Raw genomic sequence first — 72,089 nt, 5'->3', positions numbered from 1 at the left:
TTACCAAGGATACTGTGGGGGATCTCATCATGCACAAAGACAGTAAGATACCTCATAGTATAACTGACAGGAGCAGTATTACCAAGGATACTGTGGGGGATCTCATCATGCACAAAGACAGTAAGATACCTCATAGTATAACTGACAGGAGCAGTATTACCAAGGATACTGTGGGGGATCTCATCATGCACAAAGACAGTAAGATACATCATAGTATAACTGACAGGAGCAGTATTTCCAAGGATACTGTGGGGGATCTCATCATGCACAAAGACAGTAAGATACCTCATAGTTTAACTGATCAGAGCAGTATTAGCAAGGATACTGTGAGGGATCTCATCATGCACAAAGACAGTAAGATACCTCATAGTATAACTGACAGGAACAGTATTACCAAGGATACTGTGGGGATCTCATCATGCACAAAGACAGTAAGATACCTCATAGTATAACTGACAGGAGCAGTATTACCAAGGGTACTGTGGAGGATCTCATAATGGACAAAGACAGTAAGATATCTCATAGTGTAACTGACAGGAACAGTATTACCAAGGGAACTTTGGGGGATCTCATCATGCACAAAGACAGTATAACTGACAGGACCAGTATTACCAAGGATACTGTGGGGGATCTCATCCGGCAAAAAGACAGTAACATACCTCATATTATAACTGACAGTAGCAGTATTACCAAGGATACTGTGGGGGATCTCATCATGTACAAAGACAGTAAGACACCTCATAGTATAACTGACAGGAGTAGTATTACCAAGGATACTGTGGGGGATCTCATTATGCACAAAGACAGTAAGATACCTCATAGTATAACTGACAGGAGCAGTATTACCAAGGATACTGTGGGGATCTCATCATGCCCAGTAACAGTAAGATACCTCATAGTATAACTGACAGGAGCAGCATTACCAAGGATACTGTGGGGACCTCATCATGCACAAAGACAGTAAGATTCCTCATAGTATAACTGACAGGAGCAGTATTACCAAGGATGCTGTGGGGGATCTCATCATGGACAAAGACAGCAAGATACCTCATAGTATAACTGACAGGAGTGGTATTTCCAAGGATACTGTGGGGGATCTCATCATGGACAAAGACAGTAAGATACCTCATAGTATAACTGACAGGAGCAGTATTACCAAGGATACTGTGGGGATCTCATCATGCACAAAGATAGTAAGACACCTCATAGTATAACTAACAGGAAAAGTATTACCAATGATACTCTGGGGATTTCATCATGTACAAAGACAGTAAGATACCTCATAGTATAACTGACAGTAGCAGTATTACCAAGGGTACTGTGGAGGATCTCACCATGCACAAAGACAATAAGATACTTCATAGTGTAACTGACAGGAGCAGTGTCACCAAGGGAACTGTGGGGGATCTCATCATGCACAAAGACAGTAAGATACCTCATAGTATAACTGACAGGACCAATATTACCAAGGATACTGTGGGGGATCTCATCCAGCAAAAAGACAGTAAGATACCTCATATTATAACTGACAGTAGCAGTATTATCAAGGATACTGTGGGGGATCTCATCATGCACAAAGACAGTAAGATACCTCATAGTATAACTGACAGGAGTAGTATTACCAAGGATACTGTGGGGGATCTCATTATGCACAAAGACAGTAAGATACCTCATAGTATACTTGACAGGAGCAGTATTACCAAGGATACTGTGGGGGATCTCATCATGCCCAGTAACAGTAAGATACCTCATAGTATAACTGACAGGAGCAGCATTACCAAAGATAATGTCGGGACCTCATCATGCACAAAGACAGTAAGATTCCTCATAGTATAACTGACAGGAGCAGTATTACCAAGGATGCTGTGGGGGATCTCATCATGGACAAAGACAGCAAGATACCTCATAGTATAACTGACAGGAGTGGTATTTCCAAGGATACTGCGGGGGATCTCATCATGGACAAAGACAGCAAGATACCTCGTAGTATAACTGACAGGAGCAGTATTACCAAGGATATTGTGGGGGATCTCATCATGCACAAAGACAGTAAGATACGTCACAGTATAACTGACAGGAGCAGTATTGCCAACCGTACTGTGGGGGATCTCATCATGCCCAGTAACAGTAAGATACCTCATAGTATAACTGACAGGAGCAGCATTACCAAAGATAATGTCGGGACCTCATCATGCACAAAGACAGTAAGATTCCTCATAGTATAACTGACAGGAGCAGTATTACCAAGGATACTGTGGGGGATCTCATCATGGACAAAGACAGCAAGATACCTCATAGTATAACTGACAGGAGTGGTATTTCCAAGGATACTGCGGGGGATCTCATCATGGACAAAGACAGCAAGATACCTCATAGTATAACTGACAGGAGTGGTATTTCCAAGGATACTGCGGGGGATCTCATCATGGACAAAGACAGCAAGATACCTCATAGTATAACTGACAGGAGCAGTATTACCAAGGATACTGTGGGGGATCTCATCATGCACAAAGACAGTAAGATACGTCACAGTATAACTGACAGGAGCAGTATTGCCAAGGGTACTGTGGGGGATCTCATCATGAGCAAAGACAGTAAGATATGTCATAGTTTAACTGATCGGAGCAGTATTACCAAGGATACTGTGAGGGATCTCATCATGCACAAAGATAGTAAGACACCTCATAGTATAACTGACAGGAACAGTATTACCAAGGATACTGTGGGGGATCTCATTATGTACAAAGACAGTAAGATACCTCATAGCATACTGACAGGAGCGGTATTACCAAGGGTACTGTGGGGGATCTCATCATGCACAAAGACATTATTTTGTTTAATATTTCTAGTCCTCTTATAAATAAACTGTGGAGATTCGCCTAAAATTTTACTCAACTCAATGTTTCCTCTAATAATTCAACAATTATTCTTCATAATGTTCTTAATTTCTTGACTATCAATAGACATAACTATAGGAAAAGCTAATATTCTATTTAGGTCAGAAGAACTGGAAACTTTAATGTCCATCTTAAATCCGTTTTATAATGGGGGAAATTTAAATTATCTCTGAGACAATACTGCAGTCTGAATTATTTCCTTTCCGTTTAAAGAATAAATAAATAGCTTTAGTACAAAATTAATTCTCTAGCTTTATTTAAATTATTTGACTTTAATCATGTTTGTGTTTTCTTTAACCTAGACTTGTTCTGATTTAGTATTTTTTCTGAATGTTGGATAATACCTATTTTTCTGTTAAATAATCTATGATTGTGTTATCTTGCCAAAAGACACTACCTTTAAATTTCAAAATATATCTTTGCTGTTTTGCGATATAGCTTTGAAAATAATATTTAATACCATTATAGAGGATGATGCTGCCCATTGAAATACCCAGAACTTTAATAGAAATTCACAAAGTGGAAGAAATTAAAATGCAAATATGGGAGCATGTGTATCAGATCTGTGATTGCTGCACCGCAGAATATTCATCAGGTATATCAAGTTCCAGAATTTACTGTTTCTTGTTTGAATTACAGTTTATTTTTTTATGTGTTGTGACTAGATTAGGTACCTTATTTCTAATGAGGAGTTCATTTTAAAAGTTACCAAAGGTTGAGTGACTGAATCTCAAATGACAAAATCCAAAAGCCTGACCTAACAGAACAGGAAACATTCATAAGCATAAATACATAAGGATTACATTGCAAATAATAAATATGAGGTAAATTAAGCACTTGCACTATTACTAAGCAATTCTCGGGATTCAAAAAAGTTTTGCTAATAGTAAATTGTACTAATATGACAGTTATTATGTGAGCAACATCAGATAAAAGATCAGTACATACAAAGCTGAAGCTGTTTGGTCTGATGGAAAAACAATAAAAGCATTATACAGGGCAGGCTAGAAAACTGTCTTCCATACTGAATTACAGCTTATGCTGCCTGATTATAATACTTCATATACAGGAGTGGTAAGGCATACCACACCCCACATCTACTTAAATAGCTTCACTTTGTGACTGCACAATCAGAGATTTTAGATTGTAAACATTGAAAATATTTGAATATATAATTTTTATGTGTAACAGGATGCATACATTCATAATTGGTTATAATAGTGTTACAAAAGGAACAATTGCAACATGGAAAGGTTCCAAAATGATTGCTTATTGTTTATTATACTAGATACCTAGATGACATCTTTGTATTGATTAAAGGGGACGCAAAATTAGGCATTGACCTACTATATATTTTTAATAAATCAACAGACTTTCTTCAGTTTACCTCTAATTTTAGCTCAGAGTGTATAGCATATTTAGATATCTGTTTAAGTAAAAATAGATTATTGAAATGTTATACAGCTAAAATATTTAGGAAGAAGACATATTCTAATACATTCTTACATTTTACTAGTGGCCACCCGTTTCATCAGAAGAAGGCAGTAGTAAAGGGCCAGTTGGTCAGGGCCTCCCGCATTATCTCAAGTGATGCGGATTTCCGAAATGAATGTCAATATTTGAGAAATTTGTTTCTGCATAGAGGATTTCCAGAGGTGTTATTGGATATGTTAATAGACGAGGTCAGCTTCAAGAGGGAGAGGTCTTTTTTCAAGCCAATATTAGCAATTAGAGGGTCTGATGTACAGGCTATACCAGAGGCCAATAGTTCAGCATCAGTTATGCAGGATTCAGTAGATCAGCAAAGGAGGCAACCATTTACCTGTAGTTTCATAACCACATATAATGTTCATAGTAGCTTATGTGTGAAAATACTGAAGAAAAATTGGGAAGTATTTAGAGGTAGTCAGACATTATTTGATACGTTCGGTGAGTCACCCAATATTGTTTTTAAATGAGGGAAGAACCTGAAGGACTTGCTTGAAAGTCACCATCAAAAACCCTCAAAAATAGTTGGCATGTTAAAATGCGAGAATTGCAATTACTGTAAGTGTATAGACACAGTAAATGCATTTTCAATATCAGGTCATAAATATAGACTAAGTGATAGATTCAATTGTAATTCCAAGGTGATAATATACTTAGCTAGATGTTCCAACTGCCCAGCATTCTATATAGGAAAAACTGAGTGTAGGCTTCGAGATAGGCTGTACAAGCATTTGTACGCCATTTCTCGCAATAAGCCTGATAATGCACTAGCTAAGCATATTAATATGAATAGTGGTCACAAATTTAGATTTCTAGCCATTGACAAGGTCGACCATAATATCAGAGGGGGACCTTTTGGTTTTAAATTAGAAGAACTGGAGTTGAAATGACAAATTAGACTGGATGCTGGTAATGTCCCTGGCTTAAATGAATTCACTTCTATAAGTAGTATTTTGAAATTAAAGAATTTGAAGAGATAATATGTAATGTAAGTTTTTATTACTTATTTATCACTTTATATATATTATGTATAATAAACTATAAGATAATAGTATTCATTGGGTAATAATCAAAATGTTTTTATTATTATTTCTTTTGGGTTGTAGGTATTGTTTCTAATCTTTATATTTTATTTTTGTGTAATACAGTATGGCCATTATTTAATATAGCATAATCGTGGTAGATTATTTCATAGTAGTATAGTGGAAGTAAGGATAGTTTTCTGCAAATTGCTTTATGGTGTATTGTTAAATCTATTTATAATTTGTAACATCTCCTTTTAAGCCACTGCGTTGTTTAGGGTTTTAAGCAGTATGCTTAATTGATTAATGATTTAAATTTGCCCGCGTTTTTTGGCTTTAATGAGTATATATGTGTGAATTTGCTTTTATGTCATTACTTCTGAAGAAGTCTGCCTTTCAGAGCAGATGAAAAGCGCTTCATGTTTTATTAAAGTTTGAATGGTCCTTCCTGAGCCTGGGACTTGTTTTTGTACCTAAATAGCTTCACTTTGTGACTGCACAATCAGAGATTTTAGATTGTGAAGACACTGTATATGTAGTGATTTCTAAAGCTGTCTTACCCCAGAGTAATTAGAATAATTAAACAGAGGTGTGGAGGAGTACAGGGGCTACCCCTTTTAATACTAAGTAGTGTTTATGTGTTTTTATGTCTATTTTGTAATGCAAAGGGGAGTACCTAGTATCTGCAGATGCAGACTGTATGTACAATAGTAGTGACTGCATTTATCCTATACTTGTATATTAGTTAATCAGTAGCAACAACCAACATAGTATTAAAGAAAGAAAAGAAAAACATAGACTCTCAAAAGGCCACAGGCACTTTAATAAACAAAGCAGTCAATGAAATAACTATTTTAAAAAATGTCAGACAACACAGCCCTATCAGATTACAATATCAATTAAATATTTAAGACATTTCATAAAGGAATTTTTTTTTTTTGTAAATAAAAAACTGTCATTAATAACTTTTTAACAGCTTATTATAATGAAACTTTATTATTGTAAGATATCAAGCACATTTGCTTATACTTTAAAACAGGCTTAACACTATTTGCTGCATTTATCCTTGGTTCATGATTTGCTTCTAAGCAGACTATCCAACTATATTTGCTCATTTCAAGTTTGTTATTGAAATCACCACCCCTTATATTCTTATAAATCACATCTATTATCCTAAATTTAAAGGAATGCTCTAAACTATAATTTGCTACATGCTTTTCTAAAGCATTGTTCTGATTATTTCTTCTTATATTAGACCGATGCTCCATAATCTGTTCCTTTAACTTTCTAGCTGACTTGCCAGCATAGAAAGCAGGACACTTTATACAAGTAGCTAAACATACTATATCTACTGTATTGCAAGTAGCAGCACATTTGAATATATAATTTTTATGTGTAACAGGATGCATACATTCATAATTGGTTATAATAGTGTTACAAAAGGAACAATTGCAACATGGAAAGGTTCCAGAATTATTGCTTATTGGCTTGTTGCTAGAATGTTTCATATCTTTATAACATAACTTCTTTTTCAGGCTGCTACAGTTTTTAAATGTAAAGTGGGTTTGCTTCCAATATATTTCTTTAACTCAAGCATAGCCTCTAAAATTCTCCGATTATTAGATATTATTTTCTTAGCCTCATTCATTCTCCTGTTGTATGTAGTAACATAATGTATCTTATTACATCTGTCTTTTTGGAGTATCTTTTCTAAGCCTTTTCTTTCATTTATCACTTCATTTTTATTTTTAAGTAAAATATCAGCCTCATAGTCTCTATCTTTAAATTCATTTATCATCTCGTCTAGTTGTTCAGTACATTTATCATCATCAGTATTCAGCCTACTGATTCGTAAGAGTTGACTTTTTACAATACCCCTAAACGTATGTGCAGCATGCATGCTGTCCTTATTTAAATATCTGTTTGTATGAACCTCTTTCTTATAAATACTGGTGCGAATATCTTTCTCACAATTTTCTAAGTTTACATCCAAAAAGCATATTTTATCATTTGAATAATTCAATTTAAGTTTAAAAAAATCAGTAGTGGCATTGAGATATTCTACAAAGCTAACTAATTCATCTCTATTCCCTTTCAAGATCATAAAGATATCATCCACAAAATGCTTGAAAAAATTATTTTGGATGCAAATCTTAAAGAACAGTTATAAATGTGTTGATCTTCCCATTGACTCAAAGTAATATTAGCATAAGCATTGGTGATGGGTGCATCCATTGCCATGCCAGATATTTGGTGATAAGCCTGATTGCCAAAAATGAAAACATTACTAGTTAAGATAGTAGGCTTTATTCAATAAATCCTACACTAAGTGTACACTAAGTATACACAATATGTATAAAATAAAATTCTTACAACTTTTTTGTGCTTTCTAGTCACTCAGAAAAATTATGCTAAGTGTACATGTTGTCTACACTTTGTGGTAACCTTTATGAATCCCTGTCAATATTTAAATCTGCAAGAATATCAGTAGGAAAACTAAAAATAGGAGGAAGAAGGTATGCATGTTGTCTGTTCACTCAGAACAGTGTACATGTAGTGTACACTTAGTGTACACTTAGTATAGACTTTATTGAATCTGGCCTAGTGTCCAAAGGTTTACAAACAGTCTTAATCTCGCTTGCATTTAACCTACTGTTGACACATAGAAAGTCATGCACAGCATTAACATCATAATCATTTGGGATTACTGTAAATAAAAAATTGATGCCTAAAGTGACAAAAACTCATTAGATTGTTCAAGGGCATACCATTCATACAATTTAGTTAAAAATCTTCAGTATCATGTATGTTACTTTTTATTTTGCCAAGCTATTTATTTAATATTGACTGGAGATAAATGGATATGACATTTTTAAAAGAGTTATTTAATTGACTGATTTGATTTGCATATTTTCACACTGAAGAAGGGTTGTTACCTGAATGCTCTATGTAGTAAAGTGCTTGTGGCATTTCAAGAGTCTGTTTTTCTTTTCCTTGAATTTATATTTTGGACCATTTACCATAGTGTGGTATCCATTTTTTTATAGTATTAAAGAAACCAGTCAAAACTAAATGATAATAGAAGCACTTGAAAGTCTACTGTTTTTGTTTTTGAGACTTCAGGCAGACTTTCAGAATTTAGTCTGCAAGTATGCTCAGAGGATTAAGGCTATGAGCCGTAGTACCTGTGGTACAGGGTTTAATTCTCTCAGTCCTCATTTGCCTATTGTGTGACCTGGAGCCCATCTTTTTTATTATTTATTTCACATTTGTTAACCAGGTTAGTTCAAATGAGCCAAGGGCCCATTTTCAGTGGAGACCCAAGGATAAAAGCTCCAGAAAATATACAGACATGCAGTAACATAATGGTAAAAAATACAGTCACATAACATGAGGAGATAAGGTACACTCTTAACCAGACATTTTTCCTGGGACACCCCTGTAAAGGGACTGCTTGCCCATTGGTCATACCTGGTTAACAAATGGTTAATATTATTCTTATTTATTTATTTTTGTCATTTTTGTTTCTTTTGGCTTTGAACATTTAGGGTGAATCATGTGTTCTTTAACCCTATGTTACAGAACCTTTTTTATGCCATAGAACCCATTCTTAATTGTGCGCTTAATTTGAAAATAACTGTATCTTGGCCAAAATAAACTAGGGAGGGAGAAACTTTGGGAATGGATCTAAAAGAACCCAAATTTGTTAATACTTTGACAGGATATTGCTTCCACCATTTAGATTCTTGATGATTTCTTTGGGGTTGTGTTTCTTGATAAAGTCAGTTAAACATTAGTAATACATATTGGTGGTGCAGTTTTTTTATCCAATCAGTAGCATGGTAGTTAAGATCTTCCATTAGTATAATTTTCTCTTTGATTTTGAATTCCATTTTTTAGAATATCATTCAGCTCACTTTTTAACATCTATAGGATTGGATAGCATCCTATGGTATTATAGTCAGCACCATTGATTGAGATTAGGGAATGCACTATTTCCATTTCTTGATGAGTAACCTGTTCATTGGTATTGAGATTTCCATGATAAGCACAGATGTTAGGCCTACAACAGTGAAAGGTGGAAAATCCTGATATTTGCACTGTGTGCTTTATGCATTAACAGCATTTCTCACTGAAATTTGAAAATACTGAGTTCACCTCTGTGCATTGACATTTTCAGCCCATCAACTTTTTCACAAAAAAGTATGGAGTATCTAAAAAGACAAAAGGAAGACAAAGTGTGTCATCTTTGGTATCTGTATATCCTATAGTGAGAGATGCAGCTCATAAAATGCAAAGCTTTATGACGAGGCACTCATTTCCCTGCAGACTAAATACCGAATCTGTTATGTGAGGTGAAGGTACTGTTTTATGTAGAAACTGTTTTGTGTTACCTTTTTTTTATATACTGATGATGGCAATGGAAAGTCTCACCATATCTGGTTGCAAGTCCTACATAGTACCTTGCATGGCTGATTTACACCTACAAGGACAAGGATCATGTGATACCTGCCACTGTAGCACCATATCCTCTTACTCAAGTTGTTATTTCTCTAATTTTGGCCCTCCCTCTGCTAAGCTGGTTAAAGCAACCATTTCCCGTATAACTCCTGAAGACGTTTTACTATTAAGAAATCACCACAAACTAGATTTTTTTCTGTGTTACCTTGATGGCATATCAACCTTAAGAGCTTGCATATCTGATTGTTTTTTCTTAGATCCCAGTGTTAGTGAATTATGCACTCTTCCTGGTATCCTTTTGTGGTTACTCTGTATGCAGCTTTTTATTAGAGTGCACAGTAAAGTCTGCTATGTGCTTTTTCATTGTGTGTGTGTGTGTGTGTGTGTGTGTGTGTGTGTGTATGTGTGTGTGTGTGTGTGCGTGTGTGTGTGTTTGTGTGTGTGTGTGTGTGTGTGTGTGTGTGTGTGTGTGTGTGTGTGTGTGTGTGTGTGTGTGTGTGTGTGTGTGTGTGTGTGTGTGTGTGTGTGTGTGTGTGTGTGTGTGTGTGTGTGTGTGTGTGTGTGTGTGCTTGTATGAATGTGTACTTTAACAAGGTTGTTTGATTCAGTGTAAGAAACCAGTTGGAATGTTGTCTGGACCCAGTACTTAATTTTATTGAGTGCTGTTTTTTTTTCTGTGATGGTAGGTACATCACTGCCTCTTTGCTTAAGTGATTTCTGTCCATGGCTGTTTGCTCATGTAAAGGAGAATCTGTGTAGTGTTTCACCTCAAGTTATTCGATGATGTAAGTTCTTTCACAGATCTTAAATTAAAGTAGAGCAATAATTTATTGTCCATTAACATCTAACAGCTCACACGCTGTCTCAGATATCCATTAGTAAGATAATCCCATAAGGTTAGGTCATATAATGCCTGTATGCCCCCTGTTATTAGGCTCCTTGTCTTCAAACTACTGTAACGGTTGTGGCAAGTTAAATATTGGGTTTATAGGGTGTGTCTGCTGCAAAAATTTATTAAATGTGTCTTCCTAAAATCATACCTGCTTAGTTATAAAAAATAACTTGCAGTATGTAGTTCTTGTTTATAGGAAACAGCTATAAATGACTCAAGGTACTCCATAAATGGTCTAATAGTAGCTTAATAAGAGAATCCTCTACTTTCATTGAGGTTTAATGCCCTGGATCTCCATGCAGATAACACATTCTGGTCAAAACTTCACCTTAATGAAAACCACAAAAAGTGTTTTTGCTGGGTTCAAGCTCCCAAACCCCTGTTTATATGTGAGTTTGCCACCGTATCACATTACTTATAAATAGTAACTCCAAAGTTGGGCAACCACAGAAAAAAGAGGAAATCCTACACAAAGTGAATCATGGCCAGTGTGTCAGTCGAAACAATGGTTTCCTATCAGGAACAGTGACTGGATGATCAACATCAGAGAATTTCATGTGATGAAACCTCATCCATTTTACAGGCAAACCAACAGTAAGGAAGCAAGACCATAAGCTACAGACAATTTCTTTAAAATGTGCCCCCCCAGCAAAGATATTTTGCACTGTTCTTTATAGTGGACAAAGTACAGAATATGGCTGTTACACTTTATATGAAAGCTTAAGAAGTTAAGTATGGTTCCTTACTCTTGGTCAAATATAAACTGAATGATGTTTCAACTCATTTAGTGCACTTTCCCATTATTCACCTCTTTTGTCTCCATTCTTCTTAGGCTATTATTGTTGGTGCAGTCTCAAGTAATGCTCTCTTGCTCTTTCAAAGTTTTTGAGATTTTTTTTAAGTAAGGGGTGTAGAGACTCAGGTATAATTTTTTCATCTGTTTAATTGGTTTACTTTGTCATGTTGAAGCTTCAGTAGAACATAACACAACCATTTAAGAATATAGAGGCTATGAAAAACACTCATTGCATTAGAAACTTTAGTCATTATTGGTGCATATTTTAACTTAATTGTGCACAGTTTATCTGCCCACTATTGTATCAGTCAGTCGTTTCTCAGAAGCAAAACTTCTGAAAATGTTTGAATAAATTCAAATGTCTTTGTTTCTCTAGAGCTAACCAATCACAGGGAGACATCTCAGAAAACAATCTCTACTGATCGATGTCAGGGAATTAGCTGATCTGCTTCTATTGTCATAAAACATAAAGCAGTCTTGACTTCTTAAAGCAAATTTGCTTCTAGCCCTCATGGATATCTTTGTGTAAAAAAGATTATATCTTGAAATTATGGCACAGAAACCAGAACCTGATGAAATTTTTCTCAGTTCCTTAGTTCAGGGCTCATCTGAAGTATTGCACTAATCACTATCCCTCTCAAAAATTTAAAACAGCTGGACATGTTCTTTAAATAGATTCCAAAGTTCCAAACACATTGGAACTCGGAAGTTACATAGCCTCTGCTGATTTGTGGCAGGGAATTAACTTACAGGACAACTATTGTTAGGACATGGAAAATAATTTTTATCTCATCTTCATACAGCACCAATGCACCTACAGCATTATAAGTTCATCTTATTTTTTCATTTGTTTTACTCCATAATGACATGATGTGGTGGCCATGCTGATGTAATTTTGCCATTTGGCTCAACATTCTCCTCCTCACTGTGCACTCTGTACTCACAAAATATGGCATTATACTAATCATCTCTCTCTCTTTTATGTTACAATGTGTATTCAGTTGGAAAGGTAGTATTTAAAACTGCTTCTTAGTTTTAGAATATCTAGACAGGGGATCAGTAATTTTGTCCAGTGGCACTATCAGTTTTGTATTCTTTACCATGTTTAAACACTGTCCATTAAACCCTCCTTGGGACTCAGGAACACTCCATGCAATAATAAGCTATTCTTGCACAGTGTTCTGTGTCCATGTAGTGTTCTGTGTCCTAGCAGTTGGTGTGTCCGAGCAATGCACGGACACTAAACAAGCCCCCTGCGCTCAGAAAGTGCCATACAGCACTTTCTAAGCTGCACTGGCATAATATTAGAGCTTAGCTCTAATATTATTTCAGTATCTCAGTGTTCACGGACACTGAAATGTAAAATAGATCATTTCAGTGTCCGCGGACACTGAAATAAAAATGTCCAGAGGAAAGCAATACAGGGGATGTGTCACAGCTTCTGTGACACATCCCCTATATTGCTAAAGTGCCATATGGCACTTCTGCATTCTACAGAAGCAGGAAATGTGTGCAAATGTACACATACATTCCTCTCAACCGTACAGATTTTCACAGAATCTCCAGATTTTGCCTCATATTTTTGGTCCACTTTCCATAAAATTATGGTTTTCTGGCAAATTAATGGAAAATCATTAAAGACTGAAGTTGGAAAATAATGAGAGACATTTGAGTTTCAGACATTAAACCCTTCAGAAAATTCATGCCACTGCAAACCTATTATTCTATCAATTTTCTGTTGGCAAGAGCAATATTTATAAATTGTCCCTATTTTTGGGCCTTTGTCCCAGTTTTATTTATGGCTATGTCCAGATTTCTTGTTCTAAGAGGTTGAGAGGTATGCACACATAACAGGGGATAAATCCCCCAAATGTAAATAAGCACAAGCACAGCCCCGCAAAAACAAGAAAGTCCGCAGAGAACATGTCATGCATCAGCATGAAACACGCACAGAATCCTGAAAACCCAGTCATTGCCATTATGTCACAAATACAGTCCCAAGTAGTTGTCAGAACACCACAATACACACCCATATAACCTACATAAATAATAATAATATAGCTTTGTTTTTAATGCCCTAAGGAATGTTTAAGTGTAGCTAAGTGGGTGTGTACATTACAGCTTAAACATCCCATAGGAGCTAAAAGAAAATAGGTGAAATTTCCAAGCCACGATAGTGTAGTGGTTAGAGTTGCAGCTTTGCATGCAGGTGTTCAAGTCCCAAGGCAGGCAACTTATTTTCTCATGTGAAAGTTGTGTTAAAATTATTTTAGTAAACTTAAATTATGTAGCAACTATTTTTTTGTCAACCAGGATAGTGTAGCAGTTCCAAAAGTGAGATGTCATTGCAGAAAAGATGTGAAACCCCTCTATAAACACAAATGCCCAATACAGAATAGTCACACAAGAATATAATGTAATGAAAGCACATATGGGGATGTCATGGAAGATAAACATAAAATTATAATGTGTATGAAAATATTTATTTTATATTATACAATGACTGGGCATTAACATACAAATATGAGTACGCTAACTGGCCAGCCCAAACAGAGTGCCCGTTGTAAATCTGAGAGTATACTAATGGAAAAATGTCCAGTTGCCTGGACTTTTTCCATTTGTATATCTCCTGTTTTTTCTTTTTTTTTGTCTGCAGAGATAGCAATGGAGAAATGAAGATCTCCATTGCCTTTTTTAACATATCTCGCTATGTGTTATGAGTTGAAGAACTTGTATAACATAGCAAGATATCATAAAAAAATGCAATGGAGATTTTCCTTTCAACAGAGAAAGGAAGATCTCTATTGCTTTTTTAACATATCTCACTATGTTATACAAGTTCTTCAACTCGTATAACATACAGTGATATGTTAAAAAAGCAATGAATTAGTGTCTCATATTTGATTACTCTAGGTTTAAATGTGGTTGTTAGATAACTTAATGAGACACAACCAATTAGTATAATTAAATAAACATTTGAGATTTATAGTGAGGAATGATAGTAACTATATGTGTAGTTAAGACCATTTACTTGATATGTTTAACTAAACAGTTTGTTCAAGAGGTGTAGAGATTTATCAGTGTTTATTAGGGAATGTTTTGGTTAGGCTTTGTAGAGTTAGATGTAGCTTTTATAGGTTTTTTGCATGTTTTTGATGTTATATTTTGTAAGGCAAAGAATAGATATTTAGTAAGGTTATTTACCCGTAAAATTCTTAACATTGTAAGAAACCTATGTATGTCCTTGTCCAGGGGAATAGTGGATAGGCACTGGTATGGGATGGGATTTCAAGATTGCTTCCAGACAATATATATTGTGCTAGTATGTTTGAATTTAGTACAGTTATTCAATTTTAAAATATACTTAAACAAATTAAAGATCTTAGTATGTGGATAATAGACTCATGGAATACTAAAGGGCTCCAGAACTTGAAAAAAAGGAAATTATTTCTTCATTTATTTCTCCAGTCAAAGGCATATTTTATTTTACTACAAGAAACCCATTTGACCAATGACCAATGGGCTGTTATTAAGGATAAGAAATGGATTAGAGAGGTTGTAGCTTCAGAAGGGACAACTAATAGTGCAGGAGTTGCTATTATTATTAAAAATCAGTATCAAGAGAAAATTCTAGATTCTAAAATAGACAAAGAGGGAAGATGGTGTTATGTGATTCTTTCATCTACCCTTTATGATAAACCTGTCTTACTTCTTAATATATATGCCCCGTGTACCAATCAACAATTTTTTATAGCATCACTTTATTTTATCCTTAATCAATATAATAATTGTTATATAATAATAGGAGGTGATTGGAATATGTATCAAGATCCCAAATTGGATAAATCAAGTTCACACAGGTCTTTTAATAATCAAGCAGTTATAGCATTAAAGGAACTTAAAGTAGATTTTAAATTATATGACCCTTTTAAATACACAAACAATCAAATAAATACAAATAACTTCACATTTTATTCAAATTGTCACAAAATGTGGTTTAGGATCGATTTTTTCTTGATTTCAGATGTACTAATTAATTTAGATCCTTGTGTATCTATACAAGCTCGACACTTATCGGATCATTCTAGAATCACATTAACTTTTAACAAAGAAGATATAATCCATGAAATTCAAGAGACCTTTAGTCTTCTACTAGTTAACCTTTCCAAACAGCGACATCCACCTGATATAGAATGGGCAGCAACCAAAGCACAAATAAGAGGAATCTTTCTTCAAAAAGCTACTTATTATAAGAAAATACAAACTAGAGACATACAAGAACTGGAATCTAAAATTAAGCTATTAGATCAGGATTTAATTGGGAATTATAACAAACAAACTGAAACGGAATTATTAAAATGTCAAATGGATCTTTTTTTGCTACAGAATAGTAGATTGTCATTTCATGAACATAAAATACTGGTAAAATATACTAATCATATTCAGACCCCATCAAAAGCACTGGCTCGTATCATTAATCAATCGAAAATACCTTCTCAAATTCCTGAAATACAGTTTAATAATAAAAGACATACTAATACTGAAGATATTATGAATATCTTTGAATTAATATTCTCTCAAATGTATGGCGAGCATCAGGGATTACTTACAAATAAGATTAATAATGATTTTCTGCAGAAGATTATCTTTCCGAAAATTGGTGATGAATCTCATGTGGGTTTAATTAAACCAATTTCCTCTGAGGAGATAATAGATACAATTAATAATTTGAAACCTCATAAAGCTCCAGGACCGGATGGTCTGACTGCAGAGTTTTACAAAACGTTTTGTGATATGTTAGGTAAAATACTTCCACATATATTTAATTATATAATCAACAATAAAATTAATGATCCACACTTTAATGCTTCAAAAACAATTCTTATACCTAAAGAAAATGCAGATCTTCAAAACCCAGATAATTATAGGCCTATTTCACTTTTAAATATAGACATGAAAATTATGACATCTATTTTAGCTAATAGATTGAAGAAGGTAATAAATTTAATAATATCTAATGAACAAGCTGGTTTTATAAACGGCAGACAAACTACTGATAATAAGTTATCACTTCATACACTAATTTCTTATGCCAGTCATAGAAATCTTAATGTGTACACACTCATAATTGATGCACAAAAAGCTTTCGATAGAGTTAATTTAAAATTTTTGTTTGATATTTTACCATACTTCAATATACCCCAAGACTTTATTTTAACATTAAAAAAACTATATAATAATCCTTATACAACTTTATACATTAATAAAAACTTTTCTAAAAGAATACAAATTAAGAATGGAACCCGTCAAGGCTGTCCGTTATCTCCTATATTATTCAATTTATACTTAGAACCATTATTTTTACATATTAAGCAAAATACATATCATAATGCCCCAATAATATATGGTACTAAAATGTCCATGGCTGCTTTTGCTGATGACCTTAATATTTACTGTACGACGCCTGTTTCAGATACCAAGAAAATACTAAAAGCAGTGGAAGAATTTGCAGAAATATCTAATTACAAAATAAATTTAAAAGAAAAATAATTTATTTCCTTTAAAAATGCCTAAACCCTTTTCGCTTTTACCATTGGTAGGTCAGTTAAAATCCGAAGAAAAAATAAAATATTTGGGTATTGTTTTTTCCACAGATAATAGAGATTTTTATGTGAATAATGTTAAGCTGATTTGGGATCATATATTGTCTGATTTAAAAAGATGGAATAATCTGAAATTACCAACAATGGCAAAGGTTTCAATCATTAAAATGAATGTACTGCCCAGAATATTATATATTTTTCGAGCTACTCAAGTCTCAATTTCTAAGAAATTTTTTAAACAAATTCATACGAAATTAGCTAGATTTGTATGGGAGCCTAGAAAAACTAGAATATCTTATGACAAATTGATGACTCCGAAAAATAAGGGAGGTTTAGACTTACCTAATTTTGAATTATATTATTTAATAATAAACTCTAATAGAATTTTAAGAGTGGTTAACTTTGACATATCCAGTAGTAAATGGTCACCTAAGTGGTTGGTTCTGAATTATAAACATGCTGTTAGGTTGGGTATTAACTCTAAGGCATTACCCTTCTTAAATAAAGATACCTTTAAATTGTATGCCTTGATGGAGCATATTAGATTATATATAATATTGTTACAAAATCTGTTTAAATCATTAAATCTCTTGCAATATATGATGACTTTCCAACCCTTTCATAAGAATCCGAATTTGAAAATCGGTAATCAATTGATAGATCTTAAAAAATTTCCACTTATAGTTGATTTAACCGTACTTGATCTATATCCTTATCTTGGTATCTCAATACATGACACGTTAAAAGAGATGAGCCTTCCTAACTCTTATTTAATTATAATGAGACAATTAAAGGATCTTTTCATAAGTTATTTTAGTAATTTCAAAATTAAGGAAGAAGATTAACTAATTGTTCAAATCTATGGCAAACTCTTATGCAGGACTTTAAATATATAACATTCTCATATAATCTGGTAAAAGACGTGAAATATAAAAAACAAATACTCTTATCAAAATACTGGAAGGATAAAATATTACTGATTGATGATAATAAAATATTAAAAGCAATTAACCTAACCTTAAAATCAGTATCTCTTCAAAAGTTATTATTTACTCAGCTGATGATATTTAACAATGCTTATTACACTCGTCTCAGTCTGCATAAATTCAACTCCAAAAATTCACCTAAATGCCCATATTGTATTGATCAAACGGCTGACCTTTTACACATGTTCTGGAGCTGTAAATGTATATTTAAACTTTGGAACTCTTTAAAAATTCAATTACAAAAAATGGGTTATCAACATTCCACACTTTCCTGGGAATTTATGATTCTTCATATCCCTCCGAACAACTTGGACAGATCTCAAATGATCACACTTATAAATATTTTCTTGTTAATGAAGCTTTATATAGCTACAAATTGGCTGAATCCATCTCAGACTTCATGGGAAAACTTTAAAAGTGTAGCGATAAAACGTATTCTAGCACACAAATTATTAATCAAAGATCATAAGAAAAATATAAATAATCCGAAAATATGGGAGCAAATCTTTAATATTGTGTTGGCTTAATGTTCCAAATCCAGTTATCCCCTGGAAGTACATACTTAATTTGGAAGTCAGTATTAATAAGCCTGTATATTGATACTAGATCTTTTAATACTCTTTTTCAGAATTTTATTTCAATGTATAATGATCTCATTTAACTGTTGGAAGCATTCATGTATATAATGTATATATATTGTAGTATTGTATTAACAATTGGAAAAATAATAAAGATTTATTATTGAAAAAAAAAAAGCAATGAAGATCTCCCTATGTCTATTGTTACCTCTGCACAGCATACTACGTAAATGTGGGAACACATCCCTTATGCATGTACAGTACATCAGAAATACCCCAGGATACCAGAAAACTGTGGAAGGGCAGCACAGAGGCATGATACAATGACATTATATAAGAAAGGTAAGTATTGTTTTTCTTAAATAATGTCATTGTATAATAGCAATAACCCATGGCTGGGTGTATGGAATGCTGGCTTTATCCATGGTTGGCATTGTTTGGTCACTCGGGCTGCCCCCCCCACACCCCCCACTACTTAAATATACCAACTCTGAGACCGCACTACATTGAAGTAAATGGAAATCTCCCCTTACGGAGATTTCTGTTTACCCATCCGACGTTCTGCACTTTTGCTATTCTCATGTCAACAATGTCAGATTCAACATTGTCGGCTTTTGAGAATATAATAGGTAACCGTGCAGGACATGTGGGCAACACATGGCATACTTGCGAGACAGGGGGCTGGAAAGAGAAACATATCACACATAATGTTATTACAAACTGAAACAGTAGCTGCTGTTACACGTATTGTTGTAACATGACATCTCTGAAGGATATGATGTCTGGAACACCAATGGATGACAACACTTACTGACTACAATCCTCACATTATCCTACCAACCCCACAAAAACAGATTTTGTTCGAGGAACAGACCAAGCATAATAGGGAAACATCTGGCCAGTCTGTGGACAACATGCCAGTTGAGAGGTATGCCAGAGGCATATCACTGTCAGATGTCAAGTCACCCAGTAAATGTATGTCCAGACAAACCTTGTCAATGTAGCAACACCCCATGTGTATGACAGCAGTCATGACATATGAACTGTACTAAAATCTGGACCTTTGTCCCCCATGTTGTTGGGCTGTCTACGCATGTCCTGTCCTGCAAGGTATTACAACCTACTGTCTGTGAAGCTGTAGCTCCCACACCTCCTTAATGTCCCCCACACAGGCAAGGGAAATGGGCAAGGCCCACATGAAGGGCATCCCATATGTTGGAAGTAGCAGCTGTGTCCAGGACCACAACACAATACTATGTTGGCACCTACATAGCTTTATGGCCTCAGCAATAACCAACAGGACAACATGAACCCCCTCAAGGTCAGCTGAATGCCTGTGGTAGACAGCAGCAATACACAAACCACAGACTTCGTCCCTATATTGGCCATACGGGACAAATCAGGAGCACGTATCAACTTGGCATCAAGTCAGCCTTTGTCTGATCAAGCATATAAGTTCACAGGTGGAGTACTGTAAGGCTAACTATGAATACATATTGGACACATCCACCAAGGACAATTACAAGGCCATCTTCACATATGTCTGCAATCTCTGAGGTAACAAACCAACCCACCCTGTAATGGTGGCTAAACAGACCACATACACACACAACATAGCTCTAGGTAACCTGCTGCAGATAGGTTTAGGGCAAACATCACCCCCTGGCTCAGCAGCATTATAGCTGGATATTTACAGCACCCAAACCCCTCCGCTCATCACCAGTGAGCAGGTACATATTGCCTACATAAGTATCCATGGCACCTGATAACATCCCTGTTTGCATCCTACATGAACTCAGGCATGTGCTCCCATCTCCATTACACACTGTAGTCACACCAAGCCTTAGCACCATCCACACCCCATCCGCATGGAAGATGGCCAATGTCATCCCTTGACACAGACATTAATGAGGAGTACAGGAGTAGGAAATTAACTAGCCCTCATTGGGGAGAATATGACAATTCAGGACCAGCAGTGCAATGCAAGCAGATACAGTGGTGATAAAGTACAAGGGTATGGTGTGGTTGTGAGTGGTGGCTATTGCTATTCAATGTAGCTGTGCAGGTTCTGTACATACTGTTGCCAAATGTATGAGGTCCTGTGATGTGTCTCCCTTTTTATGTCTTCCAGGTGCAATGTTGCATCAACAAAGGTCAACTTTCTCAGCAGCCGAGACAAATATAGTCATAGAAGCCATACTACAGAACCATGCCATAATGTTTTGCTGGAGCCAGCAACATTTGCAGGAGAGGACTGGCCTGTGGGACGACCTTGTCCACAGGGTAAATGAGTCGTCCTATGTACATACGAGCATGTCAGCATTGTGAAAGTGACCTCATACGCCATGCCCAGCAAACGGCTGCTGCAGTGGCCATGGACCACACAGTCACAGGTGTAGGCCTGGCCTTGCAGCCCCACTGACACCCACTGTGGAGCTCCTCAGGTACCTTGGGGCACCCATCCCAGTACAACATCAGAGTACAGACCCCCCCACATACTGGAGGTGGGTGGCACCCAGACAATGGACGAGGAGTGTGCAGGTAAGGCCACAGTGTAGATTACTAGACTAGTGTAGCAGACGTACTTGTAATTGTAGAGTATCTATGTGTATGTGACAGGTCAGATTGCAGTTGTGGATGTGGTTTTCTAATGGACAGACGTGCACATCTATGGTGAAGGACAGCAAATTGTGTAGTATTGGGGGTTATACTGTAAATGTGTAGACATGCTGCATCCATCCTTTACCAATGCCACATGTGGGTCTGCTAACAATACTTCCCTCCCACAACTACCTAGGTCCCTCTGGTCTGCATGTGGGATGGCAGCCTGCAGCTTGTGAGTATGCAATTGTTCCGTTGTGGTTTGCCAATACCCCAGGCATGTGAAGGCCATGCAATGTACCATGCACACAACTGTCACTCATAGCCATATTGCTTTATGTGCATGTTCACTTGTGTTGGGGTTAACTGCATTGCATCACAGTGGTCACCACAGGGGCCTATCTGATGTGAATGTAACATCCCTGTGGCATACCTCATGCCCTGTCAGTGCAAGACCTCTGAACAGAGACCAACAAAATGGGTGAACAAATGGCTTAAGGTAGTTACATGTGTGACACATTACTGTCATATAGTGGATATAAAGTGTATACACCCCTGTTAAGATTCCAGGTGTTTGTGATATATATATATATATATATATATATATATATATATATATATATATATATATATATATATATATATATATATGTATATATATACAAATTGAGACCGCAATATGTCAGTCTACTCCTTTTCCAAACTGTAATGTGACCTATGACATGAACAATTCACCTGTAAAACCAATCAATCTGTTGGCCACAAAATATGGAGTATACAAAACTCACAATAAGCTGGATGCATATGTGTGCACACCCTTCAAATAATATTTTATTGCAGCAGCTTGTGATTTACTGACAGCATACGGTCTGCTTGAGTACATACCTGCCATCAAGTAAAGGCACTCTGAGTAACATCAAATAACAATCTGCTGTCCAGGTGGGATACTCATGACATTTGCTGAGTTGCCTACAACAGCAACAGCCATGGCTTGCAGACAGCTTACAAAGCAGAAAAGGGATCTCATATTTGAAAGGTATCAGTCAAGAGTAGGGTAGAACAACATCACCACATCATCACATACACCATGGAACACAGTGGAGAAAGTTGTCAAAAGGTGGACTGAATATGGGACAACAGTGCTTTTGAAAAGAACCTGACGTCTCCCCAAAAATGATGACAACACATGGCAAGACCTGGTCAGGGAGGTTGCTAGGGGACATAACAACAACACTTAGGGAGTTGCAGGAATCTCTTTCTAGTACTGGTGTTGTGTACTACCTGTGAGAACACTCTCCCATATTCTGCATCTGTCTGGCCTATGGGGTAGGGTCAGAAGATTGAAGCATTTCCCCACACCAAAAACATCCAGGGGTGGAAAGTAATTGCAGTACAGCACATCACATCTCCCAAAGGCAGGTGTTAAAATGTGTTATGGTGTAATGAGACTATAGATCGTCCTCACTGTCACAATACCAAAAGGTATGTGTGATGACAAGCAACACCTCTCATAACCTGAAGACCAGCATCCCCATTGGTGAATCACACTGGTGGCAGTGGCCTGCTGTGGGGATGCTGTTCCAAAGCCATAACAGGGTTTGTAGTCATGGTGGTGGGAATTCTGAACATTTCTAAATAACACCCATGTCTGCCAAAAATCCATCAGGCATCTGCAAGAACACTGAGGATGGGGAGGTGTGTCACCCTTCAACATGACAAAGAACTGAAGCATACATCCAAAGCTACCTAAGAATGGCTCCACCTGAACACACTCATGGTTATGGATTGGCCCAGCCAGAGCCTAGACCTACACTAGATAGACAAACATCAGTGTGATCTGACGAAGGCTGTGCACATGAGCTGCCCTTGCAATCTGACAGAGTTTGGTGACCTATGCATGGAAGAGTGGCCAAATAATGCAAAGTCAGGATCTGCCATGCTGATAGACACCTTCACAAGAAGTGTGAATGCTGTACACCACTTACAAGGTGCTTCAACAATGTATCATTTTAAGGGTGTGCACACTTATGCAATCACCGTATTGTACATATTGCAGTCATTATATTTTACATGTAACACGTGTTTGTTTATTGATTGGATTGCACATGTCATATAGTTTCATAGTTTCATAGTATAGTACTAGGCTATCTGCCCTGGGGCATTTGTAAGCCTAGCCATAGTGATGTGGCTTTTGCCACCTCATGAAATGATACAAAAATGTACAGATAAAATCTAGAATACTGTGCCTCTGTCTAGTAGTGACACAGTGAAGGTCCCCTTATATAATAGAATTAGTTTACTGTGCCCCTGTCTAGCAGTGACACAGATGTGACCCCTGGGGTAAACTTATGATCTCCCATCCACTCATCAAGATTTCTCTTGAAGAGAGTCAGTGAGGGGCTCTGCCTAATACGAACTGGGATCCTGTTCCAAAGCATGGGAAGCCTCTGGGTTATGAATCTATCCCTCCAGCATGTCCTATTCATACTTGTGCCGAGGTTTAAGTCTTTAGCTCTCGTGGTCCTGATGGATTTGGATTTTTTGAGGTGGAGCATGTCCATCAGATCCTGATTGGACATGGCCTTGTACGTCAGGCAAAGATCACCTCTGAGCAGGCGGTATGCTACTGAATAGAGCTGAAGTTTCTTTAGTCTGGCAGAATAAGACATATGTTGGAGACCCTTGATCCTTTTGGTGAGGTACTTTTGTGGTCTCTCCAGCTGTTGCAAGTGCCGGGTGAGGTACATACCAAATGGGACATTGTACTCAATCATAGGTCTGATGAGGGAGGAATATAGGGGTACAATGACATCCTTGGATCTGGATGTGAAACCCTTCATGATGAGGTGTGCAAGGTAGAATGTTTTTCTAACCACTTTGGCAATGTGGGTGTCAAATGAGAAGTCGCTGTCTACTTGGGTCCCTAGGTCTCTGATTACTTTTTCCGTACTCAGTGGGTTGCTGTCTATGTGATAATTTGTGGGTACTTTGTTTTTTCCAAAAGGGATAACTATACATTTTTTGGCATTTAGTTTAAGGCCGTGACTACGGCACCAGTTGTCCGTTTCAGTGAGGCCTTTTTGTAGGATGTGTGTATCTGCTGCTGTATCGACTATGGCACCTAGTTTGCAGTCATCTGCGAACTTTGTCAGCCACAGCCCTCCCATGTTTGCTTTAACATCTGAGAAATAAATGCCGAACAAGAGGGGTCCCAGGACAGATCCCTGTGGGACACCACTTGTGACTGGCTTTGAGTCTGACATTGCTCCAGCGAAATGTCACATGAAAGGTGGGTAACATATTTGAATGCATTATTGTGGTCTCATATTGTATATTACAAGAACATGGCATGTTAACTGAGTTGTGTACATGTATCATATCCACTATAAGCTTAGAAGGTTAATGATGTAACAGGAATTGTGTGGCCATACATGCATTGCTAGTTTAGAGGTCTGACACTCACATGTATGTCATTAATCAGTGATGTCAGTCCTCAGATCATCCTACTTATGTATCAGGGAAATGCAGGGGGTATGAGAAATAAGGCAAACATATGAGCCAGGCGTCTACACATCCTGCGAGGATATGTACAGTTGTGAGGTATGTTCTGTAGTACTTGCCACTGTGCTATATAGGTGAACAGCAATGATGTGTACATGGGTGCAGTCTGTGCTAGGGAATGGCCATCACATACTAACACTGATCATGTATCCCAGAGCTCTATATTGTTAATTACATGTAGTAAAAGCGGCTGCAATGCACGATGTTGAGGGCCGTGTGCCATGCATAACACCATTTGGGTAATATGTGGTCTGTGTAACAGATTTGTGCCACCTCACCTGTAAGTGTATGTGTTTGTGTGTGTGTGTGTGTGTGTGTGTGTGTGTGTGTGTGTGTGTGTGTGTGTGTGTGTGTGTGTGTGTGTGTATATATACCAGCCAATGTCAAAGTTCAGGTATTAATGTACATATGTTGTCTACCCGTCACAGGTGGTGATGGGGTTTGGGTTCTCCCCTTTTGGAAACTGATGTCATTGTCACTAGAGACTCTGACAATGATGATAGGAATAGTGAGGTACACGTGGGGTTGTCAGGGGCTGAATCTGTGCCATTGGTTGGCATCACACTCATGTCCACACCACACTGCACACAGTGACAATGGCCACACATTCCCCATCACCAGTGGCCACAGATGATGGGCCGTTGGCAGGTGGTTGCATTGAACAGGCTAGTGTGGTGACTATGGCAGGTGTGAGTGTAGACACTGGCCATAACCAAAGTGCAGGTTAGGTCCCACACAGGTGGATGGACAGGAGTGCTTGCAGGAGGAATGTTGTTGGGCCACTGTTGAAAGTGCCACCAAGTCACCAGACATATGTTCCAGGCTGTCATGGATGCACAAGCAAATAGTGTATGCCACAACACACAAATACTCAAGGTGGTGGATGCAACTCTCCCTGATTTATGTGGTGACATACATGACCTTGTTGAGGCCACATGTAACAATACTGAGGTCATGAATAGACGGTGGTGTGAGACATTGGCAATCCCTGACTGTGACATGCCTGTGCTAGAGCATGCAGTGGGAATTGGCCATTGGCAACGTGGATGTAGGTCATCATCAACAACACCTGAGAGTGTCTGGGGTCATGCACTTACTGGCAGTGACACCAGCACTACCAAAGTGGGTTGCTGTTCATATCACACTGGAACAGGCCATGGCCACATGGTCCTGTCCAGTCCTGTCAGGGGAACCAGATCCAGTGTACAGCAGTCACCATCAGGAAGGAGTACTACATCTAGCCTTGGGCCTGGTGGTGCCAGTGATACCCCTGTCAGGACCAGTTCCCGTGTCTGTGGCCAGAGATGGTGACCAGGACACCCTTACATGGCAGGATGTCCTGGTCACCATCTCTGTCCTGGCCAGAGATGGTGACCAGGACACCCTGCCATGTAAGGTCCACAGCTGTCCAATGTACCTCTGTGTAGGGCAATCACATGGCATGACTATATGCACAGCCCATCTATTGGATACCCCTCCAAACACACACACATTATGTCAACCGTATGGCCCAGCCTAAGCCCCTGGCAAACCCACACCACACCCTGTGGATATGATGATACCTGTGCCACATCCCTGTCATCCATACCATCGATGCAGGGACATGCTAATATGGGTCTGATGCATAGGGTGACTGTAGTACAGTGTAGGTATGTAATACTATGCAAGGTGCTGTCGGCTTGCATTTGTTATGAGTACATGTACAGGTATAAGGCCCCAGAGGGACCAGATGGCTTAGTGGTTAAGGTCTTTGCCTCCCATGCACAAGGTACAAGGTTCGATCCTGACCTCCGACCAATGCCTGTTTGGAGTTTGCATGTTCTCCCTGTGTCTCCATGGAATTTCTCCCATGTTTGAAAAGCATGTTGAGTGTTTCCATCTCAAACTCACCAATGAATGGAGCTGTGGGCAGCAGCACAGACTTTACATAGTGCCCTACAGGGAAAGGAGTTGTACAGACAAACAGCTTTGGGCATTTACTGTGGTGTGCAGTATCTCAAGATAGGATAACATGGATCACAGACTGCGTGCTGTGGCAGGGTTAGCCACTCAATGGTGTAAAATATGGCTCTAGGTAATTTGGTCATGTTGACTAATGTTGCCAAAAATGGGTATGGGTATGGGTAGTTACTGGTGATAAGTGGGTTGAGGACCCGGCCTACTCTGACCCATGCCAGAGACCCGTGCTAATGGTTGGAGGGGTATATGTGCCCCTATTGGCCAGTGTATGGCCACCAAAAAGCCCAGCAGCCCTGGCTCAATAAGCTACTGGCTGGCCGGTGTCTAGTTGCCCAGCCTGGGTTACCTGGGATAGCTCAGTTGAGTGAAAGTCGGACATAAAACCAAACATGAACTGAGAATTGCTACGCTTAATGTAGGTTCACTGACAGGATGCAGCTTGGAAGTGGATGACATGATGATATGGAAGAGGCTGGACATCCTATGTATCCAAGAGACAAGATGGAAGGGAAGTGCAACAAAGTCACTTGGCTTGGGATCCAGAGTCTACTACTCAGCTGGAGGGCAGGCTAGAAATGGTGTAGGAATTGTGGTGAGACAGAAGCCTCAGAAGGCAGTAAGGGATATCATCAGAATTAATGACAGACTCATGAGAGTCAGACTCCAGTGGAATGATAGGGCAGTATTCATAATCTCAGCCTATGCCCCATAGCAGGGTTGTGATAGTGAGGAAAAGAGTGCTTTCAGACTGCAATTGCAGAACCTACTAGATAAAGCAGGACAACATGAATTGGTGTTGATAATGGGTGACTTGATTGCACATATCGGGACAGAGAGAACAGTCTATGAGGAGTGCCTGGGCTCACATGGGTGGGGCAATGGGAATAAAGAAGGAGAAGTCATTCTAGACTTCTGTCTGCCAAATGGCTTGATAGTAGCCAACACATGGTTCAGGAAGAGAGACAGTCACAAGATCACATTCAAGAGTAGTCAACATGCAACTCGGGTAGACAAACTCCTAGTAAGGAAAAGGCACCAGGGTAGAATCCATGATTGCAAAGTCATCCCCAGTTAAACAGTCGGCCCACAGCATAAACCACTAGTTACCGCAATCAGCTGTATGCAGTGGACAGAGAAGGCTCTAAGGACAATAGAGACCAGGCTGAAGACCTGGAAGTTGACAGGAGAGAAAGTGCAACAGCTCAAGGAATTACTCAGGGCTCTAGCACCCCAGGAAGAGGAGGAAATAGGTGGAGTTGAAGAAGAATGTCAGCGCCTAAAAACCACATGTGTTAGGACTACAGAAAAGATATGTGGCTGAGCCAGGTATGGAAATAAGGTACATAAGGAAAGCTGGTAGTGGAATGCAGAAGCCCAGGAAGCCATCAAAAGAAAGAAGGAGTGCAGGAAGAAGTGGAAGACAGAAAAGACTGACCAGGCCTGGGAGGACTAACAAAGAAGCTAAGAAAGAAATTGCAATAGCAAAGAATAGGGCATTGGAGGCACTGTATCAACTTCTGGAAAGTGACTCAGTAAGTGGTACAAATAAACTTTATCAGGTTGCAAGGCAAAGAAAGAAAGATAAAGAAGATAGTCAGACACCCTTCATAAGGGATGCCAACAACAACCTGCTCTCCAGTCCAGAGGACATCAAAGGCAGATGGAAGGAGTATTTCCAGAAGCTTCTGAATGAAGAAAACCCCACAGAAGCTGTACTGCCCCAGAAACAGCCTACAATGAGAGAAGAAGAGGAGCCCACCCTATAAGAATTAAGAACAGCACTAAGGAAGATGAAGTCAGGGAAAGCAGCAGGCTCAGATGAGGTCACAGCAGATATGATAAAGATGTTGGGTGAGATACGGGAGAAATGGCTCTTGAGGTACTAATGGCAGTGTGGAGAGAAAGGCGTATCCCAGATGACTGGAGAATAAGCATACATGTGCCAGTGTACAAGAACAAAGGGGACATCCACAACTGTGGGCAGTGCAAAGGCATCAAACTCCTATCACATTGCATGAAAGTTCTGGAGAGGGTGATTGATTAATGGATATGCAGAGTAGTAGAATGTAAGATGGGAGATGAGCAGTTTGGATTCAGATCAGGATGCAGCACAATTGACCCGATGTTTGCATTAAGACAAATACTTGAAAAGAAGCTAGAGATGAGGAGAGAGTCCAACTGAGCATTCCTAGACTTGGAGAAAGCATATGACAAGGTCCCAAGAAAGCTAATCTGAGCAGTACTGCAGTGGTTTTAAGTCCCAGAAACATTGGTAGAATTAGTGAGGCTATGTACAAGGACCCAATAACTTAAGTATGAACAGTGTTTGGCCTTATAGAGGGGTTCCCAGTCAGAGTGGGTGTACATCAGGGTTCATCTCTGAAACCACTGCTGTTCATACTGCTGATGGACTACATTAGCAAACCAGTTGTAGGAACCAGATCAACAAAGCTGCAGTATGCAGACGATGTGGCAGTACAGGCAGACTCTGAGCTAGAATGTCAGCAAAGTATAGGAGAATGGAATGCAAATCTGAAGGGACAAGGGATGAAACTAAGCACAGATAAGATGGTGGTAATGGCAGCTTCAAGTATTTGGGAGGGGTAGTTGAGGAGAAGGGTAGTCTGAATGAAGAGGTCAAAGCTAGAATCAGAGGGGCTGCAGCCAACTGGCATAGGGTATCAGATGTAGTCTATGACAGAAGAATGTCAAAGAAGCTGAAAAGTAAGGTGTACAAGACAGTGGTGTGACCAGTACTACTGTATGATACAGAAACCTGGGCAGTAAAGGCAGAACAGTTGAAGAAGCTAGAGGTGATGGAAATGAAGTGCCTGAGAAAAGTGGTAGAATGCACACTGTGGGACAGATGGAAAAATGAGAGAAAAACAGCAGAAGCCAAAGTAGCTTCATTTGCAGGAAAGATCAAAGAGAACAGATTACGGTGGTTTGGGCACATGTGTAGAAAATCAGAAGACAATCTGGTGAGGAAGATTTGGGACAGACAGGAAGAAGGTAAGAGGAAGTGAGGACATCCAGCAAAGAGGTGGATGGATTGTGTGAAAGAAGATCTGCGACAGTCAGGCATGAGTGCTGAAGAAGGCAGGAGTGTGGCACTGAATCTAGAGAGTTGGTGACAGTTAACACAATACCCCGACCCCGTGTAGAACAATGGGAAAATGGGGGCTGATGATGATAATGATGATGATACAGGTGTATGTTACTTATATGCCAGGATGCATTATCGCTGTTAGTACCACTGACTGAATGTAGTCTGACATGCTGTATTCTGTTTGTGTTCCAGGTGTCTGTGTGTCTGCAGGCTGTGGATCTGCAGACATTCCCAAGAGTGAGTATGGCAGACTGGGAATACACCAACCATGTCACCCCTTGTCACAGACAGGTAGCACTCAGACATGTCAGCTCAGTGTTGTGTACTACCACAGGCTCACACATACAGAACAAGTTACTGCAGTACTGTCAGCAGGTCCCTCACAAGCATAGCCATTACATTACATTAACTGTAACAGGAAAAACAGACTGTTTCAAGATGATCAGAAAGCCACAAAGTCCACTCCACGATATTTAGTCTTAACGCACCTTTTATTGAAAAACAAGCAACGTTTTCGCTACAACCCCTGATGTAGCTTCCTCAGAGTACTCTTTGCTTGTTTTTCAATAAAAGGTGCGTTAAGACTAAATATCGTGGAGTGGACTTCGTGGCTTTCTGATCATCTTGAAACAGTCTGTTTTTCCTGGTTTTTTGTACTAGCAACAGATTAACTGTAACAGATTCACCTGTCAGCACCTGCTGACCCTGCCATTTCTATACCGTACACTCAACCCTGATGCAGTTGATGAGGGCATGCATGATACTGTGTATGACAGGTCTGTGGTATGTATACCTGAGTCCTCTGGGTGGAACAGGGAGACAAAATGGTATGTCCTTTGGATACACACAGTAAGGACCAACACATGGGATGTGCACGCAGTAACATAAACACAGCTGGTAATACACAGATTAGTAAACCTACATTTCCACCATTATATACTGTACTACTACATACACATGACATGCCTCACATAGATTATAAGCATGGGACATAACACACTACCTCTTACAACATGTAATGTTCTGAATGTCTCCATGGAAGATGAGATGACCCAACAGACATAGGATATGGAATCATGTATTGCTCCTACAAGCCTGGGCAAGTGATAGTGTAGCAGACATATCAGCATGATGTTTCAGGCAGGTATGATACATGATGCTGACATGTGTGTCACTAAACTCACTGTGGACAATTTGGCAACAATATCACATACATGGGCATTGTTAAGGGATACAGACCACATATAGTTTGCCAAAATAATAAAATAAAAATAAAAGGTCTAAGCTTGTTTTTTGCCTTTCTTGTAACTAGTCTAGTCCACATACAGCTTTGCTGTAACCAGAACTATTTGTAAGCTTCTGAGCAGTGCCAAAATGTCTGCTCTGCAATTTTTCCCTTACATCTGCTAGTTCACTCCTCTCCTGCACTTAATAGATTATTAGTCCAGCACTTTACCAGACTTCTTTTAACAATTTTTGTAGCACACAAAACTGCTACCAGCACTAAACATTCTACAAGGAAAACAGTTCCTGTACTTATTATTAATGCCCACCCCTCCAGGCATGTCTAAAGGTCAGTTCCTTGTGCTTTCTCCTATTAATCTGGTGAACTTGGGCATAAGGCAATGTGGCAACTGCCTCATGTACACTAGCAACCCTCTACTCTTACCTCCCAACTCTCAGACTTGCGAGAGATGCACTTATATCTATCCAAATTGGAAGCCACACACTCTCCAGCCTAGACCGGAATAGGTGGTCAAGAGGAGAAGGTCAACACTTGCACCACACCACATGGAACACATAGTTTTCCAAAACACACACCAGGACTTCCTTCACATAAAAACACACACCACACACCCACCTTCACAAGGCTCTCATTAAAAATTTACCCAAACAGCAGAGGCCTCCAAGGGAGAAATGCACTCGACCACCACAACACAACACCAATCATGAGATATATAACTCTCCTAAACAGTATGCCACTCAACCAAAGAATCTAAGACAAAACACCATGCCCAACACACTAGTCATAGGTGACTGGATAGTGAAGCACACTGATGTCCCACTCACTAGAATGAATAAGGAGAAAGTAACAGTCAGCATCCTGTCAGGTGCCAGGATCCTCTACATAATACATGCACTCAGGTCCCTCAGCAGCAGGTACAAATATGACTCTGTCATTGTACATGTGGGTGTGAATGACCTGAGACTTACCTCCCTGGACTACATGAAGAGAGACATTGAGGTGCTCTTGGATTATGTAGCGCAGTTGGGTATGACCCTAGCCCTGAGCAGCATCCTACCATCACCCAGAATGATACCGCAGTACAAGTAGAAAATGATTGATTTCAACAATTGGCTATGTTTCTGGTGTCATTCCTAGGGGATCCAGTGTCTTTCTGCCTGGGATGACATGATTGACAGACCTTGATGCCACCACTGGGCTTCCAGATACTGGCCAAGGCTCTTGCCACCACTATAGTGCCTGTTTTAGGCTGTGTTCCAAAGACCAAATTACCACCATAACAGTTACAAACAAATGCAAACTGAGGGTCATGCTGCTGAATGCTAGAAGTGTAAATCTCAAAATGCACTCGTTCGAGGCACTCCTTAAAATGGGGAACATCTACATTTGTGCTGTAAAAGAGACCTGGTTCAAAGCAGCAGAAAGCACCCCTGCACTACCAGGCTATAACTCATTCCACACCTTTCGGCCCAAGAACTTGGACTGAAGCTGCAAAGCCGGTGGTGCTTCCATACTCATAAAGGATGCACACACCTCCAGACTGGTAGTCCAACATAATGCATCAGAGATACTTCAGGTGCAGCTAACATTAGGTAAGAGAGCAATTCAGGTCATAGCCTGCTCTAGGTCCCCGACCATGTCCCAAGATTCACACTCCACTTTCCTAAGCACCCTGGAGAATATTAGGTTCCAACCTAACAGTGTCATACTGGGTGACTACAACTACCCCTCCATTAAATGGGAAACTACTCATGTACTAATACACTTGCCCAATGTTTCCTAGAATTTATTAATTCCAGTGCCCTGGACCAGCTCATTCATACCTCAACTAGAGGTAGCAACATCCTTGAACTGGTCATTACTAACATGGGCAAATGTTGCTCTACACCAATAGTCAACTCCTCCCTGGTTAGATCTGACCACGAACTAATCACCTTGGAAATCCACATCCCCCCCCCCACAAAGGTAACCACCATGACAAATGTCTACAAAGCTAACATTGGGCTCCTTAAAACAGAGGTGGCTAACTTCACGGCACCCATGCAAATGGAGAATAGTTGCATGACCACCAAATCATACACCAATGCACTGTATGAACACGTACATAAATGTATGGATCTCGCCATACCCAATACAACCAAGCCACTCTCCTCCAAAAAAGGAAGCCAATCTGGTGGTCCCCTTCCATAAACAAACTCTACAACAGAACAAAGAAACTGATATGGAATAAGGTGAACTCCCAAAACTGGAAAAACTCCCTTATTGGCCTCAACAAAAGGTTGAGATCCCTCATCAAATCCTCTAAAGCTAGCTATGAAAACGGAATTGCAGCAGATAGTAAAGACAACCATATGGCCTTCTATAGTTATGTAAATAATCTCCATGCCAATACCCAGATGTGCTCTGAGCTACTGCACAATGGTACCTCCTACAGTGAGCCAACAGATATTGGCAATATACTGTCCAACAAATTCAGTGCCAACCTTACCCCTGTCTCCCCCCCAAAAGGACCAATCACAATACCAGTAGACTGCCAGGCACCCAGTGTGCACAGGTTAAAACAGTACTATCCATGGCCAAGAATACAGCTTCTATGGGACCTGACAATATCCCTGGCTGTGTTCTATATGAACTACACAGTGAACTGCCATCACACTTTTGTGCCCTGTTCAATCACAGCCTCACCTCAGGCTTTATCCATACTGAATGGTGCACTGCCACAGTCATCCCTCTCAACAAAGGAGGAGCGAATACAGACCCTGGGAACTATTTCCCCATTAGCCTAATGAGTTTGATATGCAAAGCTATGAAACGCATCATCATGGACCTAATAAAAAAGGATATAGGGAATCTCCAAACTCCCACACAGTTTGGTTTTGTGGAGGGTAGATTTTGCCTGCTTAACCTGGTCGACTTCTTTGTGTCAGTCACCAGAGCTGTGGATGAAGGCAAGGTAGTCATACAGACTACCTTGATCTGGCCAAGGCCTTTGATACCATTTCCCACTCAGGAATCATAGAAAAACCCAATAAGCTATGCATCAACCCCTATATCACTAGGTGGGTTGCAAACTGGCTCACAGATGGAACCCATAGTGTGAAAGTAGCTGACTCCAAGTCAGACTGCTGACTAGGCATGAGTGGAGTCCCACAGTGTTCAGTCCTGGGTCCTCTCCTGTTTGGTATCTACTTCTCTGAAGTCCAGGCCAACACGGAGGGACCCTGGTTGACAAAGTTCACAGACGATTGCAAGTTGAGAGCTATTATTAACTCCCCAAGTGATGTTGATATCCTGCAGAAAGGCCTCACTGAGACCAATGAATGGTGTCAGAACCATGGCCTTAAGCTCAATGCTAAAAGATGTGTCGGCATCCCCTTTGGTAAAACCCTGGTTCCCATAAATCACCACATTGATGGTAGTCCACTGAACACAGAAGGCATTATAAGAGATCTGGGAACATAGGCTGACAGGAACCTCTCTTTTGACCACCACATTGGCATTGTGGTCAGACAGTCCTTCTATGTGGCACATCTCATTACTAAGGGTTTTGCATTGAAGAAGTAAGATGTCATCACCTCTCTCTACTCTTCCCTCATTATGCCAATCATCTAGTACAATGCCCCATTTGGCATGTACCTCACTGGACACCTGCAACAACTGGAGAGGCCACAAAAGTACCTCACAAATTGATCCTAGGCCTTAAACAGTTGTCCTATATGGACAGACTCAAAAAACTCCAACTATTCTCTGTCTCATATCACCTACTTAGAGGTGATCTCTGCTTGACTTACAAAGCCATGTCTGACTCAGCTCTGTTAGAAATGCTACATCTAAAGAAATCCTACTCCCTCTGCACCACACACTCCAGAGACCTCATCCTCATTACCACAATCAACAGAACATGCTGGAGGGACAGGTTCATAACTTAGAGACTGCCCATGCTATGACATAGACGTCCCATACATGTCAAATAGAACACTTCACTGGCCCTCTTCAAGATCTTGATGAATAGATGAGAAATAAAACATTCACCACAGGGATCACTCCAACGACTCTACTCAACCGAGCCACTAGGAACTAATGTCTGGTGTCACAATGCCAGGGTAATCCCCTGGCTAGGCTCGTAAAGGCTTCAGGGCCATTACCTTAGTATGCACCTATGAACCTATGAATCTAAACATCTGGATATTCCATAGACATCTGTACAGAGGACTGGTATGGTCTGCACAATGGTTTAACATGCTGCATGTTAGGCAGATGCCATTACCACACTATGTAAAGTAATGCCATCAGGAGGTGGTAAACAGGCATGGATGATACACCAATCAAAATGGTTTCAGCCAAAAAGGATATGCTCTTCACCCAAAGTGACACACAGACAGACACACACACACACACACACACACACACACACACACACACACACACACACACACACACACACACACACACAGTTGCCAGTATTGATATTAGAACCCCAACTTGTCTAGTTATTTCTGCTATAGTGTTACACACTTATCAGATGCACCACAGAGACTACATGATTTTTCCTAGTCCCAAGGTACTTCTAAGGTGAATGACATTAGCAGGCCTAGTAAAGTTGGGTGATGGGACATTTACAGGGTGGTACACAAATCAAAATGCTATAAACCTCACAGTATATGATTCTTACACACACACACACACACACACACACACACACACACACACACACACACACACACACACACACACACACACACACACACACACACACACACACACAGTTGCCAGTATTGAGATTAGAATCCCTACCTATCTAGTTATTTCTTCAATAGTGTTATGCATTTATCAGATGCGCCATCACGGAGCATACATGATTTCTCTTAATCCCAAGGTACTTCTAAGGTGAATGAAATCAGCAGGTGGTACGCAATTCAAAATGGTATAACCCACACAGTACTATTCTCACACACACACAGACACACACACACACACACACACACACACACACACACACACACACACACACACACACGCACACACACACCAGTATTGAGATTAGATCTCCTGCCTATCTAGTTATGTGTACTATAGTGTTACACAATTATCGCATGCACTACAGAACTTACTGAGCTGATGACTGGCCAAAGTTGCTGATAACTGCACAGCTGAAGTAAACTGTTACAGGTACCAGAAAGTCTGCCTTCAGTCTTTCCCTTACATTTTGTTAGTTGTTACTTTCCTGCACTTCAAATAGCCTAATAGCTTTGAACTTCAACAGATTTATCAAGTATTCTAGCACACCTGAGAGGCATCAGCAGTAGTCGTTCCTCACAGAATTAGCTTCGGTACTTAGTAGTTATGATCACCCCTCCTTGCCTGACTAAAGTGCAGTTATCTGTGCTTTTGCCCATTAACCTGGTGCACTTGGGCATTCTGAGGCACTATTGAAACTGCGTCATGTACACAGACAGACCTCTCCTTTAAACACTCAACACTCAGACTTGTGAGTGATACCCCTATATCACCAAATTGGAAGATATGCAATCTCCAATGAAGACTGGACTAGCTGGTCAGGAGGAGAAGGGTCAATACCTGCAACACACCACATGAAACACATACCCCTCCAGAACACACAGTATCACAGCTTTGACATACAAACAATAACCATACATCCACCTTCAAAGTGGCACTCAATAGACATTTACCCAAACAGTGGAGACCACCAAGACAGACACCCACTCAACCATCACAACACAGCACTAACCACAGGACACATATCTCACCTACACAGTGTGCCTCTCAACCTAAGCCCCAAAGGCTAAACACCTTGCCTGACGCAGTCATCATAGGTGACTCAATTGTGAGCCACCGGATGTGACACTCACTAGTTTGAACACGGAGAAGGTAACAGTCAGCTTTCTATCAGGTGCCAGAATCCAGCACATAACACACCCAGTCAGGTCACTCCACAAGAACTACAAGTATCACTCTGTCATTGTCCTTCTGTGTGTGGATAACCTCAGATGCATATCCATGGTCTATATAAAAAGAGACACTGTGGAGCTCTCAGATTATGTGGGCCAGGCAGGTATGGCAGTAGCCCTGAGCAGTATACTGCTGTTACCCTGAATGATACCACAGTACAAACAGCAAATGATTGACTTCAACAATTGGGATGTGTCTGGTGTCACTCTCATGGGATCCAGTATCTGTCTGCTTGGGATGACAAGACTAACAGACTGCAATAGCTTGCCACAAATGGCCTACATCTGTCACCCCTGGGTTTCCAGGTACTGGCTAAATGTCTTGCCACCCCTATAGTGGCTTTTTAATGTTGTTCCAAATCACATTACCACCATAACAGCTGCACATATATGCAATCAGTGGGTCATGCTGCTCCACATTAGACATCTACTTCTCAAGATGCGGCCACTCGCAGCACTCCTCAAAATGGTGAACATTGACATTTGTGCTGTAATGGAAATCTGTTTTACAGCAGCAGACGGCACCCCTGCACAACCAGCCTACAACACATTCCACACCTGTCAGCCCTAAAACATGGGCCACAGATCCAAAGGAGGTGGTATCTCCATATTGATAATGGATATGCACACATTAAGAGTAGTATCCCAGTATAATGCATCTGAGTTACTTCAGGTACAACTGACATTGGGTAATAGTGCAATCCAAGTCGTAGCCTAGACCCTCAATGCACATTCCTCAACACCCTGGAATCTATCAAGGTCCAACCCAACACTCACATACTAGGAGAGTTCAACTACCTCTCCATCAAGTGGGAAAGATACTCAAGCACCAATACACTGGCCCAACAATTCCTGGAATACATCAGTTCCAATGCCCTGGGCCAACTCATACTGACACCCAGTAGAGGAAGCAGCATCCTTGACCTGTGTTGATTGCTAACATATGGGGCTGTTGCTTGACAACAGTAGTCAATCGCTACCTGGTTGGATCAAATATAGAGTAATCACCATGGAAACCCACTTCTCACCCACAACCCCTGCAAAGGTAACCACCTTGAACAGCTTCTCCACAGCTGAGTTTGGACTCATATGAACAGAGGTGGCTAACTTTACAGCACCCATGCCAATGGAAAATACCTGCATGACAGCCGAATCATACACAAATGCACTGTACAAACAAGTACATCAATGCATGGAACTAGCTATACCCAGCAGAACCATGACACTCACCTCTAAACAATGGAGGCCAATCTGGTGGTCCCCTGTCATTAATAAGCCATACAATAGAAGAAGAAGCAGTTGCAGAAAAAGGTGGCATCCCAAGAGTGGTATAACACCGTTATTAGCCTCACCAACAACTTGAGATCCCTCATGGAATCATCTAAAGCTGCCTATGATGGCAGAATTGCAGCAGACACTGACAACAATCACAAATCCTTTGACAGTTATATGAAAAACCTCCACACCAATACCCAGATTTGCTCTGAGGTATTGCACAATGCTACCTCATATACTGTGCCAATGGATATTGACAACATTCTTGCCAACACACATTGCCAGCTTCACCCCTGTCTCCCCCTCCTGGGGAACAGTCAGAATGGCAGAGGAATGCCAGACACCCATGGGTACTCCACCCAGGTTACACCTGCATTATCCATAGGTGAGAATACAACTTCCATGGGACCCCAAATAATCCAAGGCTGTGTTCTACATGAACTACAGAGACACCTGGCACCACATCTTTGTGCTCTGTTCAGTCACAGCCTCATCTCAGGATTTGTCCTTCCCAAATGGCACACTGCTACAGTCATCCTTCTCCATAAAGGTGTGGGAACTACAGACCCTGGGAATTTTCAGTCCATTAGCCTTATGTGTCTGATATGTGCAGCCATGGAGTGCATCATCAGGGACCTGATCAACAAACATATAGGTAATCTCCTGTATCTGGACTGCACACAGTTTGGCTTTGTGAAAGGGAGATCATGCCTGCTCAAACTGTTTGGCTTCTTTGAGTCAGTCACCAGGGCTGTGTATCACAGTAAGGCACTGCATACAGCCTACATCAATCTGGCCAAGGCTCTTGATACCATTCCTCAGTCAGGAATTATGGTTGAACCCACCAAAGTAGGCATCAGCCCCTATATCTTTAGGGGAGGTTGCAAATCGGGTCACAGATAGAACACACATTGTGAACATAGTGAGCTCCAAGTCAGACTGCCAGGCAGTCATGAGTGGAGTCCCACAGAGATCAGTCCTTGGTACTCTCCTGTTCAGCAGCCAGTTCTCAGGAATCCAGGCTAACACAAAGGAACTCTGGCTAACCAAGTTCACAGACAATTGCAAGCCAGGAGCCATCATTAACTCCAAATAATAAACCAAAGGTGCAAACACGTAGGACTTTCTCCACAGCTGGAACAGTAAAATGCCAAGAAATCTCCTTTTAAAAATGAGTAAGAAAACCACTGTTGCAAAAAATATATCCTTTTATTCGCACACAAAGGATTTCATCCCACAAATAACTGAACTCCATCATTAACTTCACAAGTGATCCAGATGTCTTAAAGAAAGGCCTCACTGAGACCACTGACATGTGTGGAAACCATGGCCTGCAGCTTAACACCACAAAATGCATCATCAACCCCTTTGGTACAATTTCAGTTCCCACAAAGTACCACATCGATGGGAGCCCACTGAACATTGTAGGTGTTAGAGATCTGGGGACACAGGTTGACAGCAACCTGTCCTTTAACCACCACATTGCCACTGTGGTCAGGAAATCATTGTATGTGGCACATGTCATTACCAAGGATTTTGCATCCAGGAAGAAAGAGGTCATCATCTCTGTGTACTCTTCCCTCATTAGACCACTCATCACGTATAATGGCCCATTTGGCATGTATCTCAGTAGACATCTGCAACAGCTGGACAGGGCATAGAAGTACCTCACAATGAGGATCCTAGACATTCAACACCTGTCCTACACAGACAGACTCAAAAGACTCCAGCGATTTTCTGTCTCATGTCATCTACTTAGAGGAGATCTCTGCTTGACTTGAAAAGCCATGTCTGACCCAGCTCTTTTACAAATGCTACACCTAAACACATCCCAGTCTCTCCACACCACACACTGCAGGGACCTTGACCTCATTACCACAATCAACACAACATGCTGGGGGGACAGGTTCATCACCCAGGAACTGCAGATGCCCTGGAATATACTTCCTATACATGTCAAGCAAAGCAACTAGATGACCCTGTTGAACAGAGATCTTGATGAGTGGATGGGTAATAGACAGCTCACCCCAGGGATCACTCCAGTGGCTCTACTTGATGGGGGCACTGGTAACTAATGTTGGGTGGCACAATGGTAGGGCACGTCTGTGGCCTAGGCTTGTAATGGCTCCAGGGATATGAGCCTAGTACACACTTATGTACCTATAAGGGGGGTGACATCAGCATGACTGATAAAGTAGACCAGTGGGTGGGTAACATACAAACATACACACTTATACCCCACACTCACATTTTCCAGATCTGAGAATAGAACCCCTGCCTATCTAGTTCTTTGTACTGTAGTGTTAGACAGTTATCACATGTGCTACAGAGCTTGCTGGCCTGACAACTGGCCAAAGGTGCTGTTAAGGAGAATGACAAAAGGGTTGGGAGGGTGGCCTAATGGTTAAGGTGTTTGCCTTACAAACTCAAGGTGCAGGGTTTGAGTCTCACAAGGGATAATTGGCTAGGCTTTAAATGGCTCGCAAGAGCAGTTAGCCTTGTACTAACCTATGAACCTATGAACTTCTTACAAACATACACACTTACACCACACATGCACATTTGAGAATATAACCCCTGCCTATATATTTCTTTGTACTATAGTGTTATGCAGTTATCACACACACTACAGAGTTGCTGGGCTGAGAATTGGCCAAAGGTGCTGATAAGAGGAATGACATCAGCAGGCTTGAAAAGTAGGCCAGTGGGTGTGGGACTTATCAAAAATAGTTCTTCTTATAAACATACACACTCATTTGCCAGATCTGAGATTAGAACCCCTGTCTATCTAGTGATTTGTACTATAGTGTTACACACTTATCACACACGCAATGGAGCTTACTGGGCTGACAGCTGGCCAAAGGTAACAATAAGGGGAATGACATCAGCAATACTGATAAACTGGGGCACTGGGAAGTGTTGTGGGTGGGAATGGCCTAAAACTGTTTCACCTACAAAACACAGACACATACCTCCTCATTCTCACATACAGAACACACACACACACACACACACACACACACACACACACACACACACACACACACACACACACACACACACACACACACATGCACACAGTTGCCAGTATTGAGATTAGAACCCCACCTATCTAGTTATTTGTACTATAGTGTTATACAGTTATCGCATGCAGTACAGAGCTTATAGGAGTGATCAATGTCCAATTGTACTTCTAAAATGAATGACAGCAGCAGATCTTGTGAAATAAGGCAATGTGAAGTGTACTGAGTGGGAAGAGTCTCCTAATACTTAGACCTACGGTGACACACACACACACACACACACACACACACACACACACACACACACACACACACACACACACACACACACACACACACACACACACACGTGATGTGATATTATAAACTCAACCTCAGTACTGTTACACAATGGGGCTCACCTTTTATGCTGGCACATGCAACTGTTTACAACTGGTTTGCCACTGTCCACAACAGGACATCACTATATGGCATTCAATATATCCGTGTGTGTGACTCACTCTGTCTGTGTCCCCCTGTGTCTCTTTCTGTATCGCTGTCTGTCTCTCAGTTCCCCACATCTATGTGTGTGTATGCTTGACATATGTTATCTGTTGCCACATATACGTATGTGTATCTGATGCAACAGATGCAGATATATCACATATGGGCCACCTACAGCTAGTTGAGGGTAATTCTGTCTGATGTGTGTGTGTGGGGACAGTTGAGATGTACATAGCTGTCTGCATGCATGGGCATATATACACAATACAATCATATAGTCAGATGTGGGTTCCAACATGTCCTGTGATTCTCTAAGTGTATAGTTTTTTTATATTTTTTTAGCAGACATTTTCTGACATATCTGTAGTCTGATACTGCAATGTATTGTGTCATTACCTAGTGCCAGACAGCCTCAGATCATCACAGTGCTTTACCAGAGGAATACTAATTGTATGATGCATAGACCAATATTATGAGATCAGCTATGTAAATTCTTGCCCAACAAGGCCATTTGTGAGTTGTTAGTGTAGTAATGACACACAAGCTGTGTTAACAGTCCAGCAACCTGGTGATATACTGGCTGGGGATCTCCTGCTTGTGTGGTATCTTTCTAACCTGAGATATCATATCCTTGTGTATGCATACCTCTTACCTCTACATTTTTGGGCAGGTTGTCCAAGTGTTTGGCTAGAGGTGTCATCCTTTCTACGTAAACATGTGTTTTTATGGCAAGTTAGTTACATATAATTGAAGTGTGATGTTACAAAATAATGAGACATTACTGTTTCAGAATACATAACCTTCAGAGCATTCCCACTACTGCAAACCCCTCACCCTACCAACTTTCTCAGTATGTAAGGGGGATATTTACAATGCATGCCTATCATTGTGCCTTTGTTCCACTTTTATTATTGCCCTTGTCAAGACATCTTGCTGTCAGAGGTTGGGAGTTATGGGTGTGGGCACAGAGTGCATTCAACTCTGCAGGCATGTTCATTATTTGTAAAAGCAAACATAAGAAAAAGGATTATTGAGAATGACCACTGACAACAGTACCACAAAGCACTTATATTCACAAAAGCCCTGGCACCTCTGCTACACATCCTTCAAGATTTCACTAATATGTTTAGTGTATTCCACATAGCACTGTGGCTTCCAGGTATGTCAGTGGCAAAGCAATGGGTGTCACTGACATGCATAACAGTTGGCACTGCAGTTATCTGCACATGGCCCTGTCAAAGGCAACACTGTACCTAGGGCAGTACAAGACAACTGCCAGGAGAATGTGCTGGCCAGATCCATACAGTATTAACCACAAAAACACATAGCTCATTGAACCCTGCATATTGTGGACAGGCAACATGTTTTCATGTGTATTGGTAGAACCATGCCAATGTGTGTTATGCTGCTATTTCCATGCAAAAATATATGTCACTGCATTTGTGTGGGTATATGGGAGGGGCACACCTGTCAACTGTATACATTTGCACAGACTGTGCTGATATTTGCTTTACATTTTGGTTCCATTTACCATACTATAGTGTCCTGTCTTGGGGACTGGAGGCATATCAGTACAGAGCCCAGGTCTGATTGCACTGGCATACATTTGAGTTTCAGACTTTTTACCCTCCATAGCCTTACTGCAACCATGGGTCCTGCTGTGCTATGACTGTGTGAGTCTGTAGGGGAGTAATTCAACATTGCCTCCATTTGTGTGCATTTAACAGACATTTCTCTGTTTTTCTACAGCTGACTTGCTGTGTGGGTGTGAGGGGTGGTTTTGGGATCCCCACCCTGATATCCATACCTGTGACCTATGACCCTGCAGTTAGTTGTCCCCACACATATATGGCAGTGAGATTTGCCATCTTGGTTACTACTGCATAGTGTGTGGAGACCAATTTTGGCCAGACATTTCCTGATGTCCCACATAGCTGTCAGTTGTTGTGTGCTGCTATCCCTGTAGGCCACCCCATTCCCTTGCATGCATGCAGCATTACCATAGATATGCTAGCAGAACATTCTATTCCATTAATTTATTGTTAAGAAGACTGACTTACCTTGTGCTTGCAGCAGTTGTGAGGACAGTGCTTAAGGGCCACCTATGTTGGATGCACACAGTACACTGCCTAAAATGGTAAGTTACAGGTAATGTGATGTGTGTGTCACCCATTTTACTGTGTGTGCAATTCAGAGAGCGGTGTCAGTCCCTGGGATCCCTACAGTGTCAGTGTATATGCTCTATATTGCCTCTTTGCCAAGGCGTGTTCATATACATGCCTCCATCTGCCTATGGGGGCAGGCTCAGGGGCCTCCTCCTGTGAGTCCCTCTATGACTGCGGGGACATTGGCAATGGTGGTGGGCTGTGTGGCCCTTCCACATGCTGTTCCTGCTGCAGCTGTTTCCATAGGGTCATATTGTGTAGCATGGCACATACTATGAACATGTGTGCACATGTGGCTGGAGAGTACTGAAAGGCTCCACCAGATATGTCAAGTCAGTGGAACTGTGAATTGAGCATCCCAAACATATGCTCTATAATGATCCTGGTTTATGCGTGTGCCTCATTATGGCTTTCTTGTGTGGGTATGTGTATTTCTGATGGGTGTCATCATCCACGGCTCCAGTGCATAGCCAGCATCCCCCACCAGATGGCCATATAGGATGCCCCCATCGACAAATGCCTGGTACACCTGTGACAAATGCTAGATGTGGGAGTTGTGATAGCTTCAAGGGCTGCCAGTACACACATTCATGATAATGCCCTGGGCATTGCACACTAGCTGGCAGTTGATGGAGAGGAATCCCTTGCAGTTTATGTAGACCCTAGCCTGTTCACCGGGTGGTGTTTTGATGTGGATGTGCACACAGTCTATGGCACCCAGTAACTCTGGGTATTCTGATACACAGTGGAAGAGACACATATTTCTGGTTCTCTCATCACGGGTGTTGGGGAAGTAAAGCTGTTCACTGGCATTTTGTAGCATGGCATCTAGGAACTGGTGGAGTACCCTGGATGCAGATGCCTGTAAGACCCCCATGATGTCCCCAGTTGGCCTTTGGTAAGTACCTGTAGTTAGAATTGGTAAGGCTACACATACCTTGGTATCCACAGGGATGGTTTCCCCTCTGTTGGTTCTAGCTCTGAGTTGAGGGTGGCACACTCAGTGATTTGCTGAAGTATGTCTCTGTCCACCCTGTAGTGCTCTGCTATCTCCTGATCATGTAGCTCCTGTAGGTTACCTTGGGTCTGAACACTCTTCTCCTCCTCATTGGTCTGTGGTGGTTGTCAGCATTATCCTCCTCTCTGCTGTCAGCTTCTAGCACATACTGATGGATCAAAGCAATGGCAGCCCCTAACATTTTTCCATTTAAAATTCCCGTACATGTATACACCAATGGTCAAGAGTTTGTGGGAAAACCATACTGTAAGGTATTTCCATACTTTATACTGTTGTGCTGCTGATGCTGCCTGTATGATTGGCTGACTATGATACATTCCAGCTGCCAGCTATATTACTCATGGCTTTGCTTTGGCCACTGTGAGTGTTAGAGGCATTAGTGGTTATTTGTGCATGATTGCCTTTATTCTGCTGTTGCCCTTTTTTTAATTAATTTTTACTTACATCTCCTCCCATTTTCAGCTATCCAGCCACCTGCCAGCTGTATTATATTTGTATGGTCCATTCTGACTTGCAAGAATCCCATCATAGTAGTGACTTCTACTTCATTTCTCCTTTATTTTGTGCTGTTGCCCTTTATTTATTTATTTTTTTTACATCTCCTCCAAATTTCACCAATTTCAGCTATGCAGCCACCTGCCAGCTGTATTATGTTAGTATGTGCTTTGCATGGCCGATTCTTACTTGCAAGTATCCCATAGTAGTGATTTCTACTTCATTTCTCCTTTATTTTCTGCTGTTGCCCTTTATTTTTTTTTACATCTTCTCCCATTTTCTGCTGTGCAGCCACCTGCCAGCTGTATCGAGTGCTTTCTTTGGCCCATTGTGGGTTGTAGACTCCCATATTGCTGATTTGTACTAAATTTCCCTTGTTCGGCTACTTCCTTTAGCTTTTCCTATATCCTTCCTCTTTGAGCCTCTAACGAGTGTAAACAGCAAGAAATGGCCCTCCCCTGGGCATGCACATGCTACTCTTTTTCATGGAATAAGAGTAAACAGCCTCAGACACACCCCCTTCGTTTAGCTGTGCTTAGCTAAGCAGAAGCCAGCCAACAGAGCTCCAATGGGCTTACACCAAGCAGGACACAATCCCTTTTCATGTTACTTGCTCCTCTTGCCTACACAATCATGTTAGTGCACCTACATGGTTAGGTGTTGTCTGACACTTAGAAGAAATTTGTGATTCAGTGTAAGTCCCCTCATTAACATACCCCACTGCCTTAAGCCCTAGTTACTGCACTACACACAAGCCTTCCCCTTTGGCAACCACTGTTCCCTGCCATTGTTTACTTTCTGCATGCCATTGACTATAATGGCAAAATGCAGAATTCCTTAATGTTCATGTCTTCACCCTTACTTGTAACTGTTCTGCCCCCTTCCACTAGTGTATCACTTCCCATGCACTCAATGGCCGTGATTGGCCAACAAAAATAAAAGTTTACATTTTTTAAGGGGTTTTGCATACCAGTAGCCATATATTTGGCCATTGTCAAGTATAACCACTCTAATACATGCTTTATTGAGTGCTGACATGCCTCTATTCTGTAATTTGCAGAAATGCATTTGGTTAGTAACCAAATACATTTCTGCACCTTACACAGTTCCAGCACGGAGACCTGCCAACTTCCTGGATCACTAGATCAGCTCATTTGCATGGTTTTCACCAGCAAATGAGCTGATTAGCATGGCTTTCTATGCTGGAACAGTGTAGGGCCACTCGTGCAAGTCAAAACAGCATGTACCTGGATCGCGAAGCAGCCATTTTCCATGCAGGAGCAGTTACACTGTTCCTGCATGGAGATTGTTGCTTCGTGAATCCTGGGGCCTTTCATTTTCAACAATAAAGGAATGCTTAAATTAATAAAACCAAAACAAACTCCAAACAGGGAGTTTGCACTAACAAAGGAGAAATGGTTAGAATATCTAGGTTAGTTTCAGTGGATATTTTTTGAATGGAAACAGAAGTATATATGTTTGTACAGCATGGTTATCCAAGTGACCTTATGTGTAATACTGCCTTTGAAGATGTAGGAAGTAATTCAACTAACTTTAAGCTGATTTTAAATTTATATTTAGGAGAAATGATTGGTAATAAAAATATAAAAAGTAGCAGAAATCAAGTTTTTTATATTAAGTTATTCTGTAGATCAATTTGTGATCTTTGTAATTGATGAAGTTAAAGATACCCATGGTGTTGATCGGAACAATTGATTAGAATATAAATAATTTCAGTGGCAATTCAGCTGATATACCCCGGGGTTAAATATAATTTGAAGATTAGATTTTTTTAAATATAACAGATTTAAATATTTGTCAATTGCCTTATTAAGTGATATATTTTGAGTGGATGAAATCAATCATATGATTAGATCTAGCCATTTAAATTAAACATTTTTGGCTTTTGTAATTGTTCCAGTGATGTATAGTGTTGATTAAAGATTAAAATGCATAACTTTTTAAGAATGCTGTCTTTTCTTGTGTGTTTTTATTCAGTCGTTTAATACTTAAATGTGTGACGCTATAAATTAGTTACCTGTACAGACTCCTCCTCAGTCAGTCCAATCAATGATATCAGGTTTCTTAGTATTTCTGTTTCATCTTTTCAAAATAAGCAGAGTGACAATGCTACAATCCTTAAAGATTGAGGATGTTTATGACCATAATAGAAAGACTGGAATTGTTAATGACATCACATGGTAAAAGAGCCATAAACTTCCAAGCGCTTAATAGATTTGTGATTCCCATGGGAAAGAAAAAATGAATACAAACTCCTTGTCTGATTGCTTTTACTGGGCTAGAAGTCTTAAACTGTGATGGTCATAATGATTTAAGAGCCAAGATACTTTTGTGAGGTTTCATCAAAACATGACATTTTGTACACCAAGGAAGCTGAATAAGATAGAAATGCCACATCACATGACAAACAGCAATGTCATGCTTTATTTATATGAAGATGCTTAGGGATAATTTATCAGGAGGAAGGAATGCTCAGGACAAGGAAATGTGTTTCAAGTATAATTGCCCTTTGAACTATTAATCATTTTCTCAAAAAGAGGAAGTAACCTTGCCTTCTCCCAGCAATTTATTTTTCTTTCTTCTTTTTTTTTCTGTTAAAATGATCCTTCCTTAGAATTAGGATGCAACAGTCTGCAGATATGTTGAAATTATTTGTTATTAGAAGTTTCACAAGATATTTTGCACTGTTACTGTTTCTCTCAAATGACATGTCAACTAACTGTATAATTTATAATCGTTAGCATCCACAAGAGAACAATGCAAAATGCAGTGAATCAGTACTATAAAGTCATTAATTGTTGTATATAAAGGCATTCCTCAAATTGGCAGAAAGATACCATGAAATGTAAAGTTAAACCGTATGCTAGGCCAGTAAAATCAACAAGCATGCAACAGAAAGAAATTGTACTTTCAGTTCTTAAAAAAATCCCACTCCCTGGAATAAATATAGGTTAAACAAAAATGCAGAAAACATTCTTTTGAATCATCAAACTAATCTATGAAATTAATCTTGTATCAAAAATATTCCTTAACTGCATTAGGAATCTTAAAGAAGAGAAATAGCAAGAGTGTAGCATTCTAACAGTTAAAAATTGCAGTGGTGTTCAAACCACAGGAACTTTCTGATATCCTAACAAATAATTCTTGTATTATTTTCAGCCCCCAAAGAGATGCAGAGAAATGATATAAATGGGAAACAAAGTAGCTGTCATCACAAAAGACATGATTAAAACTGCATTAAGTAAAACTACAAACACAAACTTCATGGACGGCACAGTGGTGCAGTGGTTTGCGTTGTCACCTCACAGCAAGAGGTTCTCCGGTTCAATTCTCAGCTGGTGTGCCTTCTGTGTGGAGTCTGCTTGTCCTCCCTGTGTATATGTTGATTTCCTCCAGGTCCTCTGGTTTTCTTCCATATTACAAAGACATGTCTGGAGTGTTTCTCCCTGGGCCTCCACTGAAAATTGTCTTGTTCCAAGTCAGACTTTCCCAGTAAGTAAAATGTTAAATAAATAAATCTAGCCAACATATGTTGAATCAGGAAGTTTTTTATCTGTCTATTATTACTCCACAACAAATTCTTAAAAATGGAATCTGTACTGAAACTCTGGAGTCAAGCAGTTATGTTCCCATCTACTGAAAAAATAATTCACATTAGACCTTGGTAATAGACAAGGGTGCTGATATTCTATTTTTCTCAGGAATCCTGGTAAAATTCCAAAATATGGGCTATTTGGGTACTGGTAAACCACAAGATTTCACAGAATTTGGCTGTTCAGGCCAGGGCACTCATTCAACATAATTCTTATTTCTTCCTTTACCCATTACTTGTAATAAAGGTTTGCTTCATTAAGAGATCTATACCAAAACTGATATGAATTTTGCTTTGCAAAGGGCAAAATTCACAGTTTAACAGACACTGGCATTAGACATGGAACCATAAACAATCCCTTGATGATTTTCTAATCAGACTGACATTTTGTCTGCAGGGACATAGGAACAGTCATCACAGAACTAGTCTAGAACTACACAGGTGACCCTTTTCTTCTTCTCAACCAGGACCATATGTCCTGGTTTTGCATCTCAAGAATCAGGACAAAACCAAAATAAATGAGTGGCAAAGTCCCATATAGGGATACTTTTTTAAATATTGCTTTTAGAATGAGAAATAGTATGAGTAACATCCTTCATATTAACATGCATTTTCTGATGAATAAAAAAACAACATTATAATATCTGGCATTGTTTAGCTACTGTAATTTTCAGTGATTTACCAGAACATTAAATATTTTTCAAGGGTAAATGGAGAGTTGAAAAGTCAGCAAGCAAAGGAGAGTAGTAGTGCTGAAAGTGAATTCATCCTCAAGTCTTTGTGAGTACCTTCACGAGGTAGACCCTGCTTTCCACAAAATCTCACCAAGGTGACACTGATATATAGACTGCGCTTATATAGCATATATCATGGACTGAAGTAGGTCAAAATTTAAAAAAGATAGCTGGGTGCACAAGACCCAGGATAAAAAAGTGCCCAATCCTGGTAGGCACACTGGTGCCAGGAATGGAAAAAATGACAGTGTAGAATCCTCAAAATACAGAAACATTCCTACAATGGGGCCAGGCCAGGCCCAGGGAGAGGATGCCCCCCCCCATTGTAGAAGAAAGTGGCAGTCCACAAAAATCACAAAAACTGAATGGCCAAAGAAGCATCATAAAGATGACAAAGTCGACTATTGAGGATAAGAAAGAAATTATGTATTGTTACTATTATGCAAAAAGCCCAGAATTTCCAGACACAAGGTATACAAAAAGATTAAGAGATAACTTAGTGGAAAGAAAAATGCTTCTGCAAGAAAAACTGTTAGAACCTTCAAATAAAAATTTGTGGTCATTAATACAACACATTTTTGAAAAACAGTATATAGACCAAGAAACTTTGATCTGTTTGGAAAAAAAAGGATCTGAGGGAGTCTGAAAATATAAGCCACAAAACCTAGATGTTTTTGAAAAGTATAAAAAAGAAATATGGACATGGGAAAGAAAGAGAGATCTGATATGGTGCAATATTTATGCAAAGGTGAAAGCCAGGTTAATCAACATAAAAAGGCAGCCCCAAAGATATTCGAAGAGAAATACAGGGAAAGGCTTCCAGACAATGAAAATTTCACAATAAAAAAAAAATCACAAAGAGGGAATGTAGAAAAGCAAATTAGTAAAGCAGAAGTTAAAAAAAAATAGAAGTTGAAGTTATGGAGTGCATGCAAAGTGAAAGATTTGATGTAGAAGGTCTAACACAGGTTACATCACAGCATGATGGAATGAATCCCCAAAGTAAGGAGAAACAGGAAGATCAGGAGACTTCTGAAGAAGAAATATGGACTTGAGAAAGAAAACGAGAATTAATATGGTATAATATCTATGCAAAGAAGAAAGCAGAACTAATCAATACAAAAAGAGCAGCACCAAAGATATTTGAAGCGAAATACAGGCAAAGGAATGCAGACATGGAAAACTTTACAATACAAAAAATAAGAAGACAAAGAAGAAAAGTAGAAAAGGAGATTAGTAATGGAGAAGTTAAAGAAATAGAAACTGAGGTTATGGAGTACCTCCAAAGTGAAGGATTCAGTGTAGAAAATCTAATTCAGAAAGCACCACAAAAGGATAGAGCAGTGGAACTCCAAATTAAGGGCAAAACAGTAGAATGGGAATCAATTGGTCAGATGCCATATGAAGATATTTTGGAGCCTTCCACAGAAAACGATTATAAGCATTCACTTGAAGCTGGATGGTAACAGAAGGAACAGGAAACTGTGCAAGCTCTGACTTAGTTAATGTTGAGGAGTGCTAGGCCAGTGAGTTCTCATATGGCAGAGCAATGGATGGCACAGAATGAAATTGAAGAGAATGTGCCACAGGAATATGCAACAGAACTTTCTATAGCATACCTGCAGGAAATGGAAAGCAAAAAAATGTGCCCATAGTTTAAAAGAAAGAGCTAAGAGAAGAGTTGCTTGACATAATAAAGATAGAGAGACATATTAAGATAAATGAAAGAAATAGACTGCAGAAGGTCAATAAAACTCAAAAAGTCTGAAGATTTTTAAAACAAATGAACACAATAATTAGGACTGTCCATAGAGAAACATGCGATATAACAGAAGTAAACAGGATATATTACTGTGCAGCTAAATTAATAACTGATAAATTTCTACCAGAAGAACACAGGGTAGTGAGGTAGAGAAAGAGGAGAAATTGAATACCATCATGGAAGTATTGAAAAGAGAAAACTATAAAGCAACTAAGACAAGAAGTGTTACTGTTAGAAGAGTATAGAAGAGGGAACAGATCAATGAAAATGCTTAGAAAGATAGACCTGATAAAAGCAATGCACAGTATTAGAACAGATCAGGATCTATCATGCACTACTGTAAATAACAAACTAAATATCTCAGTATAGGCAGAAAGACTTATATGATACACAGATAAATATAAAGGAAAATTACAAAATAAACAATTTATCGATGACCCAAAAAAGTTTTATAGAGAATTGGGAAACAAAGTAAAAGGAATTGAAAGACCACCAAAAAAAGAAGAAAAAGAAAAAAATTTGAGAAGTATCTATGAAGATCCTGTGAAACACAACAAAGATCTAAATGGATAGAAGAAGTGAAATAAAGAATGAGAAGTTTAAAGGTACAGGATATGAAATGGGATGAAGTAACAGCCAGAAAGATTGAAACAAAGTTAAGAAAAGTCTCATATTGGAAAACCCCAGGCTCAGATACAGCACCTAACTTCTGATTAAAAGTATTATCATCTTTGCATGAAAATTTAGTCATGAGTAAGAACTATTTATATGTGCACCCCAAACAGATACCAACCTGGCTAACAACAGGAAAAACAATACTCTTACTTAAAAGTGAACATGTAAGCTACCCTAAAAATTATAGACCAATAACCTGCCTTCCAACAACTTCTAAACTATACACTGGAATTGATGCCAACAGAGTCTATAGTCATTTAGAAGAAAACTCCATTATGGCAATAGAACAAAAGGGCAATAAAAGAAAATCATATGGAACAAAGGATCATTTGCTGTTAAATAAAGTCATAGTGGAGAAGTGTAAAAAGGGAAAGAATTTAAATATGGCATGGACTGACTACAAAAAAGCATTTGATAGTATACCACATTCATGGATAAAAGAGTGTTTAAAAATGTATAAGTCACACCCTACACTAATCAGCTACATTACAGTGACCATATACAGTGGCAGACCACTTTGCAATTAAGCCATGATAAAGGACTAATTATAATTCCAGGGATAAAAATTCAAAGGGGGATATTCCAAGGTGACTCTCTGTCACTGCTGCTATTCTGCGTTGCCCTTAAACCATTAACCTGTCTACTTAACAACTTAGGCCATGGCTGTAATTTGGCTCCTGGAAAACAACAAAGTGTAGAGACTTCTTATCTTCTCTTTGTCAATGATTTGAAATTGTATAGCTCATCAGATGAAGAACTGAAAGTACAATTGCAAGTTGCCAAAACTTTTTTTAGATGATATAAGAATGTCATTTGCTCTCAATAAATGTGCAAAAGCAACCTTTAAAGCAGGAAAACTCCAGCACCAGGAAAACATCAGTTTGGGACAAGAATGTGATATAAAAGAGCTTGAGCAAGAGGGAGTGTATAAATATTTGGGAACTGATGAAGGATCAACAATAAAACATGTACAAATGCGAACAAAACTTAGTAAGGAGTACTTTAGAAGACTTAAATTAATACTGAAAACAATGTTGACATCTAGGAACAAAATCCAAGCTATAAACCAATTTGCTCTTCCTGTCCTAACTTACAGTTTTGGAGTGATTGACTGGCCCCAAAATGTGTTGGATAAATTAGATTGGAAAACAAGAAGGATGCTTCATGCTCACCACATGATTTATAAAAATCAGTGCATACCAAGATTATATATTCCCTATTCCGAAGGAGGGATGGGCCTCTTTGAAATTGATTATACGTACAAATCTGCAATCATGGACTCCACACATATCTGTTGACCTCGCAAGACCCAAATGTAGTGAAAGTTTTGAAACACGAGGAGAATAAATCTAAGATGACTTCCCTGCTTAGGCTAGCTGAAGCATATTGGCATCAAGCAGGAATGGAAATCAAACTACAAGTGGATAAAAACCAGGCAACAACTGAATGTGCCAAAAAATAAAAGAAAGAATATAAGGTGAAGGACCAGATGAGAAGGTAAGAAATGTGGAAACTGTGTAAATATAGTTGCAAGTATAGAAAACTTCTGGAAGAACCTCATGTTGTTCAGGAATGAATGCAGGAATGGTTAAGGAGAAGTGAATTCAAACCAAGAGATGAAAGGTTAATATTGGCGGCAGAGGATAGTGGGCTACATACACGTTGGTTTACAAAGTCCATTGAACACCTGGGAGAAACAGACAAATGTAGGTTTTGTAAAACAGAATTGGAAACAGTTGCACACCTTGTTGCTGGTTGCAACATACTAATGGCAGAAGGAATGTATACAGAAAGGCATAATGATGTGGCAAGACTGTTGCACTGGGGATTATGCAAACATTATAGTATTAAAGTGGGTGAAAAACATTGGAAACATGAGCCACAAAGCATGATAGAAAATGATGAATTCTACATCACATGGGATCATCCACTGCCAACCGTTCAAAAGGTAGATACTAGAAAACAGGATATAGTGGTCCAAGAAAAGAAGACAAAAGTAGCATTGATCATTGAAATTGCCACACCCAGTGACTACAGTGACCTGCGTACAGAGAGAGAGACACAAAGTCATAGAATATCAGGATTTGCAAGCAAGAACGAGAGCAATGTGGAAGAAATATACCCGGATAGTTCCAATAGTAGTAGGTGCAATGGGTCTTGTAAAAAACAGTCTACAATCATATTTAGATATGATGCCAATACATGTAACTCCATATGAACTGCAGAAGGTGTCATTACTGGGCACATTGCGGGTGTTGTGAAGACCACTTTTGGCTGACATCAAAAAGTGAAACAATGCTAATTTCATATACTTTAATCGTACTTAGACTTAGGAATGGAGTCCATTCCTGTCATGGTATTAGAAACCCCCCAATTTTTTTTTAATTATTTAACATCTGTTTATCAGGAAAACCCAACTTGGAACAAAGCCAATTTTCAGCAGAGGCCCATGGAGAAACACTCCAGACACGTCTTTGTAAAGTGGGAGAAAACCAGAGTACCCACAGAAAATCCACATTAAAGCAGGGAGGACATGCTGACTCTGCACATAAGGCACTCCAGCAGAGAATCAAACCAGAAAACTTATTACTGTGAGGTGAAAAGCTACCACTGCACCATCCTAAAAGATTCATAGAAATTAAAAAAAAGGTAAAATCAAAGATCTGAGGCAAAGACAGGGATGTTCCACAGAATGAAAGACATTGCTAGAGCTGTTTGAGACCAGTACAGTTTTGCCAAGGCAGATACTGTGTGCTAAATCTTGTTACATGCTTTGTAAAAGTAAGAACTGAATTAGATGAGGGAATGATACTGCAAGTGATGTAACTTGACTGAGCTAAGGGGTTTAGTACAGTCCCACATGTACGAACTACAGAAAAATTATATATGGGAAATTTCAATGCTTACATTGTCAGTGGGCAAAACAGTGGCTAAATAAGAAATCACAGCACAGAAGGCTGCCAGTTTTCAATCTGAGCCGCCAAAGTAAACATTGTGTTTCAGAAGGCTTTACTCTGGTAACTTTTTCTGTCAAGTTAATGTCGGGCTGGAACTGTAAGTAACGAAAAATGTATATGACAGCAGGCTAAGTACTTCAATTACATCTCCGACAAATACTAATGCAATGTTGTATGAGGATGTGGTTGGACAAGATTTATGCCAGAATACTGACAATAGATTTACTTTCAATGTCAAATATGAACCACCCTCAGATTTGGAAAGAAATATCTTTTGAATGCAGACTTGGCAGCAGATATTATAGCCTCATAGCATATAAAACAAGGTGAATGATAAACCAAATTAAGCACACTGTTTCCACAATAGTTTACTGAGATAGGCTCGCACATTTGAATGATAAACTAAATTCTGACCACAGTGTTGCTACAGTAGTTTATTGAGATAGGCTTGCACAGTTGCCTACATGATATTTAAAGTATATCTTGCTACACCAGGTAAGTAATTGTTGATATGATTCATCCAATTATTAAATATAATACAGCTTTTTGTGGGTTTTATATAAAACATCTGGTTCAGCGCAAGAAGGCACAGAAATTTATGGTAAAGAAAATGCAAGTTTAGATAACAGGTACCACTGCTTCATGGGGTTCCTATCAGGAGACCAAACGCTTAAATTAGCGAACGCTCTTATACTGAACTTTAAAATGTGAAACCTGAAAATGTCAAAGTCACAGAACATCGATTTTTTCCCAGGGAAAAAAATAGATGGGCCATTCTCCAGACTTTGCTGTTTTCTCCACTGTGGTGCAATCTCGGAGTTGGTATATTTAAGTTGGGGGTGTGTGGGTGACACTGCCCCCCCCCCATATTGGGGGAAGTGGATGGCGTAGCCCTCCACTTTATTTTGCCTGTACATTGTTTTGTTTTTTTTTTTTTTTTGGATCAGCAAATTTTTTACTTAGGAAAAAAATTTGCTGATCTGTTCCTTTGACATTTTAAGTTTTCACGTTTTTAAGTTCGATAAAAGAGTGTTTCTAGCATTCGATCTTTTAATATAGAAGTGGCATATATGGCATAGTGGTGGTCTACTAGAGAATATAATGACTGTCATGCATTAGCTTTTCTCCTCTCCTTGTATAATCTAGTTTTTTCTCCCTCTTTACCCTTACTGCCTGCTGATTAACAGTCCTATCCTGACCAAGTGACCCATTTATTCCTTCATTATTAGGGGCAAGGATCAGCCAGGAAGGGCAGACACATAGGAAGACATCAGTGCTGTCCTACCCTCTTGCACATGCCTCAATGATAGGTCAGTAGGATGCTGAATGGGTGCCAGAGAAATCAGCCAGCATACATGTACCATAGAACACACGGTCCTCCTCCCTTAGCTTGACATACCCATCAACCCTATCTGTGGTTTCAAACACCAAAGCTGCTATTCACACTCAGGTCACCCACCATTTATCGACTACAACACCAGTGCAAGATGTTTAAACTACTAATGTGTTTATACACAATCCACCATCGCATACTGAATCATAACATTCTCTCAGACTCACAGCATGGCTTTCATCAAGGGCACAACTCAGAGACTGCCTTCTTAGTACTGCAAATTGTTACAAGCTGTACTAAACATGGACAAAATCTTTAGGAGGGCTTTTTCTTGTTCACTTAAAGTCTTTTGATACCATTAACCATGTCATCCGCATTTGAAGACTTGCAGAATACAGTCTCACAGTTCTTTCCATCCAGTGTTTCATCAGCTATACAAGAGACTGATCATATGCTGTTATATGGACTGGGCATTTCTCTGTCCTATTACCCATAAACGTAAATGTTTCACAATGGTAAGTGTTAAGATCCCTTCTCTTCATAGTTTTTATAAATAACATGTTTCTGCAATATCACCTCTCCTATTCAGTATGCTGATGATTCCAGGTTAGTATATCCTATATACAGTTATCAGTAGCTCATTTCAGCTTCAACTTTTGTATTAATTAAAACAAAAATTATTAAACAACTAAAGAAATAAATAAATTGAAGCAATGTTTTATTTTTTTACTTCCAATATATTGACTCATTCAGTTTTCATAGCCTGTCTAAAATTAAAACACATCATGACGTAGTGAGCACTACAAAATAGCTAGGTGTTTTCCATCAACATACACTAAGACTGGATGAATGTCTCAACTCATCTCAGTTGTTTTTCCTATTAGCTAAAAGCTAGTCCTTCTTTACTCTGCATTCCAGTTTATGGATTCTTACTGCAATGAATACTTTACTTCAGTCTGGTCTGCTCTTATACTCTGACATCTGCAGCAGTATTCCCTCTGCTCAGATTACAAAATAAAAGAAAGATACTACACAATTTATAAGTTTGCCTTTGACTACCCTCCCAACAACCCTTCATTTTGTTTCTATATGCATTAATAGATGAGATATAAAATCAAACAAAAATATTTTCATTAAGATGCCAATAATACAATAAATATCATAGGTTCATAAGTTTATACTAGGCTAATGACCACCAAGGTCTTTACAAGCCTAACGATGCAACCTAACCCAGTTTTGTCACTGAGTTCTATACAGCATTATATGGTGGGGTATGTTAGTAAGGAGGTAGCTAAGGGTTACATGAGGGGTATGTCAGTTGAGGATTAATTTAATTGCTGTCATAATTTTCAGAAATAATATAAAAAGCACAGTTATCTTAGATGTCAAGTATTTTTTTAGATAAAAGTAACAACAAATATTTACGATACGTACAAGTTCTCCTCAACTATATTGTTTTCCAAATGAGTTAATGTGTTAATTGTTGTTGTGTCTTTCGGCTTTTCCCGGTTAGGGGTTGCCACAGTGGAACTCCGGTCCGCTAATGATTGGCAGTAGATTTTTAAGTGCCGAGTTGCCGGCCCTGACGCACAACCTTCAACGAAGGTACGCCCATTCACACGTCTCGATACAGAAGACACTCTAGCTGAGAATCGAACAGGACAATGTCTTACTGTGAGGCGACAACGCTACCGTAGCACCACCACCGCAGTACGAGTTAATGTGTTAATTACCGTTTCAAAAATAAGCAAATACAATTACTATGGATTTCATATTTCATTTAACCATGAGGCATCATTATCATAAAACTCAAAAAGGGAGTTATTTTGTTCAACATCTTTATTTTTTTATGATATTAGATTCTTTATCATAAATATTTCTAAGTAAAAAAGGAAGTCACCAAATCTTGATTTTGTTTCCTTCAAACAATTTTCATTTCTTCCCTAGGATTCATAAAGAACCCTGTCAGTCATGTAAATTGCCTGCTGCATGTAGATCAATTTATGTGATCCAGGGAAAATGGGATCCAGAGGTAGCTATATCCACAATGAAAAAGACCTCATATCTCTGAATCATAATTTTTTTACCATTTGCACTGTCAGACCTGTGACAGTAGTAGTAGTGTTTATCTTAGTGGCCCATGCATTGTTCTGGCATTGGTACCCCCATTCACTCATAAACACACACACACACACACACACACACACACACACAAATCCATACTCTTGATTCCCTACCTAACCCCCCCCCCCACTTGTAGTGTGCCCATTCAGGCAGAAACACTGACACAGACATAGCACACTCATTCATGCTCCTGTGCAGACACACACACACACACACACACACACACACACACACACACACACACACACACACACACACACACACACACACACACACACACACAAATCCACAATCTTGATTCCCTAACCAACCCCCTCCCCCCATACGTAGTATGCCCATTCAGGCAGAAACACTGACACAGACATAGCACACTCATTCATGCTCCTGTGCAGATACACACGCAGGCACACACTAACACCCACCACCTCTCATCGTCACTGAACTTACCTGTACTGCAACTGATTCCATTGGAGTCAATGGATGACCTCTCTCTTTTCATGGTGACAATAGGAAACATAGTTGCTAGACCCCGAGTGTATTTCCAATTTCCCATTGACTGGTCCAGCTTTCTCTTGAATAGGGTTAAGGAAGACCTCTACTTCACATGGACGGAAAGCCTGATCCAGAAAAGATGAATTCTCTGTGATACATACCTGTCCCTCCAATGTGCCCAAGCAAAGTTTAAATCCCTAGATTGAGTAATATTGATGCTATTTGTGTTACGGATATGCAAAAGATCCATCAACGAGGGATCCTAAGATGACTTGTTTGCCAGGCATAGATCGCTTCTCAACAGTCTTTTGGAAATAGAGTGTACAGATAGGACTATGACGTGATTTGCATAAGACCTGTTGTTTACTCTCTGTATTTGTTTTGTTAGGAAACTGCAGACAATCTAGTTGTTGCATGCGCCTTGTCAAGTACATACCAAAGGAGGCATTGTACTCAGTGATGGGCCTGATGTGTGCTGAATACAGTGAAAGATGACTTCCTTTTACCTGCATGCCAAGCCCTTCCTTATAAGTTGAGCAACATAGAATGATTTCCTTACTACCTTAGACATATGTGAGCAGAAAGCTAGATTACTATCTTCATACATACCCAAATCTCTGCTACTTGCTCTTCTCACAGGGGGGTTGTTATTGATGAGGTAATTTCTTAGGGTGGCTGACTTCCCAAAGGGTACTATCATACATTTCTTGGCATTAAGTTTTAAGCCACGACTTTGGCACCAGTAATTTGTCTGTTAGTCCTTCCTGTAGGATGTTAGTGTATGGGGGTAATCTATGATTACTCCTAGTTTGCAATAATCTGCAAACTTGGTCAGTCAGAGACTGTTGACATTAGTTTTGGCTTCCAAGAAGTCGATGCCAAATAGAAATGGACCCACTACAGAGCCCTGAGGGACTCTGCTAGAGATTGGTTTCTTTGTGAAGGTAGCTTCCCCTTTCCTAACTTCGCCTATCAGAGAGCTAGCTATGCCTATACCCATGAGTTCATTTAGAATGCCCTAGTTGGGTATTGTATCAAATCCCTTAGCCAGGTCAAAGTAGTCAGTATTCACCATTTCACTCTCATCCATTACCTTGGAGACCTTCTCAAAGAAGTCCACCAGGCTAAGTAGGCATGTTCTGTGCTTGATGAAACAAACTGAGTGGATCCAGGGATCTAAACCTTGTCATCACAATGAACAAAACATGCTGGAGGGATAGGTTTCTGACCCAGAGACTCCCCAGACTCTGGAATAGACTGCCCATACATGTCAAGCAGAGTGCCTCTTTGGCTCTCTTCAAAAGGAACCTTGATGATTGGATGGGAGATAGGAAATTCACTCCAGGGATCACATCAGTCACCCTGCTAGACAGGGGTCCAGGCAAGTAAATATTGTGGGAAGAAATATCCAGGGAATTGTTATGGCCAGGCTTGTATAGGCCCTAAGGCCGATAGCCTAGTACCAACCTATGAACCTATGAAGGTTTTCTATGTCTTTGTTAATCATTTCCATGATAATTCTTTCCATGGTTTTGCAAAGGAGACTAGTCAGACTTATCGGACTGTAGTTACAATGTTGTTGATGGCTTACCATTGTGCAGAGAAATGACCATTGCATTTCACCATTCATGTAGCACAAAGGGGCTATGGTTAAGTAGTGACTCCAGTGGTAATGATAAGTCATATTTCACGCTATAGGAGGGATCCTAGGATATTATCAGGGCCCATTGATACAATGTTTTGGCCTTAGGCAGTGAATCGAAGACCTGTTTTCTAGTGATAGTTGGAGGGTTGTTTAATGGTATATTTTTTTTTGGGGGGGTGGCATTGGGAGATGGGGGTAAAATTGTAGCCAAATTTGTCAGCCAGCAGATATGGTATATTTTCCAACTCCATGTCAGTGGTTCCATTTACAATCAGTTTTATAAACTGGTGTGTGCTGCCTTTCAGGTTTGAACACAGGTAAAGAAAGCCTTGTAGTTGTTCTTTCCTTGTGTGACTGTTTTTATGTCAATTTTTATTTAGCAGATTTAATTTGCCCTCTATTAATTGGTTTAGATGGATGAAAGTGTTTTTATCATGCTGGGTGTAGCGCTTCTTAATCTTGGATATGACTTTTTTTCTTTTGTTGTACAACCTGTTTATGTTTGGATTCCATCAGGGTGGTTTGTTTTTTGAGTTAGTTCTGGGCTTATTTCTGGTAGGCACAGCTGTTACTATGTATATATTGACATGATTGTATACAGATTCTGTGAACAATTCTGCATAGGCAGCTGTGTCTCTGGATTTGTGGGGCTTGAAATTTTGATTATTTATGATGACATCCACTTGGTCTTAATTAATTAATTGTGATAAATTCTTTAGTCTGTCAACAAATTTTGAAATAAATATGGACTTAACCTTATGTTTTCTCTGACCCCATACCAGGGAGGGACCACACAATTACACCCTATAATACATACAGCCCATCTTGACTCACAGTTGAAAACACCATTAGCTACATATTTTCTGCCAATAATTGCTGTGCCTATAAGATTCTTCACTTGGGGACACATCTTACAAAAAACACATGAAAATATGATGAGCACTTAGGGGATATAAGGAATCAAAATTTAAAAAGTCTGGTGCAGACTATTTCATTAAAATACATAGGCAGTTCGGACGCGGGCTTCTTATTCTATGTATTAGCATAACCCTAGGCAGCTTAAGCAAGAAGTGAATGTTTGTTTTTTGATAAAATATTTAAATAAGTTAGCTTTTAAGTAGGTTATTTATATAAGAGTATTTAGATATGTTTGTTGTAAAAATATATTTATTTAAATGGAATGCTATTTAATTGGTTTATTGCTGTTAAATGTGATTAATTGGGTTTGAACCTGTATAAAAGGAGTGCATGTGAATTCTGTATTAAATCCCGTGAAGGCAAATTACCAATGTACTGGATTGGTTGGCGATGAGCAGTTTGAATTTTTTTGTTTTCTATAGTTTTTAGTTTTTGTGTTTACAGTTTTGGATGACTTTGATTCCACTGCTCCGGGTACATCTCGAACCCTAAATCTACAGAATAAACTGGGATTCCTTGAAATTTTAAATGAGAGAGAAAAGAAACTTGCAATGAATGATCTGTGGCTTGTTTCTAATAGCAACAATTTGAATGCTTGGAGAGACTGATGAATGAGGACCTGTTTTATGATACCTTATTGCTGGAAAAATATGTAAACCTCAATATTACTCCTAGAGGCTTACATGTAGATCACCTTCAGGCCTTGGATTTTTGTGAAGACAAAACCGATCTGCTAGAAGAATGGAAACAGGTATCGCAACAGTGTACGTTGGGTTGGCTTCATATTCTCATCAAGAGAAATTTAATGCCGCATGAGAAAATTAAAGGTGAAATTATTCAATTACAAAGTCGGTTGGTGACTGTACAGCCAGGTTCAGTGTATGGTGAGAGAATGTTTAATATAAAATCCAAAGGTAAAAAAGTTGAACTTGAAGTCACCCAATGTAAAAAGAAGAAAATGTTCTAGAGATATCAAATACTTTGAGGACAGCCTTATTTCTTTGTGGCAGAGTAATTCACGACATGGGAGGTTGAAGGTGAGAAAAAGAAGTAGTGGTAGTTTGGTGAGATGTGATTCTTCAGTCTCTTCATCAGACACTGACTCCAGCAAGAAAAGTGTTTCTTTTGAAAATGTGCAGTCTGATGGTGATATAAACATTGGTGAATTGACAGATTCAGGAAACAGCCATGGTTCCTATAGCTGAGTAGTTGTGCAAGAGGGAGAAAGGGATGAATCCATTGCAAGAAGATGTGACTTTTTGAACTTTAATAGTAATAATGTAAGCTTTGAGTATGTGGACTGTTTGACTGATGAGCACAATAGCAATTTAAGAATTATTAATTTGTCTGATTTGGGCATTAGTCCAGAAGCAAGGATGGTACTACTAAAAAGAAGTAAGTATGTTCTAACATGCAATCCGTCTCTGGTGGATTTGTTAATAGATGTAAATTAGTTTTGCAGAAAACTGTATTTGAAAGTATATTTTAATATGCAAAAAGTAGAAGTTAGTTTGAATGAGGTCACTGATTCTTTTGAATGTGACCATGATGTGTTGTTAAATCTATCTATAAAATGGACCTTAACTTGGAATGTAATGAGTTATTTGTTGAATGTTTCGATGAGATGGAGAGTGGAAATTATTTTAGGACAGGTTATGGAAGACTCGAGGTCCCTCCCCTTATTTGTTCTTGTACTTTTTTACCCTCAAAATGTTCCAACCATTTGTTTATTTGAAAAAATAGTATGCAAGTAGTATGCAAGTTTGAACATCATTGTAATAATTTTACATTCTTCCAAAAGTTACAATTTAGTTAAAGATGAATGGCTAGCATTACAACAGCTTCATAAGTTAAGGCTGTGGTTCTAAAGCTTTGCAAGCTGGAAGACCCCTTTTATAAAGGAAATACTTTGGTGGACCCCTATAGGTGGCAGTACACATACATTACATTTGGATCAACCCCCCCCCCCAGCCCTCCCAATCAGCCCACCATGCAGCCATTTCAGTGTCCCATTATTTAGCTATCTCTCAAGTTGCCATAAACACTGTTCAAAATTCTCAGTGTGTATACTATTTTCTGTTTTACGTCTACAATATTTGTCTTTTGGCTTTTTCCTGGTTAGGTGTCGACACTCCAGTCCACTAATAATTGGTAGTAGATTTGTACAGTGCCAAGTTGCCAGCCCTACACCCAACCTTCAAAGAAGGCACAACCTTTCATGCACTCACCTACCTGCATGTCTTTAGATGTCACTCAACCGCGGGGAGGACATACAAACTCCACAATGATTACAGATATTTGGATTTCATTTAAAACTTTTATTTCAAATTTTATAGCACACACACTGCAGACGTTTGCTAAAGCTAGAAAAGCAATACAGTCTCACAATGAAAACAGACTTAACATTAAAATTTCTCTGCCTTTGAAACTAGCATTCACTGAAACAGCATTGAAACACAAATTCAAAGAAAATGCATCTGGCCAGTGGCGGATTAAGTTTATCTTTGGGCTGTTTTCAAAGCATCAGTCCCTTGCAACATTTTTAGGACCATGCAAAAGTTCTTTGATTCACCTTCCTGACTATATATAATTACATTTTAAGAAACAATAATTAAATTATATCCCTTATATAATACAGCACCACTTGGCAGAGCATGTTTTAAATGCATAGTTTTGCACATTTTTCCAGTAAACAATGAAACAAAACCTATGAACCAATAATGATAAAACCTCTCAATTTACAACATTTCAACCATAAAAGGCAACTTAAACTTCTGTCTTTACAATCCACCAATATCAGACAATATCCACAATATCTGCAGAAATAAAAGTCATATAAATAATTCCACCTTAAAGAGACCTGTAACTAATGAAAAGGTTGCTGCTAACAAACAACATTATATTTTAGTGTTTCATCTAAAAAAAATCAGTGCCTGCTGCCCTTGAAGAATAAATTGCCTACTTATGTTACAGAAAAAAATGGTAAGCTGGTAATATTGCATGGATGGCAAACTGAAAACAGATTCATAATTACTAGGCATCTCATCCAAACAAGGACATATTCAGGACTTCAGCACCCCATCCCCTGAAAATAAAACACAGTACCAGCAATCCACCTACATCCTGTGGGAGTAGAACCCAGAATCTTCTGTATTAGGATATAGGTATGTTAGCTGTTGTGCTGCTAACACTGCTTTAAAATTCTATACCACAGTAGTGACACCATTTGCTAGCTAGCTAAACAAAGCAGTTGCAGAGAACAAACAAACATACGGGGAAAAATCTGGACATTCTGCAAAAACCAGGACAGTTGAGGGGTATGCTACCTATGATTTACACACACACACACACACACACACACACACACACACACACACACACACACACACACACACACACAGCTACTTTCCTTCCTCTTACACACATGCATGCACGCACTCACACACACACACACACACACACACACACACACACACACACACACACACACACACACACACACACACACACACACACACACACACTATACCTCTCAAAGAAAGAAGTTTTGCATTAATATGAATAATCTAAAGGATATGAAGTCTAAAGTGGAAATTTCTGGCATTATTTTCTGACTTCAGTCCAAAATTATTTACTAGAGATTTGCCAGAAAACACCATTTTATGAGAAACAGACTAAATCAGACAAAAATCTGGACATTCTGAGAAAATCTTAACAGTTGATAGCTATACTCTCACCTGCACTACTTCTTATTTAAGCCTTGATTAAAAAAAAAGAAAAAAACTGGAGGCCAAGGCCTTCCGATAAGATCATCTGGATCAGCTCTGCAGTAATTTCTATTAGCAGCAACCAACATAAATCTGGTACCTTACATGAAGGGAACAGAACAGTTGTTTAAATTTCCCTCCAAGTTCTAACTGCCAGGCAAAAAACAGGACAAGTGAGCAGCTGCTCAGCATCAGCCACAAACGTGGAAGTTGTTTCCTCTTTCCTTCTCTAAAACCTCAGGGCAAGCAGCTACTTAGCCTTGAATGTGGAAATTATGCAGCTCAGCTACAGACAGGGAAGTCTCTTTCTTTTCTTTCTTTCCTGTTTTTTTATTTATAAATTGACAGTGAGCGGAGCAACTTTTTTTTTTCACAAGGTCACTGATGATGCTCAAAATCCAGGTGACCTGATGGACCCCTAGAATGTATTGTATGGCCCTTCAGGGGACTGTGTACCACAGTTTTGGAAACACTAAGTTAAGGCATAAATATATATTTAAACAGGCAGATAAGGGGGTAACTGAGTGATTATGGAAAGAGGTAAACATTTCAGAATGGTTTTTGACTTATTAGATGATAGAACGGAATATGAATGGTTAACCAGTAACCCCTTTTTTAATTTTAATAAGGTCTTACTTGAGATTTTGGAGAGGGGTGAGAGGTTGGGTTTTCTTGGTGGTAATGATATTAAAAAAAACTTTTCATTAAGAAACCAATGAACTCTGTGATGTATGCTGTTCCTAAAGTGCAGAAGAACTTGCAAAATACCCCTGGCAGGCCTATTTCAGGGATAGATTCCAACTTGCAAAATGTGGGAAAATTCTTGTATTTTCAACTAAAATGTTTCTGAGTAAAGACCTGCACATATTAATAATACTCAAGAATTATTAAATGGGGTTAAAGATTTGGTTTGGCAAGATGATTATTACTGGATAATAGTTGATGTTAAATCATCTTCAATTCAACATAGGTGGAGACTTGAAGCCATGAGTAACATGATGGGGAGGGACCCCATACTTCTTTTTTACTGTTTTTGTTGGAGTTTTGTCTGACCATAATTATTTTTCTTTTGAAAATGAGTTTTTTTTTTTTGCAGATGAAGGAACTGCTATGGGGGCATCCTTTGCCCCTACTTATACAGTGATTTATATGGGTGATTTTGAAAAGAAGTTTGTGTACCCTGCTAAATTTTACCCTGAGCATGTTGTATTGTTTAAATAATATGTAGATGATTTGATTTTTTTGTTGGTAGGGGGGATGAGCATGGATTTCTGGAATTTTTTGAGACCCTTAATAACAACCCTCCATGGACTCAAGTTTTCCTGTAAGGAAAGAATCAACTGTTTTGATGTTACTCTCTATATGGAGGGGACAGTTGTTAAATTCAGACCATTTATGAAGCAGACAGCAGTGAATAATTTTTGTATGCTACTAACATGTATCCCCCACATTTATTACATTCCTTGCCCTGTGAGGAATTTAAGAGAATTTGTATTTGATTTTTTTAATTTATTTATTTATTATTATTACTATTATTATTTTATTATTATTTTTTATTTCATTTTCATTTGATGCAGAGATGAGACAAAATGAATTATGTGGAGTAGAAAATAGGCTTAAAGAATGGGGTTATGCTGCTGAACAAATTACTAAAGCTAAAACATGTTTGTTGGAAGGTAAAAAAATGAGGCTGCATAATTATAAAAGGAAACATGAATTTTGTGATTTAGATCTGGGTAGAAATTAAGAAAAATAGTTTTATTACTAGATTTTCTCCTTTTTTCTCAAACTTTGTAGGATATTATTAGAGGGTTGTGGCATATTGTAAGTAATGATGAAATTATAGATGTTATTTCCACAAAAATGTCACATTCTCTTATAAAAGGAATAATAACTTAAAAGAGATTTTGAATTATACTTATAGACCACAGAATGTTTTAAATGGATGAAGAGGGGTGTTTTCGTATGTTTTTATAAGATGTGCCCCAAAGTGAAGAATCTTACATGCACAATAATTAATGGGAGAAAAGATGTAGCTAATGTTTTTTTTAACTGTGAGTCAAGGGGGTTGTGTATATAAATTGTAATTGTGTCGTCCCTGCTTGGTATGTGGGTCAGACAAAATGTAAGGTAAAGGTCCATATTTTGGAGCACTTAGGAAATATAAGAAATCAAAAATATAAAAGTCCAATGGCAGAAAATTTCATTAAAATACATGGGGTTCAGATGCAGGCTTTTATTCTGTGTATTAGCACAACCTTCTTAGGTGATGTGATTATCTTAATAAATTAATTTTGCTGAAAATAAAGTTAATATTAAATTATAACACACTGTCCCTTAGGGGGCTTAATCAAGAAGTGGATGTTTGCTTTTAGATAAAATATTTAAGTAAGTTAATTTTTAAGGTTATACGTTATTTATATAAGAATAGTTAGACATGTTTATTGTAAAAATACATGTATTTAAATGGAATGTTATTTAATTTGTTTATTGCTTGTTAAATGTGGTTAATTGGGTTTGTACCAGTAAGAGTGCATGTGAATTATGCATTAAATCCTCTGAAGGCAAATGGGCGAGGTACAAGATTCGTAACATAATGTGTTTGCATTGAGCAGTTTGAATGTTTTTGTTTCCTATAATGTGAGGATATCAGATATCGTTAATGTCAGATATTGTTATGTTATGTCTGGCTGCAGACCCAGTTTTGTAAATATTTATAAATAATTGTAAATTACCCTGTACTATAAATGCCACATGACTAGCTATAATTTTGTAAATAGGTTTATGTTTTTTATTGTTTCTTTTATTTGTGTAAGATGTTTGAATCAAATAGTGCTCTGGCTGAACAAATGTACATGTCTTTTAAAAAAAATTCTGAATGCAGGTTGTGTCAGTCAGCTGACCTAGAGTGAAGTCATCATGTGCCAGAGCTGAAAGGAACAGAATCTCCACAGCAGCTGCTTTTATTTACTTTGCTAAAGTCTGAAATGAGAGAATAGAATTCTCATAATAGCTTTCTGTGACTTTTAAAAAATTCTGCTATAAAAAGTAGGTTCTGAGACAGTTCATTTGCAGTGTAGTGCAGTTGCAGTTGAGTTGAGCTGAGTTACAGCAGTTGTTGTAGCAGTCAGTGGTTGTTTTCCAAAGCAGTAGTTATTAATTAGTTTTCCAGAGCTGTTCAGCAGAAATAATAGGATTTGCCATTCCAGTTGCTGAGGACCGGACAACAGCCTAAAGAGTGGACATATATTTTTACTCTGCTTCCAGAAGTAAGAGTATCATATTGCCTTGCTGAGTTATTTATATTAGACAGGCATAGTTAATCTTTAGACAGTTTGTGATCTACAGTTAGATAGTATTTTTCTACAATCAGTGTGAAACATATCCTACAGTGTTATTTTTATAATTTCCTGTGTGTGAAACTGTGGTGTACTGAAATCAGTTGTTCAGTGTATATATGTTTTAAATTATTTTTATTTATTAAGTATTTTACTACTTTGTATTTTGGTTGATTATCTAGAAAGTACTTTTAGAACCCTGAAAGTGTTTATGGTTATTGTGATAACACCAGGGCCACTCAGAAAAGCTTTACTGCTGGGATTGCATGCTACCTATTAAAGCAACATTTATTTTACTCAATATAATTGAACACCATTTTTGAAGGGTATCAGGGTATTTTGACTGGTGGCAACATTATTGTGTAATTTGGGAAAGAGGACATAGTAGGTACAACTGTGCCAGTCTTTCCCAAGAGTGTTTATGTGTGATTATCAAATATTTAAGAGTGAGTGAGTGAAATACCTAGAACTGGGAGACAGTGCTCTACACTGGGTAGTGTGAAGACTCATGTGGGGATGTGGATTAAAGCAAATAGTTCAATCCCAGGTTTGGAGCCTGTTCTCAGTGTACCCTTATGGGAAATTTTGTGTTCTATCCTTGGTTTCCATGACACTCCCTTATCAGAGACATTAGTGAGGATAGAAGTTCCTTAGTTATTGCCCCAGGTTTAAGTAGAGGGTTATGGCATATAGTTTTGAGTTTTTGTGTTTACAATGTTAGATAATGTGAGGTACAGGGAAAGATGATTGTAGAGATATTCAGTTTGTTTAACTTATAATAAAGATTCCAAATACTTGTTTAACTATTCTTATTCATAATAACTCACTGACAGGCTTTTTTAAGATGCTGCATACTAAAACTATGAGACATATTAATATGAATCAGAAGCATTAGCTAAGCATTGTTAGTCTAATGGAGAGCTTAAGAGGTAGTTTCTTCATCTTTTTCAACAAACCAGGAATACGTTATTCAATTGTAGAATGGTTTAGAGTTATATCATTAGGTGATTTTTTTTTATTTGTTTCAAAAGTTTGTCCATAGCTGAAGATTTCATATTGTTATATATAAAATATATAAGTTCTATACATAAATGTGATTTCATTATACCTGTGTTTTTTTTCCTCTTGTATAAATGTCTGCTTTTAAATGCATATCTATTAATATTAATGGATTGAATAATCCAGTAAAGAGGGGGAGTTTGTTCAAATATAGCAATTACATAACGCTCAAGTAGTAATTCTACAGGAAACACATTTAATTAATAAAGATTTAAATTAAACTTTCATTAAAGAATTATATGGTTCTAGCATGTTTTGTCTTTCAAGCTAAAGAGGCATGCTCATTTTATGGAAGAACTCACTGGTAATGCCTAAAGTAAAAGATAGCTATGTTGATAAAAATGGTATGCTAAGCATTGTTTTAATTGAGTAGAACAGAAAACTATATACATTGAACTCTTATTGAATTTTAGGGGTTGGAGCTAAAGATGCAAAAAAATTGCTTAGACACTATAGTGTACTACATGAAAGGTGAAGTCATAATGGCAGCTGGTTTTAATTGTATTTTATCAGACAAATATTCCACTGCAGATACAAAACTGAGAATCACATCTTTAGCCAAACACTTAACACATTTTCTGAATCTAATGAATTTAAACAATATATATGTGCTAAGGAAAACAAACTCACTTAAATTTTCCCATTATTCATATAGATATGAAACACAAACACATATTGATAACATTTTTGTCTCAAACAATCTGTTATGACATATCAGAGAAGTTTCAATAATTTTATGTCCATTACCTGACCGTGATATTATAATATTTAATATTATTTTAAAAAACTGGCAGTTTAATACATTACAGGAGATTACCAGTGTACACTATTAAAATAAAAGGATTCAAGGATTGGTATGTTAAAGAGGTCAAAGATTTCTTAGAAATAAACATGAATAGTAAAGTATCTGACATTGTCCTATGGGATTTACTAAAGTCTTACTTAAAAGGAAGAGTTACAAGTTGGTATGTTAGTAAAACAAGAGAATGGGACAAAGAATTGACATGCCAAAACACATACACACTAAAGTTAAATCTAAAACCAAATGACATTATCAGTCAGTCTGAACTTAAAAACTTAAAACACAAAATATATTGACATTCTAAATCATAAAGATTCAGTAAACCAGGAAAGAAACAAAATGAATAAACTAAATCATATCCAGACTTGTACTACTAGACTATATAATAGTAATGCTCAGAAGCATGCTTATGTCTTTAAAGATAGTCACTCTGTTTGTTCCTCCCTGTTATTCACTATTCCATGTCCTCTATATCCTCATTCATCTTAAAAATGAATGCTATTTCATTCAAGTTAACTTTATATCTTAACCAATTATGGCTATAACTTGTATTGCTGTTGTTGCATCACCTGTGTCTGTAAATGTATATAATGTATTACTCTTGTCAAAATTGACTTCATAATGGATCTTTTCTCCCTGTGCCTCAGCTGAAAATAGATAATTTGGCACAATCAGACTTTCCCAGTAAACAAATGTAAATAAATAAATAAATATCAAAGAAATTATAACACATATAAATAATAAAAAAGAAAGAAGAACAGGTCTTAAAGGTATTTTTCAGAGCTTTAAAATATTTTATGAAAATATAAATGATAATGAAAATAACATAGATAATCATAATATACTTGAAATTATTCTAAGGGAAAATATAAAATATAAAATGACATGTGAACAAATAAAAACATTGATAGACTATTCAATTTAGCAGAAATAAATGCTCAAATAAAAAACTTAAAAAATAAAAAGTGCCAGGCTTAGATGGTCTTATACCAGAACTATATAAAATACTACCAGATGATGCAGTTAAAATATTAGATAAGGTCTACAGAGAAACAAAAACAATTGCTGATGTCCTCCCCATCATGAAAATATTTCCTTATATCACCTATTTAAAACAAGATAACAATCATATAAAGTGCTAATCATACGGACCCATTTCACTTTTAAATATGGAGTATAAGATGTTCATGTCCATTTTAGCTAACATAATTAATCTACTTATTTCTAAACTAATTAGCAATGA

This window comes from Protopterus annectens, chromosome 5.part1 (genome assembly GCF_019279795.1).
Source record: "Protopterus annectens isolate FY-2018-M chromosome 5.part1, PAN1.0, whole genome shotgun sequence".
NCBI lineage: Eukaryota > Metazoa > Chordata > Ceratodontiformes > Protopteridae > Protopterus > Protopterus annectens.
The sequence above is the reverse complement of the archived record's forward strand: the minus strand, read 5'-3'. Positions refer to the sequence as shown.